Source organism: Salvelinus namaycush, chromosome 2, assembly GCF_016432855.1.
Source record: "Salvelinus namaycush isolate Seneca chromosome 2, SaNama_1.0, whole genome shotgun sequence".
In the NCBI taxonomy this organism is placed as follows: domain Eukaryota; kingdom Metazoa; phylum Chordata; class Actinopteri; order Salmoniformes; family Salmonidae; genus Salvelinus; species Salvelinus namaycush.
Genome location: NC_052308.1, coordinates 21,754,574 through 21,826,662, shown reverse-complemented (window position 1 = coordinate 21,826,662; position 72,089 = coordinate 21,754,574). Strand labels below are relative to the sequence as shown.

The window sequence follows — 72,089 nt, the reverse complement described above, 5'->3', positions numbered from 1 at the left end:
GGATGCGAGTACAGTGGAGTTAAACCTAGACATTGAGTGACGATGTGAGAGGTTTTGTCTCTAGAGGCACCAGTTAAGCCAGGTGAGGTCCCCGCATGTGTGGGGGGTTGGGGGCTCTACAGTGAAATAAGACAATAATCACTAACCAAAACAGCAATAGACAAGGCATATTGACATTAGGGAGAGGCATGTGTTGCCGAGTGATCATAGGGTCCAATGAGTAGCAATAGGTGAGTCAGGGAGCCGATTCAGTAGTCGCTACTATGCTAGGCGAGCTGGAGACACGGCGATTCACACAGCTAGCGGGCCGGGACTAGCAGATGGGCCTTCGGCGACGTCGCAACGGAAGAGCCTGTTGACACCACCTCGGACGATTACGTCGGCAGACCAGTCGTGATGGATTGGCAGGGCTCCGTGTTGGCAGTAAAGGGTCCAGGCCAATTGGCCTGTAGCCCAAGAATTAGCTTCTGGACCTCTTCGGCTAGCCGGGAGATGGGCCTAGCTCGAGGCTAGCTCAAGGCTTACTGGTTCTTGCTTCGGGACAGAGACGTTAGCCAGGAGTAGCCACTCTGATTGCAGCTAGCTAGCTGCGATGATCCGGTGTAAATGTTCAGAGCTTGCGGTAGGAATCTGGAGATGTGGTAGAGAAAAAGCAGTCCGATATGCTCTGGGTTGATATCGCGCTGTGCAGACTGGCAGGTATTGACCGAGCTGAGGCTGGCTGGTGTCCGAGTTAACGGTGAAGACCGCTAGCAGTGTCTAACTGACAACTAGCTTAAAGCTAGTTAGCTGGCTAGCTTCTGATGGGGGTTCCGGTTCTAAAGTATAAAAATAGCAGATCTGTACCACATTTGGGTGAGGTGGGTTGCAGGAGAGTATATTCAGTCCCTAGATGGAAAGTGAGATTGAAATATATACAAAATATATATGAAAACAAATGAGGAAAACGATATTTACACAGGACAGGCCGGGACAAGACAAAACACACGTCCGACTGCTACGCCATCTTGGAACACAACTAATACACATAAATATTAGTATTCCACTTTGCATGAAGCCTCAGGTCATTAATAGCCTAACCACTGATTAAGCAACATTATGGACTAAACATTCAAATCCTGTTGCTGCAGGATTATTTTGCTCCGACAATAAAGGTCAAATTAAGGTCCTACATCTGTAACTGCACCTGCTTGCTACCTTCATACTATTTACCTCTTTCACATATCCTCATTCTCATGCTCCCAACACATACTCATAATGCCTCTCTCTACCTCCCTCTCTCATTGAATTGTATTCTAATATGATGTTTGTTTAAACCTGGATGGCTCAGAATAATGCAATCAGCCTATCACTGTGTGTGTCCTGATTGACTGTGACTTTCTCCCCACCACTGCCCTGCTCTGGTTGGGCCGTGGCCTGCAGTGATCCTCTGGACCAACATGGGTTCCCCAAGCCCCCCCAGAGCCCCACAGTGCTCCCCGCAGTGACGTCACGTGTCCTGCTCCACCAGCAGGTGATGTGGGACCAGCTCCAGGAGCAGGACCAGCGGGAACAGAGGGAACAGAGTGAGAGGAGCACCAGGCACCCCTCACACCATCTCCTGCACCCCAGCAGCCCCCAGACCCCTCCCATCAATGTCACGCTGCCCTCCAACCTGCCCACTGTGACCCATGTGCCCATGGAAGTCCTCAAGGTAAGCCGTCTACAGTGCCAGGCAGGTAATTTTGGACACTCTTGTTCACCCCTCACTAGAGGAGCTGCCAGAAGGTAGGGGTTCTCATCTGAAACTTTTACTGATAGATTCCTAGGTACATGGGTTCCTAATGTTAGTGCTGCAGTGGAATTGTCTTTCAGTGACCAGTTTTTCAGAATTTCATTTAGATCCTTGATTAAACGTGATTACAAACAGATTACAGTTTATAGCATTTTGTTTAGATTGTTAATTTAACTAGGTTATGCTACAGAAATTCTGGTGAAGGTGCCACTTTAAAACAAAAAATTACAGCTCTTTAAGACTGAACTGTGTTAAATCCATAGTGGGGATTATCTCCTGAAAGAATTCCTCTGTTTCCAGACATTCAACATGTTTAATCCTATTTGCTCCACTACATTGACGTATTTTCATTGCTTTGATTTCTGGTATGTCCGAGTGGATTCTAAAAACTGATTGTAGTAGTATTATGTTTCTGTAATGAGACAGAGGATGTTACTGATATAGAAACCAATGTTTTCCCAAGCCAACTCTTAGGAATCAACAACGGGTAAGATTTGATATTCTCTACATTGCATGTATTCGTTGTTTTATTTGACTGTCACTAATCGTCGTGATAAATGGTTTTACAAAGATGATCCGTGTAGATTTACAACCCATTGTTATTTGATGCCAAATTCTCCTGATCAAACGAACCTACTGCATGGAGAATGTACAGTATGTGATTGTTATAAACAGGAAAGGGGGTCAAACAGCAACTCTCTGCGTTTTAAATGTGTCAAATCATAACATCCTAGCAGAATAAGATTGGCTCAGTATTGGAGACTAATATCATGCATTTGTCTGCCATTAGTCTCAGTAGTTATAAACTGTATGTTTATTTTTGCTTATGCTGGTTGACTGATTGTTTGGCTGCGTTTCCTCTTCTACTAAATGCTCCACCAGAGATGAATATTCAGAGATATGCATGTGCTGCAGTTGTGGCTAATAAGATATTTGAGTAAAGAATCTAGCAATGTTATACAGATGTAGGATCTTAATTTGACCTATATTGTCACAGGTAAATAATCCTGCAGCAACAGGATTTTAATATTTACTCCATAATGTTGCTTGTTCGGTGGTTAGGCTATTAGCTGGACAAAAGTGCAATACTGTTAATATAGCTGTGTGTTAGTGTGGGTTTTCAGTAAATCACAAAGCTCATCTGCATTTCTCAGCAACAAAAGAGTGATCAAATTAAGATCACACATCTATAGATGTTCAGATAGTGATGCTATTGGTAAACAATGAGAGATCTACTGTATGTGAGCAAAATATCTGCTTCTAAATGCACACGTGGCACACAATCGTTTTTCGGGGAAATTATCTGCAAGTTTTTGATCTGCAAGTATTTTTTGAACATTTTTATATTCTACTTACATTCTGATTATCAGAGTAGTCTGAGTAGTGACCAGCAGAGTTTGTCCACATTTGATAGCCTTGTATCTCCATTCTGCTGCAGACTTATCAGACGTCTTATTTCTATTTGAGTCACACAGTGGTTGTGGCCCCACCCTACTACAACCTTGCAAAACACGTTGGTTCATGTTTTTTCAAGTTTCTTTGGTTTTAAGATGGTTGTAATATTTTCTGAGAATATTATACATTTTACATTCAATAATGTTAAAACTGAGCTGTGAGGCTTTACAGGAGCATCAAACTGTTTCCAGGAAAGCCATGGGATTACTAACTGGAGAAATAATTAACATTAAAGAGGTTCTTAGATGTGTAGGGTTTTCTTTCATTGTAAAAATGACCAACCAGAATCTAAAGACCTTGGTAAATGCATTGTGGCAGTTTGAACTTGACCTGGCTATGCCTAGATTAACAGGGTCCCACCAAAACTATGCAGGCAGGCAAAATTAGCTTAGAGAGGTACCAGGCAGAGCCGCTGGGCCATGAAAGTGAAAACATTAAGCTCAGATGAGTTTGTCTAAAGACCGAGGAGACCCTTAATTAGCAAAGTTAACTCTGACCCCGCAAGAAACTAGTAAGAATCCAGTTCAGGGATCAAGACAATGGCAGGCAGAGTTTTACCACACACAGAACACTAAGTCAGCAAAGAATGTTCGTAATTAGGCCCAATACTTTCATTCTTGAGCTTGTTTAAGAAAAAAACTACTGCATTGAAATAATGATCATAGGTTAGTATCCAATGAGCTCAAAATTGTCAGACACATTATCAAGGTTAATGTTTGAAATTTCAGGGAGCACATACCAAAAATACAATTTCCTAATTACTATATGAGTGACCCTTAATAAAATTGTTAATGTCATGAAAACCTGGTGAAGTTCATAAGTCCTCTCCCCAAGGCTGCGTTTAAGCAGGCAGCCCAATTCTGATATTTTTTCCATTAATTGGTCTTTTGACCGATAACATCAGATCTTTTCACATCAGATATTGTTTTTCTTCACAAAAAGATTAGAATCGGGCTGCCTGTCTAAACACAGACCAAGAAGACTACAATCCTACTTATTGGATTCCAAGTGAATATTACAGGAGTCTTAAAAACACAACTGCTCACTAGCCACTATAAATACAATCTTTCATAGGTACATATAGCCATTTGTGTACAGACTTACAATAAAGTCTAGCTTAACCTCGGTACTGTATACAGTACATTTGCTTGTTGATTCTCAGTGGTTAATGTGATTTTCAAACTTATCTGGTGTTGGGTACTCAAGAAAACACTTAAGTTGTTGTTTGGTGTGAACATATTTTTATTTATTGCAGGGGTCCCCAATTACATTCAGCCGCGGGCCAAACAGATATAGTATTTGACAAAAACCGAACCATTTCAAACCATGATTACATTGGGATACGAGCACAAAATGCCCCTCTATTTAGGTGTGGAAATACTTGGGAACATATTTCCTAAATTAAAATCTAAAATCTATAATATATTTTGATTTGTTTAACACTTTTTTGGTTGCTACAGGATTCCATATGTGTTATTTCATAGTTTTCATGTCTTCAATATTATCCCTCAATGTAGAACATAGACACACACATATATACACATATACACATATATACATACATATATATATATATATACACAGTACCAGTCAAAAGTTTGGACACCTACTCATTCAAGGGTTTTTCTTTATTTGCACTATGTTCTACATTGAGGAATAATATTGAAGACATGAAAACTATGAAATAACAAATAGTCCTGTAGCAACCAAAAAAGTGTTAAACAAATCAAACTAGATTTTAGATTTTAGATTTTTCAAAGTAACCACCCTTTGCCTTGATGACAGCTTTGCACACTCTTGGCATTCTCTCAACCAGCTTCACCTGGAATGCTTTTCCAACAGTCTTGAAGGAGTTCCCATATATGCTGAGCACTTGTTGGCTGCTTTTCATTCACTCTGTGGCCAACTCATCCAAAACCATCTCAATTGGGATGAGGCCAGGTCATCTGATGCAGCACTCCATCACTCTCCTTCTTGGTCAAATACCTCTTACACAGCCTGACGGTATGTTGGGTCATTGTCCTGTTGAAAAACAAATGATAGTCCCACTAAGCGCAAACCAGATTTGATGACAGACAATGACACCAGCAAAGCACACCCACACCATCACACCTCCTCCTCCATGCAGAGATCATCCGTTCACCTACTCTGCGTCTCACAAAGACACGGCAGTTGGACCAAAGGACAGATTTCCACCGGTCTAAGGTCCAATGCTCATGTTTCTTGGGCCAAGCAAGTCTCTTCTTATTATTGGTGTCCTTTAGTAGTTTATTTGCAGCAATTCGACCATGAAGGCCTGATTCACGCAGTATTCTCTGAACAGTTGATGTTGAGATGTGTCTGTTACTTGAACTTTGTGAAGCATTTATTTGGGCCGCAATCTGAGGCTGGTAATTCTAATGAACGTATCCTCTGCAGCAGGAGGTAAATCTGGGTCTTCCTTTCTTGTGGCGGTCCTCATGAGAGCCAGTTTCATCAAAGCGCTTGATGGTTTTGCGACTGCGCTTGAAGAAACTTGAAAAGTTCTTCGAATGTTCCGGATTGACTGACCTTCATGTCTTAAAGTGACGATGGACTGTTGTTTCTCTTTGGTTATTTGAGCTGTTCTTGCCATAAAATAGACTTGGTATTTTACCAAATATGGCTATCTTCTGTATACCACCCCTACCTTGTCACGACACAACTGAATGGCTCAAATGCATTAAAAGGAAAGAAATTCCACAAATGAACTTTTAAGAAGGCACACCTGTTAATTGAAATGCATTCCAGGTGACTACCTCATGAAGCTGGTTGAGAGATGGCCAAAAGTGTGCGAAGCTGTTATCAAGGCAAAGGGTGTCTACTTTGAAGAATCTCAAATATAAAATATATTTAGATTTGTTTAACACTTTTTTGGTTACTACATGATTCCAGCAATTAAATGTAATTCCATATGTGTTATTTCATAGTGTTGATGTCTTCACTATCATTCTACAATGTAGAAAATAGTAAAAAATAAATAAAAACCCTTGAATGAGTAGGTGTGTCCAAACGTTTGACCAGTACTGTATATAGAGTGCATTCGGAAAATATTCAGACCCCTTCCCTTTTTCCACGTTTTGTTACGTTACAGCCTTATTCTAAAATTGACTAAATACATGTTTTTCCTCATCAATCTACACACAATACCTCATAATGACAAAGCAAAAACAGGATTTTAGAAATTTGTGCAAATTTATTTCAAATAAAAACAGAAATGCCTTATTTACATAAGTATTCAGACCCTTTGCTATGAGACTCAAAATTGAGCTCAGGTGCATCCTGTTTCCATTGATCATCCTTGAGATGTTTCTATGACTTGATTGGATTCCACCTGTGGTAAATTCAATTGATTGGACATGATTTGGAAAGGCACACACCTATCTATGTAAGGTCCTACAGTTGACAGTGCATGCCAGAGCAAAAACCAAGCCATGAGGTCAAAGGAATTGTCCATAGATCTCTGATACATGATTGTGTCGAGGCACCGATCTAGGGAAGGGTACCAAAACATTTCTGCAGCATTGAAGGTCCCCAAGAAGACATTGGCCGCCATCATTCTTAAACGGAAGACGTTTGGAACCACCAAGACTCTTCTTAGAGCTGGCTGCCCGGCCAAACTGAGCAATTGGGAGAGAAGGTCCTTGGTCAGGGAGGTGACCAATAACCCAATGGTCACTCTGACAGAACTCCAGAGTTCCTCCACCAATCAGGCCTTTATAGTAGAGATGCCAAACGGAAGCCACTCCTCAGTAAAAGGCACATGACAGCCCACTTGGAGTTTGCCAAGAGGCCCCTAAAGGACTCTCAGAACATGAGAAAAAATATTATCTTTGGCCAGAATGCCAAGCGTCACGTCTGGAGGAAACCTGGCACCACCAGTACGGTGAAGCATAGTGGTGGCAGCATCATGCTATTGGGATATTTTTCAGCGGCAGGTACTGGGAGACTCGTCAGGATCGAGGGAAACATGAATGGAGCAAAGTACAGAGAGATCCTTGATGAAAACCTGCTCCAGAGCTCTCAGGCTGGGGCGAAGGTTCACCTTCCAAGAGGACAACGACCCTAAGAACACACCCAAGATAACACAGGAGTGGCTTCGGGACAAGCCTCTGAATGTCCTTGAGTGGCCCAGACAGATTACAGACTTGAACCCGATCTAACATCTCTGGAGAGACCTGAAAGTAGCTGTGCAGCGACGCTCCCCATCCAACCTGACAGAGCTTGAGAGGATATGCAGAGAAGAATGGGAGAAACTCCCCAAATACAGGTGTGCCAAGCTTGTAGCGTCATACCCAAGAAGACTCAAGGCTGTAATTGCTGCCAAAGGTGCTTCAACAAAGTACTGAGTAAAGCGTCTGAATACTTAAGTTTATGTGATATTTCAGTTGTTTATTTTTAATAATTGTGCAACATTTTCATAAAAACTGTTTTTGCTTTGTCATTATGGAGTATTGTGTGTAGATTGATTAGGGGAAAAAAGAATTCTATCAATTTTAGAATAACGCTGTAATGTAACAAAATGTGTAAAAAGTCAAGGGGTCTGAATACTTTTAGAGTGCATTGTATATACACTACATGACCAAAAGTATGTGGACACCTGCTCGTCGAACATCTCATTCCATAATCATGGGCATTAATATGGTGTTGGTCCTCCTTTGCTGCTATAACATCTGTGAAAGCTTTCCTCTAGTTGTTTGAACATTGCTGCAGGGACTTGCTTCCATTCAGCCACAAGAGCATTAGTGAGGTCAGGCAATGACGTTGGGCTATTAGGCCTAGCTCGCAGTCTGCATTCCAATTCATTCCAAAGGTGTTCGATGGAGTTGAGGTCAGGGCTCTGTGCAGGCCAGTCATGTTCTTCCACACCTATCTCGACAAGCCATTTCTGTATGGACCTCGCTTTGTGCACAGGGGCATTGTCATGCTGAAACATGAAAGGGCCTTCCCCAGACTGTTGCCACAAAGTTGGAAGCACAGAATCGTCTAGAATGTCATTGTATGCTGTAGTGTTAAGATTTTCCTTCACTGGAACTAAAGGGCCTAGCCTGAAGCATGAAAAACAACCCCAGACCATTATCCCTCCTCCACCAAACTTTACAGTTGGCACTATGCATTCGCCAGGTAGCGTTCTCCTGGCATCCGCCAAACCCAGATTATTCCATCGGACTGCCAGATGGTGAAGCATGATTCATCACTCCAGAGAACGTGTTTCCACTGCGCCAAAGTCCAATGCCGGCCAAGCTTTACACCACCAACCAACTCTTGGCATTGAGCATATTGATCTTAGGCTTGTGTGTGGCTGCTCGGCCATGGAAACCATTTCCTCAAGCTCTCGAGGAACAGTTATTTTGCTGACATTGCTTCCAGAGGAAGTTTGGAACTCGGTAGTGAGTGTTCTGTGAGCTTGTGTGGCCTACTCCTTCACGGCTGAGCCGTTGTTGCTCCTAGACATTTCCACTTCACAATAACAGCACTTACAGTTGACGGGGAAGCTCTAGCAGGGAAGAAATTTGACAAACTGACTTGTTGGAAAGGTGGCATCCTATAAGGTTGGCATGTTGAAAGTCACTGAGCTCTTCGGTAAGGCTGTTCTCCTGCCAATGTTTGTCTATAGAGATTGCATGGCTGTGTGCTTGATTTCATACGCCTGTCAACAACGGGTGTGGCTGAAATAAGGGGTGTCCACATACTTTTGTATATATAGTGTATGGATATATATATATATATTATCCTATTGGGGAACCCAGATGTATGGCGTCCACTCAGCTCCTCAATTAATGTAATCCCATTCAGAAAAAACATCTACTCTGTCGTTTTTCAAATCAGTTATCGGGCAAAAGGGAACATTCTCATTTCTTTCATACACAAAGGCAAGTGTAAGTACTGTAAGTTAATAGTTAAATCAGGAGAATCACTTGAAACCAGAACAGACAAACATTAACAGACAAATGAGCAAAAAAACTAAAAGCAACGATTGTTCTTATAGTCATTATCTGTGTTCCAAGGGATCTTCTACAGAATGTTCAATCAAACCTGTGCTGCAGTTATACAGACTGAGGAAAGATCACATTGTTCATGTGGAGTGAATATGTACACTTTTGATCCGTACCTGATACTTTTACGGTACAATAACAATGAGGGTTTTATTAGGGCTTATCACTTAAGAGTCATATTTTCTGTTTGGTTCTGACCTGTAGAGGCTATGGTAGTGCTGTGGTGGTTAGTGGTGGGTAGTGGCGGGTAGTGCAGAATTAGGATTAGGGGCTTTTAGGATGATTATCACAGCTTGACATCAATAAGGTATTTTGTAACCATTGAGCTCAACAAAGCTTCACCTGGGTGGGCACAGTAGGAGTCGGAGAGGGCTGAACTGGAAGGGGACTCAGTCTACCCAATAAATAAATAACCTCTTAAATAATCTAAATTCATAAACTGTATTGATTAGATATCAGATAAAGTTGGCCAGACTGCACTAAGTGGAGATGCTTTCCATATAATTGACTTTTAAATACCATCAGATTTAGCTCCACGTGCGGAGTAGACTTGCTGTCTTTTCCCTCCCTCTGATAGTTGGTAGTCGGGTTGAACTTTGGAAATGTTCAGCTCGGGGCCTAGTGTGGAGCTGCATAATGCTTTATCATTGTGCTCCTCATTTTGGTGAGCCCAGCTCTGAGGTTTAATGCTTTGTCAAAACCCAGCAATGTGAAAAAGGTCTTTGTTTCAACATAGTTCAGTAAGAAGACCAACATAACTCGATTTCTGAGGACTTTCTTCCTACAGATTTTGGATCTTAATTTGATCACTCTTTTGTTGCTGAGAATTTTCCTGCACCACAGGAAATGCAGATGGGCTTCGGGATTTACATAGATTCGCTGAAAACCTGCACTAACACACGGTTATATTAATAGTATTTTAGCCTACTTTTGTCCAGCTAATAGCCTTACCACCGACCAAGCAACATTATGGACTAAACATTTAAATCCTGTTGCTGCAGGATTATTTTGCTAAAACAATACTGGTCAAACAAATAAATAAAATGTCAGATATTAATTTGATCCCTTTTGTTCCAGGAGGAAAATAATCAGTGCAATTTATTGAAGGAAGCCAGGCTTCCCCCAAAAATTGACCAATGCATTTAAAAAAAATAATAATAATTTAATTAGCTTTCGTCTCTGTGTTTTCATAATTTTCCTTCAAATAGCAATTGGCTGTATCTATCCCACAGGAGAAATCATCCGAGCGAGTGAAACAGCACCCAAAAGTCTCAGTATGTGTAGCCCATGTATCTGATGCTGTCTGGACAAAAAGAGTATGACATGTTGCCGCTGTAGCATTTGATGGATGGATGCCAGCGAGCATTTGGCTTCCATTGATAAAACATTGATAAACTATTGAACCATTCAGCGTTGCATTGAGCTAAACTGTGGGTGATCTTGGCAAAGCAAAACGTCCCCCAAGGGAGGCCTGTTTGGATTTAGCATCACACCAATCAAATCACATCAAAAGCATTGGTTTCTGGTAGCATTTGATGTGTTGATGTCCTGCTGTAGCTAGCTAGCTAAATCTTTATTTTCCTAAACCATGAATGGAGATGGGTATTTGGACTTAGTGTTTTTTACTTAATTCTCTGTACAGGCCAATGATTATGATAGCCTGGCCTGAGACGATTGAAGTGCAATATGTAGCTTAGATGTAGTAGGTGCACGTTAACTAGCTAGCTATCTAACTTAGCTGGTTCATTTTTGCCCATTTAAGGAAGTTAGGCTAGCAAACATTTTAGCATGGTAGCCTAGTATGACAGTCATAAGCCCTATTGGCAATGGACTAGTATTACTATATAACGTCGGTTATGTAATTATTATCCCAGCATGTTTTTCCAGTGGACTATTCGGATGGGATTAGTTTTACCAAATTAACCCTGTAATATTTGTTTTACTCATTCAAAATTGATCGTTATGATGAAAGCATGGAGGCTCTTTATTTTTATTTCACCTTTATTTAACCAGGTAGGCCAGTTGAGAAGAAGTTCTCAATTACAACTGCAACCTGGCCAAGATAAAGCAAAGTAGTGCGACAAAAACAAAACAGAGTTACACATTGGATAAACAAACATACAGTCAATAACACAATAGAAAAATCTGTATACAGCGTGTGCAAATGAAGTAAGGAGGTAAGGCAATAAATAGGCCAATAGTGACGAAGTAATTACAATTTAGCAATTTATACTGGAGTGATATATGTGCAGATGTGGATGTGCAAGTAGAAATACTGGTGTGCAAAAGAGCAGAAAAACAAAAACAAATATGGGGATGAAGTAGGTAGTTGGTTGGATGGGCTATTTACAGATTGGCTGTATACAGCTGCAGCGATCGGTAAGCTGCTCTGACAGCTGACGCTTAAAGTTAGTGAGGGAGATATAAGTCTCCAACTTCAGTGATTTTTGCAATTCATTCCAGTCATTGGCAGCAGACAACTGGAAGGAAAGGCGGCCAAAGAAGGTGTTGGCTTTGGGGATGTCCATTGAAATATACCTGCTGGAGCGCGTGCTACGGGTGGGTGTTGCTATGGTGACCAGTGAGCTGAGATAAGGCGGAGCTTTACCTAGCAAAGACTTATAGATGACCTGAAGTCAGTGGGTTTGGCGACGAATATGTAGCAAGGACCAGCCAACAAGAGTGTACAGGTCACAGTGGTGGGTTGTATATGGGGCTTTGGTGACAAAACGGATGGAACTGTGATAGACTGCATCCAATTTGCTGAGTAGAGTGTTGGAGGCTATTTTGTAAATGACATCGCCGAATCGGTAGGATAATCAGTTTTACGAGGCTTTGTTTGCGAAATAGGAAGCCAATTCTAGATGTAACTTTGGATTGGAGATGCATAATGTGAGTCTGGAAGGAGAGTTTACTGTCTAGCCAGACACCTAGGTATTTATAGTTGTCCACATATTCTAAGTCAGAACCGTCCAGAGTAGTGATGTCGGGCGGGCGGGCAGGTGCGGGCAGCAATCGGTTGAAGAGCATGCATTTAGTTTTACTTGCATTTTAAAGCAGTTGGAGGCCATGGAAGGAGTGTTGTATGGCGTTGAAGCTTGTTTGGAGGTTTGTTAACACGGTGTCCAAAGAAGGGCCAGATGTATACAGAATGGTGTCGTCTACTTAGAGGTGGATCAAAGAATCACCCGCAGCAAGAGCGACATCATTGATAGATACAGAGAAAAGAGTCGGCCCGAGAATTGAACCCTGTGGCACCCCCATAGAGACTGCCAGAGGTCCGGACAACAGGCCCTCCAATTTGACACACTGAACTCTATCTGAGAAGTCGTTAGTGAACCAGGCGAGGCAGTCATTAGAGAAACCAAGGCTGTTGAGTCTGCAGATAAGAATACGGTGATTGACAGAGTTGAAAGCCTTGACCAGGTCGATGAAGACGTTTGCACAGTACTATCGTTTATCGATGGCGGTTATAATATCGTTTAGGACCTTGAGCGTGGCTGAGGTGCACCCGTGACCAGCTCGGAAACCAGATTGCATAGCGGAGAAGGTACGGTGGGATTCGAAATTGTCAGTGATCTGTTTGTTCACTTGGCTTTCGAAGACTTTAGAAAGGCAGGGCAGGATGGATATAGGTCTGTAACAGTTGGGTTGGGTCTAGAGTGCCACTTTCCAATCTTTAGGAATCTCAGATGATACGAAAGAGAGGTTGAACAGACTAGTAATAGGGTTTGCAACAACGGCGGCAGATAATTTTAGGAAGAGAGGGTCCAGATTGTCTAGCCCAGCTGATTTGTAGGGATCCAGATTTTGCAGCTCTTTTAGAATATCAGCTGTCTGGATTTGGGTGAAGGAGAAGCGGGGGGGGGGGGGGGGGGGGCGTGGGCCAGTTGCTGCGGGGGGTGCAGAGCTGTTGGCCGGGGTTGGGGTAGCCAGGTGAAAAGCATGGCCAGCCATAGAGAAATGCTTATTGAAATTCTCGATTATCATGGATTTACCAGTGGTGACAGTGTTTCCTAGTCTCAGTGCAGTGGGCAGCTGGGAGGAGGTACTCTTATTCTCCATAAGAGAATAAAGTGTCCCAAAACTTTTTGGAATTAGTGCTGCAGGATGCAAATTTCTGTTTAAAAAAGCTAACCTTTGCTTTCCTAACTGACTGTGTGTATTGGTTCCTGACATCCCTGAAAAGTTGCATATCGCGGGGACTATTCGAAGCTAGTGCAGTACGCCACAGGGTGTTTTTGTGCTGGTCAAGGGCAGTCAAGTCTGGAGTGAACCAAGGGCTATATCTGTTCTTAGTTCTACATTTTTTGAAAGGGACATGCTTATTTAAGATGGTGAGGAAAGCACTTTTAAAGAACATCCAGGCATCCTCGACTGACGGGATGAGGTCAATATCCTTCCAGTATACCCGGGCCAGGTCGATTAGAAAGGCCTGCTCGCAGAAGTGTTTTAGGGAGCGTTTGACAGTGATGAGGGGTGGTCGTTTGACCTCGGACCCATAACGGACGCAGGCAGTGATCGCTGAGATCCTGGTTGAAAACAGTAACAACATGTTTACGGATTTGGGGTTGTACCTGGTAGGTTCCTTGATAATTTGTGTGAGATTGAGGGCATCTAGCTTAGATTGTAGGACGGCCGGGGTGTCAATTTAGGTCACCTAGCAGTACGAACTCTGACGATAGATGTGGGGCAATCAATTCACATATGGTGTCCAGGGCACAGCTGGGAGCTGAGGGGGGTCTATAACAAGCGTCAACAGTGAGGGATTTATTTCTGGAGAGATGGATCTTTAAAAGTAGAAGCTCGAATTGTTTGGGCATAGACCTGGATAGTAGGACAGAACTACTTCTACAGTAGATTCTACAGTAGCTACTTCTACAGTAGATTGCAATTCCGCCCCTTTAGCAGTTCTGTCTTGACGGAAAATGTTGTAATTTGGGATGAAAATTTCAGAATTTTTGGTGGCCTTCCTAAGCCAGGATTCAGACACGGCTAGGACATCAGGGTTGGCGGAGTGTGCTAAAGCTGTGAATAAAGCCAATTTAGGGAGGAGGCTTCTGATGTTAACATGCATGAACCCAAGGCTTTTAAGGTTGCAGAAGTCAACAAATGAGAGCGCCTGGGAACACACAAGGCCTGGGTTAACCTCTACATCACCAGAGGAACAGAGGAGTAGGATGAGGGTAAAGGCTAAATGCTATAAGAACTGGTCGTCTAGTGCTTTGGGAACAGAGAGTAAAAGGAGCAGATTTCTGGACATGGTAGGATAGATTCAGGGCATTGTGTACAGACAAGGGTATGGTAGGGTGCGAGTACAGTGGGGGTAAACCTAGGCATTGAGTGACGATGAGAGAGGTTGCATCTCTGGAGGTGCCAGTTAAGCTAGGTACGGTCCCCGCATGCGTGGGGGGTGGGACAAGGGAGCTATCTGAGGCATGTTGAGCAGGACTAGGGGCTCCACAGTAAAATAAAACAATGAGAGCTGCTCTAAACCACAGTATACAAGGCATACTGACATTAGAGAAAGGAATAAGACAATCACAGGTGTTGATTGGGAGAGCTAAGACAACAACGGGTGAGACAACAACGGATAAACAGCTAGGACAACAACAACGGGTAAATGACGATGAATGGGCAGAGAGGGTCAGTTAGCTACACTCAGGGCATGAGTTCGAGGCTGGGGCAGACGGATTAACAAAATGAAGTACCATGTTAATGAACAGTCCAGCAGGCGTCAGCTGTGTTGCCGAGTGATCATAGGGTCCTTCTAGGCGTAAAAATATTTCAAATGTCTAGGGAAAGCCTAATATTGGCCTAATGGCCTTCAGTTTGGAGAAAGTCAAAATAATAATCCATATCAATAAGAACCATGAACTGTAACCATCTAATTCAAATTAAATCAAATTGTATTTGTCACAAAGCCAAATACAACAATACCTTACAGTGAAATGCTTAACCAACAATGCAGTTTTAAGAAAAATAAGTATTAATAAAGTATTTACTAAAATAAACTGAAGTAAAAAATAAAAAATAAGAACAATAGAACAATAACAAATAATTAAGGAGTAACAATAAAATAACAGTAGCTAGGCTTTTGATTAGCTGTTCTTATGGCTTGGGGGTAGAAGCTGTTAAGAAGCCTTTTGGACCTAGACTTGGCGCTCCGGTATAGCTTGCCGTACAGTAGTAGAAAGAACAGTCTATGACTAGGGTGGCTGGAGTCTGGCAATTTTTAGGGCCTTCCTCTGACACCGCCTGGTATAGAGGTCCTGGATGGCAGGAAGCTTGGCCCCAGTAATGTACTCGGCTGTACGCACTACCCTCTGTAGTGCCTTTTTGGTATCTTTAAGTTTGTTTTCACCGTATTAGACTAATCATATATAGCCTTGTAGATTTGATGATGTTTAAATGTTTAAGTTGAAATGGTGCTGGAATAGCAGAGGAAAGACCTTAACTATGTTGACAAATTATACATAACCTAACTAAAAAAAGGGTACGAGCATCCACACTGGAGGAAAGTTTATTGTTCTACAGTAGGCCTACATCTGTCAATCAACTGATGGCCCAAATCAGCTCATCAACTCAGCCAGGGAAACACAAACAGTAGGCTAGCCAATTATACGTTTTCACACCTTGCATTATGTGGATAGGCTAACGGGTAGCCTACAGAATGTAGCCTATTGGAATATAATCAATTAAAAAGGGCCTATTGCAACCATTGATGGCACTAGATTTGATATCTCATTAAACAATCAATAGCGCTAAATTCACCTGCACAACTTATCTCAATTGCAACCATTATTGGTCACCTCATTACTGCTCCAGATGATGTCAGTGTTACCTTAACATTAGTCCTGCTTTCAACCATTCTTTCAACATATGTTCACCCTCTGGTTGGTATTGTAATCAGAACAACTGAGTCCTTTTTTAACTATGGGTGATTTATCTACTTGACAAGCATTCCATACAATATAAATAAAGTATTTCCTTGTTTACCATGGCAAATATTCTATGGCAATTTACCCAACACTTTGTATGAATGGAAACTACTGTTGGTGTAGCCTATTATTATTATTATTAGTTTATTAGTTTCCTATTTATGTTATCCAAAAGTGTCTGGTATGGACATTTCTTATCAAGATTGGGAAGTAAAATATCCCTGGACTGTCCATATTTAAAATGTGTAAATAAATCAAGGGGATTGAGATATTCATGCCAGAAGGATGTTGGCTGGAATCTAACCCACACCAGGACTGTATGTGCAGGCTGTTGGCAGTGGCCCTAATCACTAGACCACCCCAGGTCACAATTGAACAGAATATTGACCATAGCAAACACTTGACACTTGTATGTCATAGCCTAATGGAGACTAAAATCTGTCTTGTGTTATTAAGCTTCATAAAATTATGGTTGTTGAGAGTATGGCTGCATTTCAGATGTATTTTTGTACATTTGAATGTATCAGTAGGAGCTACGTTTAGCGTTTGAGCAAGAGAGAAAATTATTTGGATAGCAAGCACTGATCTCAATGACTCAACTGCTCTCACATGGAGAGAAAGAGAACTGCTCATTTTCAGGGACAAGGCTCATTGAATTTCCTGATGCAGCAGGAAAATTCTCTGCCAATAAAGAGTGATCAAGTTAAAATCCGACATCTGAACCTCTGTTTTCAGATAATTTTATGGGCATTACATATGAGGGTATACAGTTGAAGTCGGAAGTTTACATACACCTTAGCCAAATATATTTAAACTCAGTTTTTCACAATTCCTGACATTTAATCCTAGTAAATATTCCCTGTCTTAGGTCAGTTAGGATCACCACTTTATTTTAAGAATGTGAAATGTCAGAATAATAGTAGAGAGTGATTTATTTCAGCTATTATTTCTTTCATCACATTCCCAGTGGGTCAGAAGTTTACATACACTCAATTAGTATTTGGTAACATTGCCTTTAAATTGTTTAACTTGGGTCAAATATTTCAGGTAGCTTTCCACAAGCTTCCCACAATAAGTTGGGTGAATTTTGGCCCATTCCTCCTGACAGAGCTGGTGTAACTGAGTCAGGTTTGTAGGCCTCCTTGCTCGCACACGCTTTTTCAGTTCGGCCCACATATTTTCTATAGGATTGAGGTCAGGGCTTTGTGATGGCCACTCCAATACCTTGACCTTGTTGTCCTTAAGCCATTTTGCCACAAATTTGGAAGTATGATTGGGGTCATTGTCCATTTGGAAGACCCATTTGCGACCAAGTTTTAACTTCCTGACTGATGTCTTGAGATGTTGCTTCAATATATCAACATAACTTTGCTGCCTAATGATGCCATCTATTTAGTGAAGTGCACCAGTCTCTCCTGCAGCAAAGCACCCCAATACATGATGCTGCCACCCCCGTGCTTCACGGTTGGGATGGTGTTCTTCGGCTTGCAAGCCTCCCCTTTTTCCTCTAAAGATAACGATGGTCATTATGGCCAAACAGTTACATTTTTGTTTCATCAGACCAGAGGACATTTCTCCAAAACGTACAATCTTTGTCCCCATGTGCAGTTGCAAACCGTAGTCTGGATTTTTAATGGTGGTTTTGGAGCAGTGGCTTCTTCCTTGCTGAGCGGCCTTTCAGGTTATGTCGATATAGGACTCGTTTTACTGTGGATATAGATACTTTTGTACCTGTTTCCTCCAGCATCTTCACAAGGTCCTTTACTGTTGTTCTGGGATTGATTTACACTTTTTGCACCAAAGTACGTTCATCTCTAGGAGACAGAACGCGTCTCCTTCTTGAGCGGTATGACGGCTGCATGATCCCATGGTGTTTATACTTGCATACTATTGTTTGTACAGATGAACGTGGTACCTTCAGGCATTTGGAAATTGCTCCCAAGGATGAACCAGACTTGTAGAGGTCTACAATTTTTTTTCTGAGGTCTTGGCTGATTTCTTTTGATTTTCCCATGATGTCAAGTAAAGAGGCACTGAGTTTGAAGGTAGGCCTTGAAATACATCCACAGGTACACCTCCAATTGACTCAAATTATGTCAATTAGCCTATCAGAAGCTTCTAAAGCCATGACATAATTTTCTGGAATTTTCCAAGCTGTTTAAAGGCACAGTCAACTTAGTGTATGTAAACTTCTGACCCACTGGAATTGTGATACAGTGAATTATAAGTGAAATAATCTGTCTGTAAACAATTGTTGGAAAAATTACTAGATTAAGTAGATGTCCTAACCGACTTGCCAAAACTATAGTTTGTGAACAAGAAATTTGTGGAGTGGTTGAAAAACGAGTTTTAATGGCTCCAACCTAAGTGTATGTAAACTTTCGACTTCAACCGTAACTTTGAAAGATTGAGTCTGTGATTTTGTTGTAGGCAGAGCCAGAGCGCAATAGAGTAGAATTCTATTAGCGGGGGTAGCACACGAGCAGTCTTTCAATCACCCGCAAGTGAATGCGCTTTTCAGACCACAGTGCACGTTTGTTGATATTCTTTGCTAGTTAATGAGTTATTAGTCCAGTTACAGATCAGTATAGGTCAGCAATGGGGAGTTACTGCTTCCTACAAGAGCACAAAACCTGAAGGCTACATTTTAATGCTGTCTTTGAAAAGCCAGTCAGGTAAAAAGCTAATGTCTTAATTAAATAGGCAGTTTTATATTTTGAGACAGACTTGCATTTGCAAATAAGCTAATAGGCAGAGGGGCAGCCTACATTGTCTAATTCTCTGTATGGTAATAATAATACATTTTATTTTGTAAAGTGATTTCTTGCATCATACAACACAATGCATTTTACAGTCACCTAGTTGGCCCATGGTGTTACAGACCAAGTAAAAATTAAGGAATTCATGTCAAGCCCTTCATAATGTAAAAACTTTTTTTTTTAAGTATCATGCAATGTAGACCTGCAATGAACACCACATATAGGCTACTGTAGGCTATATCATAGAAATCAAAAGCTATTTCCATGTGAAAATGTTATGGGATTTGCTCCATTGGTTTTGTTGGTAGGCCTACATTATACTCAAATAGCCACAATAGCCTATTGGCTACTGTCTAAAACTGTAAGGGTACAGCTCCAATGTTCACTGTAAACGCTATGGAAGTTGCACAAAATTCTCTCAAGTTTCCGACCACAAGGCCTAAAATTTGCTCAGTGCCCCCAAAAATTAGAGGGAACATTGCTCAAAATATGCCATTTATCAGACACACTTTACAGTCATGCGTGCATGCATTTTACATATGGGTGGTCCTGGGAATTTAACCCAAAATCTTGGCATTGCACGTGCCATGCTCTACCAACTGAGTTACAGAGGACCAGCTGAGGCGTGATGGGGGATATGGTTTCAGATTTGATAAATGCATTGCAGCCTCCACTTTTGATTCACCTAGTAGTTTAAAATATATATGTTAGACACACTGAACAAATGTTCTGCCTTCTGCATTCATTAGTATTTTTAGTGTTAGTGCTATACAGTACATCGCTGAACTCATGACACATTTATAGATTCTGCGCCTCTTGACCCTACGGCAGGATGTACAGTATCAGACCTCCCTTGTTTAATGGACTTACATTGTCATATCAAGTTTATCTGAGATCTCATAGTCCCATACCAGGCTATGATAAACCAGCTCTGTGGGTTTACGCGGCTGCACACATAAGCTCTTTTGTTCATAATTTAGGCAAGTGCATTTTCTTAATCCCTCATAAATTGGACAATGTTTGCCATTCTGGGCAGAGAAGGGTTACATTCTTGTTAACTTCTCTTGCCACAGGCCCAATAGCACACAACACAACCCCTGGTCTAAGTAGAAGACGCCTCTTTGTCCTTTGCCATCCTCTTAGTTGAGCGGCCCATGTCATCACAGCGGCTCCCACGCCTGCAATGTCAGAGGCTTGTAACTATGGGCTGGAAGGCTAGAGAGCAAGACCCAGTGCCTTGGGGCTACGATGGAACCCAACACATAGCGGTCACTTAAACACTCACAAAGTCTCTCTTGTTTTCAACGAAGAGCTGTCTTTCACAGATTTGCATTCAGTGTTTTGTCTGGTCTCAACAGCTTCCACGCTGTATCTCTCTGCCACTCTGTTCACCAAATCTCTACCTCCTTGACACGTATCTTAACCATGCATCTAAGAAATCAAAGTCCAAGGGAAGAAGGGGTGAATAAGAGTGTATACATCCCATCTGTGAAATGCTTTAAAGGCACAATCTATAAGGCTTTCTGCTGTTGAAGATAAATACCCATTGATTTTTTATGAATGTAATTTATACAGCACATGACTTATGAGCTTAGTACTTAGCTGTTTCTATGAATGTGAGATATGTTTGGGTTTCCCCTGCCCCATCCCTCAACTGACAAAACAAGCTGGCAGTGGCAGGCGGTTTAAAATTCAGATTGGTCCTAAAGATGATTTAATAGTCACCTGTATGCAATTCGTCCTTTGTGGCTCAGTTGGTAGAACATGGTTATTGCAATGCCAGGGTTGTGGGTTCGATTCCCACGGGGGACAAGTATGAGAAAGGGATGCACGCTCTACTGTAAGTTGCTCTGGATAAGAGTGTCTGCTAAATTATTATGATTCACAACTGGACTCCATTACCTTCATCATTTCCTCCCCTTTATATGTCACTCTCCCAGGTTCACTCACCAGTTGGTATTGTTCTTGTGTATCAGCATTATGCCTTATGTTAGTGTCGTTTTGTTGTTTTATTAAAACGTTTCACCTGCTTCCGACTCACCGCCCCATCATTACAGAGTAGTCCAAAGAAAGCAAACATCTGTTTTTTGGGGGAGATAAGGTTTTGCCAGGACTGGTGATATGAAGCCTGAAGGGTAATTTAGGAATATATCATGGGGCATGAACCTCTCTTGTGTCCATTGACTGGTTTCTGGTCCAGTTTTACGCTCTAGACTGCATGGCACCAGGGCACCCTAATGTCAAATTTTCATGGAAATGCAAGATTAGTGACAGCCTGATGCATGTGAACACTTATGTCTCAAGTTAGGATAAGACCTCAGAGTATCCCATTTTAGGCAAAGGGGCTATCATCCAGACAACAGACAGTTTTAACAGAGCAAGAAAGGGTCTGCAGGTCAATAGTAGGGCTATGATACCCTACAGTGATTTCTGAAATAAACATAATAATTACATTGTCTCTCTGATTAGAAGAATGTGAGGTGGTAATGTATAGTAAACTATACTTTAAATTACTTTAGTTGGAGAATAACATTAGTTCAATGCAGTTTGATAAATAGTCAAGAGTTTTTCCTCAGCAGTGTGTACAAGTAGTTATACAGGGGCCAAGGGATCACGGCAGCCAGTGGCTATAGCCATCAATGTAAGCCCATGTGCTCTCTGTGAGTAGGTGATAAACCTCCGTCTCGCGAAGAGGCTATAAATAAAAGAAGGGTAAAGTCGCTGTGGGGAGATGAGGAATACTGCTCTTCTTCACGTATGTGTCTTAACCCAAAGGTTTGGCTGAAGGAAAAGGCCACAAAATGAGGGCGGAACAAAGACGTCCTCTACTATGTTAGCACAAAGAGATCTTTCTCTGGGTTATTATCGGTGAAGGTTCTGCCAGGCCGTAGGGCACTTCCCCTGCATGTGCTTCACCTCTCTATCTCTATCTGGAAGGCCGTTCCTCCACTCCAAGTCACGTTTTCCAGTAATCCCAACAAAGGCATGGTACTGTTTAGGAGGGAATGGTAGACCTTTACGTTAGTTAGAGCGGCTATTGACATCGCTTTATCTCGTGTGAGGATCCTCATAAATTTGGACTCACGGCTGCGCAGTTCCTTCACCAACTTGTTCACCTCCCATCCGTGGAAGGGTTCTCAGAGTTGGCACTATTAGCACAGTCATTTTGAATACTTCTCTAGTCAATTACATGAGTATGTAGTTGGGAGACATCGATGGGGAAATATGCATGTTCAGACCAGCAGTTTAGTGTGTTGTAATGACTGGGCTTCTATCCTCATCTCTTTACATTCTTCAGACAGAGAAAGACACATTTAATTTTTTTGGTTTATACTTTGACCCATTCAGAACAATGTTTGTCTCTTTGACATAATGGTGTACAGCGCTGAACAGCTTAGTAAACAGAAGTTCCTAAATTAGAAAGGGCATTCTATGTTAAAGATATTGAGCTCCATTTTTCTTTTCAAGGGTTATTTCCAAGAATTACGTCTTGACTAGTGCAGCATATGGTGTGCATGGCTCGAAGGGCATGCAGAACTTAAAGATCCAATGCAGCTGTTTTTATCTCAATATCAAATCATTTCTGGGTAACAACTAAGCACCTTACTGTGATTGTTTTCAGTTAAAATGTTCAAAATAAACAAAAATAGCTTCTTAGCAAAGAGCTAAGCAACACATTTGCAATGACTGTCTAGGAGTGGTTGGAGTGGGGAGGGGAATATTGAAAACCAGCTGTTATTGGCAGAGAGGTTTGGAACTCTTTCTTATTCTATTCTATGCTATTGGAACTCTCTTTCTTATTATATTCTATGCTATTGGAACTCTCTTTCTTATTCTATTCTATTCTATTGGAACTCTCTTTCTTATTATATTCTATGCTATTGGAACTCTCTTTCTTATTATATTCTATTCTATTGGAACTCTCTTTCTTATTATATTCTATTCTATTGGAACTCTCTTTCTTATTATATTATATTCTATTGGAACTCTCTTTCTTATTTTATTCTATTGGAACTCTCTTTCTTATTATATTATATTCTATTGGAACTCTCTTTCTTATTATATTGGAACTTTCTTTCTTATTATATTCTATTATATTGGAACTCTCTTTCTTATTATATTCTATTCTATTGGAACTCTCTTTCTTATTATATTCTATGCTATTGGAACTCTCTTTCTTATTATATTCTATTCTATTGGAACTCTCTTTCTTATTATATTCTATGCTATTGGAACTCTCTTTCTTATTATATTCTATGCTCTTCTATTGGAACTCTCATTCTTATTCTATTCTATGCTATTCTATTGGAACTCTCTTTCTTATTCTATTCTATTGGAACTCTCTTTCTTATTATATTCTTCTCTTTCTTATTATATTCTATTCTATTGGAACTCTCTTTCTTATTCTATTCTGTGCTATTCTATTGGAACTCTCTTTCTTATTCTATTCTATGCTATTCTATTGGAACTCTCATTCTTATTCTATGCTATTCTATTGGAACTCTCTTTCTTATTCTATTCTATGCTATTCTATTGGAACTCTCATTCTTATTCTATGCTATTCTATTGGAACTCTCTTTCTTATTATATTCTATGCTATTCTATTGGAACTCTCTTTCTTATTCTATTCTATGCTATTCTATTGGAACTCTCATTCTTATTCTATGCTATTCTATTGGAACTCTCTTTCTTATTCTATTCTATGCTATTCTATTGGAACTCTCATTCTTATTCTATGCTATTCTATTGGAACTCTCTTTCTTATTATATTCTATGCTATTCTATTGGAACTCTCATTCCTATTCTATGCTATTCTATTGGAACTCTCTTTCTTATTATATTCTATTCTATTGGAACTCTCTTTCTTATTCTATTCTATGCTATTCTATTGGAACACTCTTTCTTATTCTATTCTATGCTATTCTATTGGAACTCTCTTTCTTATTCTATTCTATGCTATTCTATTGGAACACTCTTTCTTATTCTATTCTCTGCTATTCTATTGGAACTCTCTTTCTTATTCTATTCTCTGCTATTCTATTGGAACTCTCTTTCTTATTCTATTCTATGCTATTCTATTGGAACTCTCATTCTTATTCTATTTTATGCTATTGGAACTCTCTTTCTTATTTCCTATTAGAACATTTTGCACCTGATGATGACACCAGGCAGGCCAAAACTCCATCCTACCAAAACAGGCAGAAATTTCAGGTGCTCTTTTTAAACAACTCTTACACTAAAAGGGCATTATTATAATTTTAACAATTTCACAATATTATTACAACCTGTGGGAATATATATAAAACACAAGAAAATCACACTTTGGACTGCACTGGGCCTTTAACAAACGTGTTCAATGGTTAAATAAACCTGGAACAAACATATTAGTGTGGTTATTCGTATATATCCAAGGGCTACAATGTATAAAGGACGATTAAGACAGATTAATTACTGTATAGTGCTACTGGTCAAGCATGTGCCTTGTGGAGTCTTTCTAAGTTGTATTTATGTTTTGCTAAGGGTTCCTTCTTCATTCTCAGTATACACAGTCTTTGTCAGGTAGATCTGATTGGTCAGTGGTGAGGGTGTGGTGTTAGCCTTTATTTAACTAAGGCAATAGACACTGATATGTGCACAGTCTGCACACACATGTATCTACATTATGTGTGATGTTTTAAAGAAGTACATTCAGGCAAAGCAATACTTTAATGTACGAAAACTTGATTACTATGACCTGTGTGAAAGCATGTATGTATAGTCATCCACTGTATGTGCTTAAGGGTGCAAGGAGTGGCAACATAATATACTGTTGACAGGTAGCTAGAGAAGAACTAAATCTAATTACTAATAGTAATGTAGAGAGAGAGAGAGAGAGAGAGAGAGAGAGAGAGAGAGAGAGAGAGAGAGAGAGAGAGAGAGAGAGAGAGAGAGAGAGAGAGAGAGAGAGAGAGAGAGAGAGAGAGAGAGAGAGAGAGAGAGAGAGAGAGAGAGAGAGAGAGAGAGAGAGAGAGAGAGAGAGAGAGAGAGAGAGAGAGAGAGAGAGAGAGACAGCGAGAGAGAGAGAGAGAGAGAGAGAGAGAGAGAGAGAGAGAGAGAGAGAGAGAGAGAGAGAGAGAGAGAGAGAGAGAGAGAGAGAGAGAGAGAGAGAGAGAGAGAGAGAGAGAGAGAGAGAGAGATGCAATATCACACGTGTTGGCTCCAGGCATGACGCCTGCTGTATAACTCTAAATTACTGTCCCAGAATAATGGGCCAGCTTTGTTAGAATAGAATGGTCAGATGTGAGCTCAACATTTATGATAATAGATTTTGGAGGAAAGGGTGGTGGGTGTTTCTAATGAGGAGTTTTGGAACGATTTGTGGATTAATTGTTTTTATTTATTTATACTAAAAATGAATAGTTCTATAAATTAGCTAATATTTTCTTTGTTTTTTGCAGAGTGGAAATCCCAGTGGGCATATAGACTCACACTTTGCTCATAGCTTCTATACACATACAGAGACAGGCCAAAACCAGTCAAAACCAATGATCTTTCTATAGAAGGGTTTGAGAGTGAGAATATTCTCTGTTTATAGGAATCTTAACTGATTCATTTATATACAGTACAGTTGCCCCTTGTGTTAGATACAACTACTTATAGTGTCTTTATTTATTTATATTTGACATGGTTTTGGAACCATGAATAGCCATGTGTCTTCTGAAAACCAGATATAACAAATTTTATTAGCATACAGGCCTAGTGATCTGGATCAACTATTGAACTTTGCCATAGATTAATGTTCCTAATTACACAGTTATATTTGTTTCTGGTAATGTCATATTCCAGAGGTTTCAAGCCAGCAGTGATTCCGTTATTGTGCCATGCCTGTGGCCCATTTTTTGTATTTTTAACCCTAGTGGCCTCTTAAGTGGCAGACTAAGTAGGAACTGGCTATGCCTTAGTTGACTAGTGGATCCTGGCACACCATTTGCGAACCACTCAGACTAGTGCTTAAATACTTAACACCAAAAGTTGGTAGGGGGATGGACAATCTGTTTAAAAATGCTGCTACATTTTGGTATTTATCTTTTCATATGCTCTGTTTGTAATGGAACAGTGGTGTCAATTGTATTCCGTGTTCTCAGAACAAATTATGTTTTATACTAGATGAGCGGAACTAAAGATGAAACGTTAGTTAGCCGTGAGCGAGTTTCAGTTTGGAGACTAGTAACCCACCAGCAGAAAGGGTCCTTTGTGAGACAGATATGTTGACGTCAAATGAACCCTGTGAAGACATAAATTCTCAGTTTAACTAGAACAACACAACACAGGGAGGATGAGCCCTGGTATCCTCCCCCTGTCTCCTAACTTACATAACTCATGAGGGGTTTTCCTTTAATAAGTTCAACTGACCAAGTCTGTCCTCTTATTTTCATGTTAGCCCTGTGTCCACACAGTTGACTGACCAGAACAAGGGAATATCTGATACATACTATCATACAAATTACAATATGTTGGAGATGCTTGAATACAGCCATTACCAGGTGAGATGTGCTACTGAACTGTTTTTTTGGTTTGGTTTTCTATCAGGATGCAGTATTACTATATTTATAGTATATTACAGTACTATGTTTGTTCTGAGAATTCTAATAATATAACAGAAATGTTCACTGATCAATCACAATGTCCTAAGTGTGTTGTATAATTGACTGTCATTGAGTAATATAAATAAAGAGGCGTATAACTGGAGGCGCTGATTGAATTATTCCGTCCATTGTTTCTGATTGTGTCACATCCATGTGTGTTGATCTCAGGCATGCATTCTAGTCTGAACATCAATCCACACAATGTCAAAGATCTGTATTGTGAGACTTTACAAAGCCACATTTCAGTGGATAACTATGCGTTTCCATAGGATAAGATGACTACCTCAATACTGACAATGAATAAAACTGACTTCTGAAAAATGTTAATCGCCTTCCATGTCTCTCCTTTTCCCCCACCAAGGTACAGACACATCTGGAGAACCCCACCAAGTACCACATCCAGCAGGCCCAGAGGAAGCAGGTGAGGCAGTACCTGTCCACAACCCTTGGGGGTAAGCCTGGCAGCCAGGCCGGCAGCCTGCAGTGCCCCAGCCAGCCCCCGGAGCACGGGATGCCCCCCGGCCCAGGCAGCAGTGCCCCCAACAGCCCCATGGCCCTGCTGACCCTCAGCTCCAACTGCGAGAAGGAGGTAGGCATAACAGAGATGCCACAGAGATCCAATGTACCATTCAGCCTGGTTTCTCATTTGGATTTCACAGTGGATTTATAACTAACTTCATGAAAATGGCAAACTGATTACAAAATACATGTAGATTTTTGGTACATCTTTCAATGTTGTTTATCAGAACATTATTTTAATAAAAATCTGGTACTACTATATAGGTTGGTTTCTAATGTGTTTTCCATCATTATTACAGATGGATGATGTCATTGATGACATTATTAGCTTGGAAACAAGTTATAATGAGGATATTTTTGGACTTATGGACCCAGGACTCCAGGTTACTAATACAGTAAGTTGACATCCTTTACAATTGAAACAACTTTTTCAAGTGATGAGTGCAATAGCTACAGGCCCTACAACACATTTACTGAATAGGAACTACAGCTTTTTATGCTATAGAATATAAATATCTTTCTTACTTGTTACATTGCAATCATTGAATGTTCTGTTCATTTCCTCAGCTCCCTGTATCTGGTAACCTTCTGGACATGTATGGAAATCAAGGGCTTCCCCCAAATGGACTTGCCATCAGTAACTCCTGCCCTGGTAGCTTATCCAACATCAAAAGGGAATTCTCAGGTTAATGTTTTTTGTCTACCGGGTATAACACATTATAACACCCTCAGCAAAGCAGCTCCATGTTAATAATTTCAACCCTTTCAAATAAAAAAATATTCAAAGATGTTTATATTCAATTTGTGAAACCATTGTAGTGATATACTGACAGTTAAAGAAGCAAAGATGCATAAATATTGTGTACAATTTGTAAAATGCATAAATAAACTGTTAGCTATACATTAAATTGATCAAATAATTTACCAATACTCCAGCTCCTGGCATGATGCACGTACTGGACAATACTGGATCCTATGGCCAGTTTGACAACTACCAAAGGCCCGAGGGCTTTCCAGTTGGTACGTTGTCACTAGATTTTCAGATGTTTAAGCCGTTGTCATTTGAATTATTTTAATACATTTATGAAACTATTTTCATGGCGGCTCACTAATGTACCTGAACTAAAATGCCAATGGGAATTCATAATAATCTATCTCAGATTGGATATTTTGTGTATGTAATATGAAATGCAGCATTAAAGGCCTCTGTGAACTATTTTGTGCATATTGAAAAATATAACACAATATGGATCTATATACTGTCTCAGTAAAATTGTAGCAAAGATAGCTAACATGAATGGTATTTAGCCAGAAATGGGTTGTAATCATCTTGAGTATGTATGGAATAGGACACCTTCTTTTGTCACTCAAAAGTGTTTCCCTTCCACCCAAAAGCTGAGGTTCGAGCGATGGCCAAGGAGAGACAAAAAAAGGACAACCACAACTTAAGTGAGTTTCTATGGCAAAGAGGAGTAGTCCGTTATTTGGGATACATTGATATTTTTCAAGAGTTGATTTGCAGATCCTCACGATACTATAACTGATTCCTAATTTTTGTCTCTTCACCCTGTAGTTGAACGAAGGAGAAGGTTCAACATCAACGATCGAATCAAAGAGCTTGGAACCCTGATTCCTAAGTCTAATGATCCGTAAGTAGCACAGTTTATACCACTTTTGGATATTCATCTTTTTTATCTACCAAAAAATCTCTGGCTGCTTCCGGATGGCATAAAGGTTCATGTAGTTTAAGGATCTGCTTAGTTGCTACATGTACGCTACATGTATGCACTGACTGTTGTCTCCCGCGGTCCCTAGGGACATGCGCTGGAATAAGGGCACCATTCTGAAGGCCTCAGTGGACTACATCAGGAAGCTGCAGAGGGAGCAGCAGAGAGCTAAGGAGGTGGAGCTTAGACAGAGAAGGCTGGAGCATGCCAACCGCCATCTGATGCTGCGCATACAGGTACGCCAGTCCAGAGGGAGCCAGTGAGCATGGTACAGGGGCGCGCCTTGAGGGAAAACCTTTGTACTTCTGTACTTTAATACTCTTTGGAATGTGTACTTTAATACTCTTTGTGGGTTAATGTGTTTTCTGTGTGTGTTTCTGTGTAGGAGTTGGAGATGCAGGCGCGGGCTCATGGTCTTGCAATTCTGCCGTCGTCTTCCCTCTGCTCCTCTGAGCTGATAGCCCGAGCCATCAAGCAGGAGCCCATCTTAGGAGACTGTCCCTCAGACCTGTACCAGCAGCCAGGTCCTGACATGTCCCCTCCCACCACACTGGACCTCAACAACGGTACCATCCACTTTAACGACAGCCCTGTGGATGCAGGTGACCCAGGGGCATATGGCTCCAGCAAAGCATCCACTAAACTGAAGGACATTCTAATGGACAACACCCTGTCGCCCATATCATCCAATGACCCCCTTCTGTCCTCAGCTTCCCCAGACACCTCCAACAGCAGCAGCAGGCGTAGCAGCAGCTCAAGCATGGAGGAGAATGATCATGGTTGTTAGCACTGCCCACAAGCTTAAATCACACTGACATTTTATAAAGTAGCATTGTTATTACTGGGGCCAACGCTAGGTGCTGCTATGGCCTATTCCTTGAGATGCTTCCCTGCTAGCATCCAAAGCTGTCCTCCATACTCAGTGGATAAAGACAGTGGGATTTTCCCTCCCATTGTGTTCAGAAGTTTTGTCTTTTGTTTTTGTTTGTTTTACAATATTGTGTCTCTTTCTGGAATCAAATCTGGCTGTTCAGATTAGGCTATTCTACCTAAAGTGACTGCTGAGATTTCAATGTACTGTAGCGTTCACTTTTCATGTGTGAATTATTTGACAGGAAGTGCAAAATAACATGGCAAGAATGTATTATATGTGTAATATTTTGATATTTTTTTCATATCATGACCATTTGTTAAATTAGTTTAAAACATTTGTTTTGTGAGATATCATAGAGAAATATATATTTAGTTGAATACTTAAATTAGCTGATAATAAAATTTCACCAAGATTTTAAGATGAGATAAGACACATTTTTACCCTTAAATTTAGAAGCAATGGTTTGAAACCTACAATATTGTTTGCGACTAGAAACAACTTTCAGGAACAATGAATACAATTTGAATGAATACAACCTGTTAATGAATGTAGTTTCCGACATGGTGATATCTAAAGTGAAGATATTTGTACAAAACAACACTGTAAATATACATATTTTGTGATTTCGTTTTTTGAAGTAGGCCTTTAAGTATTAAATTGAAAGTGAATTAATTTCATTTTTATTCCCTTGGCTATCTCAACCATATCATTTAGATCGTTGCTCTTACCCCATACAAAGTTGTAATGCACATGAAGATAATATTTTGTCCAGGTCAAACCAATGACACATATTTAGCTCAGAAGGAGCACCTGCGACCATTGTTTTTGAATGTCAGACTGCTGAATTACTATCCCTAATATAACTTTATGATGACTAATATCAATTCCTAATATAACTTTCCATAAGACCACTACATGGTCCTCTGTAAGTATTTCGTATTTTATTAGGATCCCTATTAGCCACTGCTAAAGCGGCAACTACTCTTCCTGGGATCCACACAAAACATGACATAATACATTTTTTATTTTTTATTTTATACATAACATAGGCTGACACTTTTTGCTAAACTCCGCTGACGAGAATATAGCAACCTTGTTTTGCTAAACTCCCCTGACGTGAATATAGCACGTGAATAAAGCACCTCAGCTAACCTGTATCGCCCTTAACGGGTTAGCTGAGATATTGTGTAACGCCTTACAGTACCACCCATGAAGGGTTAGCTGAGCTATTGTGCCAGTCTCTGGACCTGCTCATGAACAAGGTTCCTGTGAATCAGATGGAGTTGTTCGACTCCTACTCATATAGAAATTAACCAGGATCAGAAGGAGTTGTTAGGCTCCTACTTATATCAAATTAACCATGATCAGATGGGAGTTTTAACTAAGGTCCTTGGATTCTGCTGTGGCTTTCACCTCAGCCACCGTGATCAGAATTAACAGACGTGATCTCAGCAACCTTGAATCGTGTAGTTTCCTCCCTCTAAAGTATCAACTTGATGGTTTCCAACTTAGCAACTTGTCTAACATTTCCCCCTTCATTCCCCCACATCACATTCATACTCAGCAGCGTCCACCAGTACACACTTTATACACTTAAACCCAACATTCCATACATCAATAATACTTTGCTCTACTGAGGCAGGCCCTGATAACCTAATGTCACTGCACCAATGTTCTTTAAACAACCTGAGAGATTGTCACAACCTCAGTCAGTGAGCTGAGCAGAGTATCATATCATGCAGAGCATGACCGAAGTCCTTAATCTACTGGCTTTGTTTACATTCTTTAAGCAGGACCTGATATCCTAATGCCAAGGGCACATCTTATCTTTAACCCAAACACCAGATGTGCTCAGGAGGGAGATGCTACAAGCTATTTAGGTCAGAGGTGGTGTGCTGTGATTCACTGTAAAAGATAGCCCTTTAGTAAATACTGTAGGTAATGTAATCCAACACGTCATATTTAATTTAGTTTTGGTCATTTCTATGTCTATTAAGATAGTCCCCCCCATTAAAAAAATTATAATAAATAAATACTTTTTGCGTCCGAAATCTGGCTTGCCTACTACTTACGTACGGTGCTTTCAAGACAACTGGGAACTTGGGGAAAAAACAAGGTCAAATCATGTCGTCAGTGACCTTCATGTCGGAAAGTAGGAGCTCTAGAAAGATGCCCTCAAGAAAGATTTTTCCCAGTCGGAGCTCGTTTTTTTTGCAAGTTCCCAGTTGTCTTGAACGCACTGAAGTCGGAAGCCTGAGATTTCTGAGTTCCGATGACCAGTTGTTTTGAAGGAGGCATTAGGACAAAAAGGCTTCTCAACAGTTTTTACCCCCCAAGCCATAAGACTTCTGAACAGGTAACCAATGGTTACCCGGACTATTTACATTGTGTGCCCCCCCCCAACCCCTCTTTTACGCTGCTGATACTCTCTGTTTATCTTATATGCATAGTCACTTTAACCATACATCCATATACATACTACCTCAATTGGGCCGACCAACCAGTGCTCCCGCACATTGGCTAACTGGGCTATCTGCATTGTGTCTCACCTCCCGCCAACCCCTCCTTTTACGCTACTGCTACTCTCTGTTCAACATATATGCATAGTCACTTTAACCATACCTACATGTACATACTACGTCAATAAGCCTGACTAACCGGTGTCTGTATATAGCCTTGCTCCTCTTATTTTCAAATGTATTTTTACTGTTGTTTTATTTCTTTACTTACCTAAACACACACACACACACACACCTTTTTTTCGCACTATTGGTTAGAGCCTGTAAGTAAACATTTCACTGTAAGGTCTACACCTGTTGTATTCGGCGCGCGTGACAAATATACTTTGATTTGATTTGATTTAACTGCATAATGTGTGCTAATTGTACTATGTACTACAGTTGAAGTCGGAGGTTTACATACACCTAAGCCAAATACATTTAAACTCAGTTTTTCACAATTCCTGACATTTAATCCTAGTAAAAATTCCCTGTCTTAGGTCAGTTAGGATCACCACTTTATTTTAAGAATGTGAAATGTCAGAATAATAGTAGAGAGAATGATTTATTTCAGCTTTTATTTCTTTCATCACATTCCCAGTGAGTCAGAAGTTTACATACACTCAATTAGTATTCGGTAGCATTGCCTTTAAATTGTTCAACTTGGGTCAAACGTTTCAGGTACCCTTCCACAAGCTTCCCACAATAAGTTGGGTGAATTTTGGCCCATTCCTCCTGACAGAGCTGGTGTAACTGAGTCAGGTTTGTAGGCCTCCTTGCTTGCACACGCTTTTTCAGTTCTGCCAACAAATTTTCTATAGGATTGAGGTCAGGGCTTTGTGATGGCCACTCCAATACCTTGACTTTGTTGTCCTTAAGCCATTTTGCCACAACTTTGGAAGTATGCTTGGGGTCATTGTCCATTTGAAAGACCCATTTGCGACCAAGTTTTAACTTCCTGACGGATGTCTTGAGATGTTGCTTCAATATATCCACATAATTTTCCTGCCTCATGATGCCATCTATTTTGTGAAGTGCACCAGGTCTTGGCTGATTTCTTTTGATTTTCCCATGTCAAGCAAAGAGGCACTGAGTTTGAAGGTAGGCCTTGAAATACATCCACAAGTACACCTTCAATTGACTCAAATGATGTCAATTAGTCGATCAGAAGCTTCTAAAGCCATGACATAATTTTCGGGAATTTTCCAAGCTGTTTAAAGGCACAGTCAACTTAGTGTATGTAAACTTCTGACCCACTGGATTTGTGATACAGTGAATTATAAGTGAAATAATCTGTCTGTAAACAATTGTTGGAAAAATTATTTGTGTCATACACAAAGTAGATGTCCTAACTGATGTCCTAACCAAAACTATAGTTTGTTAACAAGAAATTTGTGGAGTGGTTGAAAAACGAGTTTTAATGACTCCAATCTAAGTGTATGTAAACTTCAGACTTCAACTGTATTTTGTACAATATTAAAGTGCATTGCTCCTAAATAAAGTGTTTGTAATTGTGTATTTAAGACACAAGAACTATTCATTTCTTAAATGATTTAATGAGAACATTTGAGACATCAAAAACATCAATAGCAATACAAAGTCATCATACATAAAGTTTTGAATTTCCCTTTTTGTAATGTAGTAGTAAAACTGAGGGGCCGTTATTGTTCAATAGCACAAGACAGCGTTTGCAATTTTCTATCAAATCAAGTCAACCTGAACAATCAACAGCACCAACAAATATCAGCCACAACAACTGTTGAGCATTCTAGATATCTGTGTCAACATGTCAAGCAGAAATGCCACATCCTTGTTTTAATCATTTAAATCATTCAAAGTAAATAATCTATGGTAATGCAAAATATTTGGACTAGTTCAGGTCGCTTGGTCGCAGCTCATCACACCACTTCTCAAACGCTCTGTACAGGGTGTCATCACCTGTGTCATTATAGATCTCTACAGATGGAGAGAAAAAGGAGATTGTTAACACCAGCTTTGAAAATATATGCATTTTTAATCTTTTGTTAATGTGCTGAACTCTAGCTGACAAATACATGTCTGTCTCTTTACCTGCATGCCCTAGGCCATTGGGTAAGGGCATCCTGACCAGCCCACCAGAGTGTTTCAGCCTCTCACAAAGTGAGTGCTGCACTAGTGCCATGGTAACGTCCTGGTGCCACACAGGCAGCTCCAGCCCCCCCATGCAGCCTATAATCCGCAGCTTCTCCTCCTCTGTCATGAGGCCTCTCTCACGGGCCACATAAACCATGTAGGACATATCGATGTTGACCGCCTCTCCGTGCAGCAAGGAAGGGAGCACCTTCTGCAATAAGAAGGTCAGCGTTCAGTACTGTATCCATGCAAAACTCTCTAGAGTGCAGTATTACTCATAGCCACACTGTTTATTGCCGCTAACTAACACAAACAGGTGTGAGTAAACCTGACACCATGCTCATCTGGCACATAGTTACACTAAAAATGGAACAGGAGGTGACAAACATGACATGATGACATATTGGTTCAAACCCGGTTACATACAGTAGCTCATGGAACTACTTGGCTTTGTGGTTATTTAAGGTGAAGCGGTATATACTTGGTTGTACTGTACCATTTCCAGCTCTGGGCTGATAAGGTGACCAAAGTCTACCAGTCTGTCTAAATCGTCCTCCCACAGGTTGGGGGCTAGCTCCTCGAGCATGGTTTCTATGGCCATGCGTGTGGACACGGAGGCAGCATCTTTGTTGTCCCCCTGATGACCGCTGTCAGACTGGAACTTGGAGTCCAACAGGAACTGGCCGTTGGTCTCCAGAAGCTCAAAGAGACCTCTGTGTTTCATCAAGGCCATCTGTAGAGCACACATCTACATTACATTTACATTAAATACCAGTACATAAAACCAGATCTACAGAGCTAAATGAGCATCAACATATTCTCTAAGACTGATGATGTACTGTATATTGTTCTCTACAGTATAGTATACAGTCAAATAGTACAGTATTGTATCTTAAGTTCATGTACAGTCCAATATCTAATCCATATCTGTTGCTGTCAGGCATTGCCACTGTACCTTTAACATTTCGGCCAGCCCATTGGAGATGTGTCTTCGAGAAACAGTTTGAATGAAGGAGCGGTCTAGGAAAGCAGCCACTGGGGGTATGTAGCCACCTAGCTTATTTTTACAGTTGGCAAAGTTCACCCCAGTCTTTGCCCCCACGCTGGCATCGACATAAGAGAGCAGGGTGGTAGGGACACGGATGTAGGGGGTGCGTCTCCTGTACAGGGATGCCGCCAGGCCCACTATGTCCAAGCAGACTCCTCCTCCGATGGCGATGATGGGCTCTGTGCGTCTGTCCAGGGAGAACTTATGGACCTCCTCCAGGATCCTCATCACCAGCTCCATGGACTTGTTCTCCTCGGTGGTGGGCAGGGGCAGGATCCTGTAGAGAACATTATGGGCCTCAAAGTAGTCTGTGAGCTGGCAGCCGTAGAGGTTGTAGACGGTCTGGTCCATGACCACGAAGCGCCTGAGGGGCTTGGTGCTGATGCTGTTCCTCAGGGCCTCCAGCTGCTGGGGGTCCCTAATGTGCCCCAGGAGCAGGGTATAGTTGCTGGGGTCCAGCAGGCCCAGGGACTCAGTCACCTTGTAGGTGAAGACGATAGGGCTGACCACTGTCCAGGAGGTGCCTTGCTCCATGGTGCTCTCATAGCTGGAAAACGTGATATATTTGTCAGATTATTTTATGTACAGTACAAAATGTACAGTAAATGTTTAGAGAACAAAGCCCGGGGATAAATGTAAATTCACACAATTTCACTTTCTGTGGTGGTAGCTAAATAAAGTGGAAAAATGTGTTTGCAAATTACTATGATAGTGTTGTGATGGCTGGATAAATAACATTATGCCATCTATTCACATGGTGAAATAAATATTTACTTTCAATCACTGTCATCCACTGTCTACTCAGTGGCCTTGTGTTAAGTGTCCGCCCTAAGGTTGGGAGTTCAATCTCCGCAGGGCTGGCATTATGGGCGAGGGCTTTGCCTGCCCTACCGTACCATCCTTGCCCGTCCAAATAAAATATTGAAATATTGATAATTTATTTGACCGAGACGCGCGATGACAGAAAGATTCAACAATCTCAGATAAAGCATCCGAGCGAGCGAAACAGCGCCCCTCTGTCTCCGTATGTGTGACCATGTACCTGATGCTGTCTGGACAAAAGGAGTATGGCATGTTATACTTTTTCTGTCCAGACAGCATCAGATACATGGGCTGGATATACTAAGACAGAGCGGCGCTGTTGCGCTCGCTAGTTTTAGCAGAGATGAAGAGGCCAAGTGAGAGGGCTAAATAAACCCAATGCATTTCTATGGGCATAATATGCAGACCTAAGCTCATTGCCTGAATTCCCACCTTTGGGACAACGATTTGCATTGTTAGGGTGGAGACATGAGCATCTCGTCATTATACACAGATCTCTGGTTTCAGCCACTTGTGAATTTGAACGGAAAGTTGACGGGTGCACAGCGCACTGTTCGGATGCTGGCTATCCCTAAAGTAAATTGATGTTTTGCCAAAATTATATAATCACTCCAGTCAAAATACTTTACCAGAGAGCTAGACTTATCCATAGAGGATCATTAGCTTCTTTAAAAAAAAAGATTTCAAATCACAAGTGCATAGGCCTATGCCTATTCGGAAAGCCAGCAATTTGGGCAGAGCAAGTGGCAATAAGCCTAGCTGATTATTGAGTTGCGGATGTCAGTGAAAAGCATGTAAAATGTGAAGATAATGTGTCTTGAGTATAATGGATCACGGTGTAGGCTATCAATGTGTCCATATGGCAAAGGCTGGTGCTCTTGCATTAGTTTAATTTTAACTTTTAGATTTTTACCATTTTAATTCATATTTGTATGATTAACCACGTGACAATAATTTTGAGAAACTAAAACGTTACTAAAATGCGCATATAAAAATAATCATAACTGGCACACAGATAAGTAAAATTGTAGGATAAATTGTGAGCTTCCACAAACTTGAAACTCACTAGCTGCCTTTGGTCTTCATTATAACAGCCATTAACAAAATTCAAAACACCGGAAGTCCCATGAAAAAACGGGCCCATCCAACTGAAATCAAATGCCTATCTAACTGATTTGTTCTGGCGCCGGCCCTGGATCTCAGGCTTATACCAAAGACTGTAAAAACGGGACCAGATGAGTCTCTGCTTGGCACTCAGTATTAAGGAGATACATGGTGGTAAGGCCCTGCGATAGACGAGTGTCCTGTCCAGTTGGTGTACTTGTACATCAAGATGCCTCACACTACATTCCGAATCACACAAGTCAAGTCTTGTGCAAGCCCACTGGGCACAAACGTCAGTTCAACACATCTACTTTTGATTTACATTTGGTTGAGTTGTCAACTAACGTGAATCCCAAAACAATTTCACCATGCCATTGGATTTAGGTTAAAAGTTGGTTGAAAAAATTATGAAATTCCCTTATTGATGACTTTTTGCAAATCCAATCAGTTTTCTACGTTGATTACACGTCATCACATTGAATATTTTTGTTGAAATGACGTGGAAACAAGTTTTTGCCCAGTGGGAGGCTACTTATTTGTTTACTTAAAGTCTAGCTAGATCATCAAGAAAACGAATTTAGATGTATGATGATAATTTGCACAAACCTTATATTTTGCATAACGTTTTAATTTATTTTGAATCAATTGTATCCCTTAATTATATTTTAACACAAGTTTTACTCACATTTTGGCAGCTGATACTCGACCCTTTATATTTTTATTCAATTTATTTCCCGATTTGCGTTTCCATGTGCCCTTGACTTGAACTAAGTGAAACTCGTTCTTCTTTATTACTGCAATATTGTTGCATTCCAGTGGGTCTTCCACATGTGTCTTCCCAGTGTTTGCATCAAGCGACATCTTGATATATTTATGTATTGGAAGCTAATGAGTGACCGATACAGAGACAAGTAACCTAATGGAGCATAATGTTCACCTCTTATTACTCTCTGTATATATACATATATCCTTGACAGCAGACCACTTCACTTCTACTAGGGGAGGAGCAAGTATTTCCAGTGTGCTTATGAAACTGTAGCCAAAACCATTGTGTAGCACGTGCCCCAGCATGATCCTTACACAATTTTTGGGAGTGATGTAATGAAACTTTAGAATTATGTAAAGAGGGATCCCCCCACAATAGGCTATATAATTGATTAGCCTACATTTTTTTCTGTAAAAAATATTTAGGCTACTTAATAAAAAACTTCTGACTCCACATCAATAAACATGTCATGGACCATTTGTAATTGTATTTGATCACACATACTGTATGTTATTATGTCAAGTCTTTTTTATTTCACTCAAGGAATAAGAGAAGCAAGATAAATACATTTGTAAAAGATACACATGTATTGCAAAGTTACATGTGAAATTTTGGGACACTTGACTTCTTTGAGGGTTATGTATTTAGCCTACTGGGGGAGCCTACATCAGACTTGCTTTCTTGTGCAGAAAATGTGCTATCAGACTGATGAACATGAGAAAAAGGCTTTGGATATTACCCCTTTTTTGTGTGTGCCAAATTGACTGTAAGAAAAAAACATTTTTGTTTAGTTGAATTGTGGTATGTTCAATTACGTAGCCTCCTAGGCTACTTAACATACTGGACACAGGTATGCAACAGTTACAAGAGAAAGTATTTATTTGTGGCACTGGATGGATGTTGTCAGAGGTCAACCTGACCAGCTACTGTATAGAAACACATTCAATTGACCATTTTTCATCTGAGCACATCTGGTGAGTTCATGGTGTTCTGTTTGAAGAGTAAATAGACATGTAGCATCTTAATTTGGGGCAGCAGGTAGCCTAGTGGTTAGAATGTTCAAATCCCTGAGCTGGCAAGGTAAAAATCTGTTGTTCTGCCTCTGTACAAGGCAGTTAACCCACTGGTCTTAGGCTGTCATTGTAAATAAGAATTTGTTCTTAACTGACTTGCCTAGTTAAATAAAGGTTAAACAATTTGAGCCAGTTTGTTACAACAGGAAAATAAGCCTACAGGAATTGTGGATTATAATTAATTGGTATTTTGATACTTTTTTTAAAAGGGAAAATCAGCTTTGACATTTCAAAGTGGAAATTACAAACTTCAGAAGCCTTTTTAAACCTCAAATGCAATAATCATTGCAGTAAAGTTGTCCAGCAACAGGGTAATCAAATTAAGATCCTACACCTGAAAATAAAGAGTAATAAAACGTGCAGCTGACAACAAAAGCAGATGTCAGTCTAGGATTAGCCAAGATGAAAGTTTAAGATCACCTTTTTTGTAGAGTAATGGGAAATATGCCCATTCTTGAAGTAAGGTGATTGTTCATGTCTTTTTGTATTGAGCTAAAAATCCATTCTATTTTATTATATCATTTGAATGATTTCACATTTTACATGGCTCATTTGAACTCTTCAGCACCTCATGACAAAAGTGTAAACATGATGGAAACAATTTGTCGCGAAAGGTTTACACAAAAAGTTTGACATCGATAGACAGATCTTACAGGTCAACGGACACGTGGGCGGACCTACTGTGTGGAAAACTAGGAGTTTATTTTGGGGAGTTTCGTAAGCCATCAATAAAGATACATTTACACAACTGAAACGGGTTTAAGCTATATAGATAGACAGACAGCTGCTTTGCCAGTCGCCCTTTGTGATTTGACAACTTGTTGTGTATTTTGTATTACGAACGCCGTGGAAATTCACCATGCAGGCTGCCAAAGGTATGTCGGGTCTTTCTCACAGAACTAGCTATGATTGCAGAAGCTCGAAAGAATGAATGTGGTTGGGCTAGTTAGTTGTAGGATGCAGGAGAATGTCGCGGGGAAACATCAACTGGAAAGATGATAGGACACTTAAATAGTATATTCATAATAATCCACTATTTTTGCATTATAAAACTAAACATTACATTTATATTAATTGTAATTAAATTAAATAACCTACACATAGGACTAGCTAGATGCGGTTAAGAGGTCAATGCATGGAACGCAGCCGTGGGGGACTAGGACGCCGGATTGGCGCACATTTAACAAATCTGATCAAACAAAGTAGATATTCGTCAAATCCGTCAAGATTGATGTATTGTAACATGCCCACAATGTAGTTACTAACGTCCGATTTTAATATATTTGGTTGTTTTCGCTACATAACATTTAGAATTGGTTCCTTTTCAGGTTTAGAATAAGTGACTGCTAATGCTAGTTTCCTAACTCCCGTTTGTAGTATCGCTAGCATACAGAAATCGGTGGTGGTAGTCTAGTTTTGAACTGTATTGCAGTTGAGTGGTGACGATGGCATTAACATGTATTGGGGTTGACATCTATACAAGCAGTTTACTCCGATTTTTACATTAACATAGTGTGCAATACACATAAACAATCGCCTAAATGTATGAGGTACCCTAAGGCATCTTTCACCCACGCGTTTCGATGGCATATCCATGGTTTTGGTCGAGTTCCATTGACTTCTTTACCGTATCTCTAGGAACATACACTTATAACCCCGCCTGTTGCAGTTATTTATTGGACCCATCCGTCTTTCCTAGAGCTCTGTGTCCATCTAATGGTATAGTTATGTCATGACACACAGTAGTCTATGAATTGTCCAGTGGGAAAAGTACCTAACTGTCATACTTGAGTAAAAAGTCACACAGCAAAATACTACTTGAGTAAAAGTCTAAAGATATTTGCTTCTAAAAGTATTTGGTTTTAAATATACTTAAGTATCAAAAGTAAATGTAATTGCTAAAATATTCTTAAGTATTAAAAGTAAAAGTATAAATACTTTTACATTCTATATATGAAGCAAACCAGACAGCACAAAAGTATTTTTTATTCACGGATAGCCATGGGCACGCTCCCAACACTCCAACATAATTTACAGACAAAACATTTGTGTTTAGTGAGTCTGCCAGATCAGAGGCAGTAGGGAGGACCAGGGATGTTCTCTTGATAAGTGCATATCATATGTAACATTCCATATGTAACAAGTACTTTTGGGTGTCAGGGAAAATGTATGCAGTAAAAAGTACATACTTTTCTTATGAATGTAATGGAGTAAAAGTTGTCAAATATAAATATTAAAGTACAGATTCCCCCCCAAAAATGACTTAAGCAGTACTTTAATGTATTTTTACTTAAGTACTTTACACCATTGGATTTCCATATTATTATAACGTCACTCCTTCTCTGTATCACTTTTTTTTTACCCCCCTTCTGTCTCAAATTGTTCATTAGTATAATAGCCTACTGTACTCATTAGGCCTATACTGTATAGGCTTGTGTACAGTTTTGGTCTTGTGTTCTCTGCAGTCTCTGACACCCCGATGGAATTCATGGTGGATTTCTTAAACAAAGCCAAGGAGATAGCCGATAGCAATGCCAACATTCCAGAGGAACTGAGGGTCAACCTACAGAAGGCCCTGGACATAGCGTGTGGTCTAGATGGCTACCTGGAGAAAATGAGCAGCCAGGAAAGTGCACCTCTCGCTGAGCTGTATCAGTGAGTAATTCTCTTGTCCGTCCCACAGACACAGTTCACATGGATGGTTTCTCATGCACATTCTTACTTAATCCCATACGAATGTGTAGGAAAACGATGGAACACAACTGGGATAAAGTATTCGAGGAGGGCAAGACTCAGTTTCGGCTTCCAAAAGAGTGCATCACTGGGCATGTGGAAGGTGAGACATCTCTATTGGGTACAGTTGTGTCGATGCTTGGTTTGAGATACATATTTAAGTGTGCTAAATATTTGTCTTGATGTTTCATTGGCAGGCCAGACTCTGAAAATGCTGGTTCACATGAGTAAAGCCAAGAGGATCCTAGAGATAGGCATGTTCACAGGGTATGGTGCTCTCTCAATGGCTGAAGGACTGCCCGAGGATGGTTCACTGGTTGCCTGTGAGATTGAGCAATATCTTAAAGAATTTGCTAAGCCCATATTTGACAGGTCTCCACATGGCAAGAAGATAACAGTGAAGATTGGTTCTGCCATGGATAGCTTGAAGGTGACTAACTACATGTTGTGTAACTACATTGATTAAGCTTAGCCTGCAGTGATTACACATGTTAGTCTACTTGCTTAATAACCACATTATATAGTTACATGCATATACAATGCAAACCAAATCACTTAAAGTAACACACCTATTTGTAAGTGTAATAAATATGAGTACAATAAATAGCCAATTATATATATATATATATATATATATATAACAACCATTACACCTGAGTAAAAGGCTAGACACTGTATCAGTGTATCTAGCTCATTGACAGTGAATGGTCCAGCTCTCTGATAATATTGTCTCTTTTAAAGGAACTGGCTGCAGCAGGCGAGCAGTTTGACATGGTCTTTATCGACGCAGACAAGAACAACTACATCAACTACTACAAGTTCATTCTTGACCACAACCTCCTACGGCTGAGTGGTGTGATATGTGTGGATAACTCTCTGTTCAAGGCTAAGGTTTACCTAAAGGACACCGCTGATGTAAACGGGCTGGCGCTTCGAGATTTTAACCAGTTTGTGAAGAGTGATCTTCGTGTGGAGCAGGTCAGTGGAGAGACATGGCTTGTAATCTGTCTAATTATTGCTGGGTGTTTACTCCTGTGTTAGTAAAGAAGGTTTTTCTTTTTTTAAGGTCATTGTCCCCCTCAGAGATGGCATCAGTATCATCCGCAGAGTACCCATGGCAACAGCATGTGCAGGCACACAGGTAACATACGACGCATCCTCAGTCAGAACCACACTTAGTGCCAGTGCTAAAAGGAAAAGAAAATTACTATCATTGTTGTCATTGACAGCTGTAGTTACTACCATGAGTCAAATGGTGACTATACAGTACTTAAAAGCTCATACAGACTTTTCCCTTCTCACTTATAACTCACTTGTGTTTGACTTGTCTCAGAGCAAGGTAACAGACGATGAGGTATTCCGGGGTTTGAACGGGAGGTCGATCCTGGACCGGATGCGTCTGGACGGCAGGGTGGCCTATGTGACGGGGGCAGGCCAGGGTATAGGCAGGGCGTTCGCACATGCCCTAGGAGAGGCTGGGGCCAAAGTTGCTGTGGTAGACCTGGACCAAGGGAAGGCTGAGGGCGTGGCAGAGGAGCTCACATTGAAAGGTAAGGCTTTGGCATTAGCGCACACAACTATGATTGTCACAATGTTGGATTTTCATATTAACCTTCCATGTATTACCAGCAGATGGTGCTCTACTGTCAGGGAAACGTCAAGGAAATACTGTACATCATTGTTCCCCTATTAGCGGCCCAAGATTTGAATTGTTTTATTTTATTATTGTTGGACATGATGTAAAAATACCCCCACTCATAATAGAGAGATATACACTACACTGAGTGTACAAAACATTATGAACACTTTCCTAATATTGAGTTTGCACCCCTCCCTTTTGCCCTCAGAACAGCCTCAATTCGTCAGGGCATGGACTCTACAAGGTGTCGAAAGCGTTCCACAGGAATGCTGACCCATTTTGACTCCAGTGATTCCCACTGTTGTGTCAAGTTGGCTGAAACCCAGCAGCGTTGCAGTCCTCAACAAAACCGGTGTGCCTGGCACCTACTACCATACCCCATTCAAAGGCACTTAAATCTTTGTCTTTCCCATTCACCCTCTGAATGGCACACGCATATGATCCATTTCTCAATTGTAGCAAGGTTTAAAAAAACTTCTTTAACCTGTCTCCATTCCCTCCTCTACACTGATTGAAGTGGATTTAACACGTGACATCAATAAGGGATCATAGCTTTCACCTGGTCAGTCTATCATGGAAGAGCAGGTGTTGTTAATGTTTTGTATACTCATTGTATGTGATTGTATGCAAACCTAAGCCAGGTTTGAATGATTGTTTTAGTGAAATATTATATCTGTTTTGGCTTCTTGCGGTCACTTTGTAGTCTACAAATGATTTGTAATTATGTTCCGGCCCCCTGACCTTCCGCTCAAGAAACCATCGTCCTGCGGCTGAATCTAGTTCATTATCCCTGTTGTATATTGTAATCTGATTATATTATATTTTCAGACAAAATCTTTAATCTGCACCACATGGCACCATATTTTGCATATGAAGATACAAAATAGTAATAATATCAGTAATTTCGAACTTGCCTATTATTGCATTTTAAACAGCCACTACTTTTTAATCCAGGGATAAATTGCATTGCGATTACTGCTGACATCAGCAAATCGTTAGATGTTGAGAGGATGATTGACAGCATTGTGTCCAAATGGGGAGCGATCCAAATAGCATGCAACAACGCAGGGATCAACATGAACTCAGCCAGTGAGGACACCAGTCTGGAAGAGTGGGACCAAACCTTTGATGTCAACTTGAGGGGGACCTTCATGTGTTGTCAGGTGTGTGATTCCTCTACTGTATTTTGTTGTAACCCGAGTCCACTTATAGGGGACGCCTGATCTGCACTATCGTCTAGGATTGATGTGCCCAGCTGGTAATACACTTGTGTCCGTCCCCAGTGGACCGGCTGAATGCGGTGCGAAATGGGGTTGGAAAATGTTTTATTAAGACGGTACACATATTTTTCCCTTTTTTTCCCTCAACTGCCCGCCATTCAAGCTAGTTAAAGAGGAAAATTATGCCTTTGCAGCCTGACTGCAGGATGCTTTATGTACGAGCCGGTCCACGGGAGACACAAGTGTATTAACGGTTGGGCATATCAATCCAAGACGATAGTGCAGATCTAGAGCCCACTTTTGGCAGCCTAGGCTAGTATGCTACTGTAGACCTGTGTGATCTATTTCATTACTCAGAGGGTCATACCAGTGTCATAAGTCTGTCTGGAAAATGGGAAACATGTACAGTTGTTTGCATTTGAGTTTACACGTCTAACTGTTTTGGGGGGGAATGTTTGACGTGTAAATTACACATGGAATATATGAGAGTTTGAGTAGGGTCTTCTGAGTAAGTATGAATAATAATGAAAAGTGTACACATAGGGTGTCAATACTAAAAGTGTGATGAGTGTTTCTAATATGTGTCCATTCTCCCTGAATTCTTGCCTCAGGCTGCAGGTCGTGTGATGCTGAAGCAAGGATATGGGAAGATTATTAACACAGCGTCCATGGCCAGTCTAATAGGTTAGTGAATATTCTATCTATCCTGTATGTTCCCTTTAGATTTGATCAACATTTTAGAGGGAGAATGTCTTCCTTTCATCTCCATGTATGGTGAGTCAATGAAGAATGGTGAGTCAAGTGAAGAATGGTGAGTCAATGAAGAATAATGACCTGAGCTTTGTTGCTGCATTGATATGTCTCCTATAGTACACTGAGAAGTACAGTAATGTAATACTCAATGCTGATTTTGTGCACCAGAACATAATTGTATACGGTTTGTTTCTGTAACGTTGCGAAACGACTTCAATGGGCTTGGTATTCTACAGTCTTGCCATTTCAGTGTACTTTAGTGAACTTAAAGTGACAGAGGAGGAAACTTGGTGACCCATTTCACAAATGCAATCTATTTTTTTTTAAAGTATAATTGCTAATACTGCTAATCTTCACCATATAACTGTTTATTCAGGACAATGCTATAATGATTTATCCACCCACATTATTCTCCCGCTGCAAACACAGTTAGTTGTGATTGCTGCTCATCAAGGCAGTTTTGCATCATAATAAACATCCATCTCCTGAGCTCTAGGGAGGATGTGTTAGTAAGGAAACCTGAGGTCCAACATGTAAAAGGCTTCCTGTGCAACAACCCTGCCTGCCTCTGTAAAGGGCTGTGTTTAAGCAGCAGATGCTTTTACATTTTACTAAGTGCCTTGTGAAATGGGAGTTATTCCCAGCCCAGTGTAAATCCTCCTACACGTTCCTCCAGAGAAACAGTAACACTTCATCAGCAGTATAGTCATCGCCAATAAACTGCTGTGACATATGGGCCTGAGTCCCAACTGCAGGGGCAATCTGTAAAACAGGGCCATGCTGGTAAATAGAGGATGGCAAAAAAAAGTGATCAATTACTCACGTTACGCACAGTCCTGCAGGAATTTACTTTATTGGTCTGGACATCTGTTATAGTATTGTCATAATGAATAATCAGAGGGGACCTGTTTTAGCCAAGTAGGTTACCAAAAAGCAGCCGTGAATGTGTATTTTAATTGGACAATGACAGCTTTTTGACCATCTGCTGAATAAAATGTGTTTTTCCCCTCCCCTGTACATTTGAAGAGAATGATGGTAGGCCACACAAAGGAAGAGCATTTTTGACAAACTAATATATATATTTCCCATGCTGTTTGGCTGTATTGGAGAGTAGATGTAAAGTATTTGACCTGACTACGGAGGATAGAGAGAATCATGTCAGTGGCACGCTCATTCAGCCTGTGTACCATCTTTACTTCCTATCTGTCCTGAGGACTTGAGTATGTGTAGGCCTGTGATGAAAAGGGCTCGTTTCCCCCCACTTAGAATGGGCAATAAGTAGCAGGGGGGATGTTAAAGAGGGTTTTAGACAGTGCTCTCTTTCTCCCTCTAAGGATTACTGCTCTTAAAGACGGAAAACATCAATGCAGGTTTATTTGAAGGATGAAGGCCTGTTTTGAACGGTATTTTGGAGCTGTATCATCAGGTCTTCAGTGAGGATTAGCACTGTTAGGCTTTTTTAGCTGTGTTTCCTGTCCTGATAAATCGGCTTTCACCTTCAGTCTGGGTGTAAGCCCTGGGCTTTGCTCCTCCTCACGTGCTCCTCCTCTCCTTCAAGGCTGGGGTCCTACCCAAGGGCCTGCACCTCCTCCTCAGCCTCCTCACTCCATCATGGAAGCATCCTCCATCCTCTTCTCTCCTCACATCAGCTCTATTCCTTTCTAAACAAACGAGGGACCGTGAATCTCCTATCCACTCTGTCTCCCCAGGACCAGCCCCTGCCTCTCTGCAGCTGTGTCATATTTATCATCTCTGTTCCGACCGAAGCAATTTGGCAGTGAGATCAAGGGGCGACGAGGTTAACTACTAAAGTTGTATGTAACTTGGAGGCTTCCCTGTGATAATTAATCAACCAGAGGGAAATTAGCCACTGTCCAAGCATCCCATGCAGTGTGCAGCATCTGTGATGGTCAAGGCAAACAAATGGTTTGTTGCTGAAGATGGTGCGTAACTGGACATTACAAGCAATTATTTTGACATGGCTTTATCCACGGGGTCCCAAGTACCTAATGGAGGTGTTTTCATGTAGCATGCAGTAGAAACCAGGGTGCTGAGTTATGATTGAAATGAAGAAATGGATAGAATGAATAATATGCAGGGGTACTCGAGTGGCGCAGCGGTCTAAGGTACTGCATCTTAGTGCAAGAGACGTCACTACAGTCTCTGGTTCGTATCCAGGCTGTATCACATCCGGACGTGATTGGTAGTCCCATAGGGCGGTGCACAATTGGCCCAGCGTCGTCCGGAGTAGGCCGTCATTGTAAATAAGAATTTGTTCTTAACTGACTTGCCTAGTTAAATAAAGGTAAAAAGTCTACATTGTAGTGTGTGTTTCATGGTTATTAGAGGGGTACGGTTTGTCTTTTGGACATTGAGTGCAGTTTATATGGTTATTCCACATTTTGTTGTGTTACAGCCTGAATTCAAAATGGATGAAATTGATTTTTCCCCCACCCATCTACACACAATAACCTATAATGACAAAGTGAAAACATGTTTTTAGAAATGTTAGCAAATTTAATTGAAAATGAAAACATTTACATAATTATTCACACCCCTGTGTCAATACTTTGTTGAAGCAACTTTGATGGTGATTACACTTCGTGTAGTCTCGGGTATGTCTGTATAAACTCTACACATCTGGATTTGGGGATTTTCTCCCGTTCTTTCTTGCAGATTTTCTCCCGTTCTTTCTTGCAGATTTTCTCAAGCTCTGTTAAGTTAGATGGGGAGAGGCAGTGAACAGCAATCTTCATGTCTTAGGATTCAAGTCTGGGCTTTGGCTGGGCCGTTCAAGAACTTTCACTTTCTTGTTCTGAAGCCATTCCAGCATTGCTTTGGCTGTATGCTTTGGGTCATTGTCCTGTTGGAGCGTAAATCTTCTCCCTAGTCTAAAGTCATTTCACTCTGAAGCAGCTTCTAATCAAGGAATTGTCTGTTGTGCCTGGTTTTCTCCAGTGCTTTGAATTCAGGCCAAAGAGTTACATTTTCGTCCCATCAGGCCACAGAATCTTTTGCCTTGTGCTCTGTCTTTCACGTGCATTTTTGCAAACTCCAGGCGCGGCTGTCGTATATTTTTCTCAGGAGTAGCTTCTGTCTGGCCTTTCTCCCATAAAGCCCTGATTGGTGAAGTGCTTTAGAGACTGTTGTCCTTCTGACAGGCTCTCCCATCTCAGCCAACGAACTCTGTAGTTCTGTCAGAGTGGTCATTGGGTTCTTGATCACCTCCCAAGTTCCTTCTTGCCCAGTTGCTCAGTTTGATTGGACGGCCAGCTCTAGGCAGAGTCTGCGTAGTTCCATATTTTTTTAATTTCCCAATGATGGAGACCACTGTGCTTTAGGAAACTTTCAACACTAGTATTTGTTTTATACTCTTCCCCAGATATATGCCTCAACACAATTCATGGTATAGTTTCTGCTCTGACACAGATATGTCCGTCGGACTGCTAGATGGTGAAGCGTGATTAATCACTCCTGAGAATGCGTTTCCACTGCTCCAGAGTCCAATGGTGGCGAGCTTTACACCACTCTAGCCGACGCTTGGCATTTCTCATGGTGATCTTAGGCTTGTGTGCGGCTGCTCGGCCATGGAAACCCATTTCATGAAGCTCCCGACGAACAGTTCTGGTGCTGATGTTGCTTCCAGGGGCAGTTTGGAGCTTGGTAGTGAGACAATTTTTACGCGCTTAAGCACTCTGCGGTCCCGTTCCTTGAGCTTGTATGGCCTACCACTTCACGGCTGAGCTATTGTTGCTCCTAGATGTTTACACTTTGCAAAAACAGCACTTACAGTTGACCAGCCAGGGCAGCTCTAGCAAGGAAGAAATTTAACGAACTGACTTGTTGGAAAGGTGGCATCCTATGACGGTGCCACGTTGAAAGTCATTGAGCTCTTCAGTAAGGCTTATCTACTACCAATGTTTGTCTATGGAGATTGCATGGCTGTGTGCTTGATTTTATACACCTGTCAGCAATGGGTGTGGCTGAAATAGCCGAATCCCCTCATTTGAAGGGATGGTCACATACTTTTGTATATATATAGTGTACACTGCCAACTGTGGGACCTTATATAGACAGGTGTGTTCCTTTCTAAATCATGTCCAAACAATTGAATTGGCCACAGGTGGACTCCAATCAAGTTGTTGTGACATCTCAAAGATGATCAAAGGAAATTGGATGCACCTGAGCAAAATGTGGTGTGTCATAGCAAAAGGGTGTGAATACTTATGTAAATGAGATATTTTTGTATTTAATTTTCAATAAATTTGCTAACATTTCTAAAAACATGTTTTTACTTTTTCATTATGGTGCATTGTGTGTCGATGGGTGAGGGTAATTTTTATTTATTTAATACATTTTTTATTCAGCCTGTAACACAATGAAATGTGGAATAAGTCCAGATGTATAAAAACTCTCTGAAGTATGTGTTTTAATTAGTTCAAGTTTAGTTTAAAGCAAGTGATCGACAACAATACAGATTTTTTTTTTTTTTATACAAAAACCTATGCAGGTGTAGTTGGACCAATACTACTTGACTTGATTTGTCCCCTCTGCAGTGCCCCATCCACAGAAGCAGCTTGCCTACAACACCTCAAAGGCAGGAGTGGTCAAACTGACACAGACACTTGGCACAGAGTGGATCGACAGAGGGGTCCGAGTTAACTGCATCTCACCGTAAGTTTGTGTCCCAAATGTTCGTATTATTAAATGGCTTGGCTTCAGAATAGGCCTATAGTGTCAATGTCAGATCTTATCTGTATCACCATGCCACAACAGTTCACACATCACAAATACTTTTTTAAATTTCAATCCTAACTTTGATTTAAGAATGTACACATACAAAATGTCCATGGACTTCAAGCCCATCTATTCTGAACAAAAATATAAATGCAACATTCAACAATTTAAACCATTTTACTGAGTTACAGTTCATATAAGGAAATCAGTCAATTGAAATAAATAAATTAGGCCCTAATCTATGGATTTCACATGACTGGACAGGGGTGCAAACATGGGTGAGCCTTGGCAGGCATAGGCCCACCCACATGGGAGCAAGGCCCATCCACTGGGGAGCCAGGCCCAGCCAATCAGAATGAGTTTTTCCCTACAAAAGGGCTTTATTACAGACAGAAATACTCCTCAGTTTCATCAGCTGTCGAGGTGGCTGGTCTCAGACAGGTGAATAAGCCGGTTGTGGAGGTCCTGGGCTTGCGTGGTTACACATGGTCTGCGGTTCTGAAGCCGGTTGGACGTACTGCCAAATTCTCTAAAACGACTTTGGAGGCAGCATATGGTAGATAAATGAACATTCAGTTTTCTAGCAACATCTCTGGTGGACATTCCTGCAGTCAGCATGCCAATTGCACACTCCCTCAAAACATGATATATCTGTGGCATTGTGTTATGTGACCAAACTGCACATTTTAGAGGGGCCTTTTGTCCCCAACACCAGGTGCACCTGTGTAATGATCATGCTGTTTAATCAGCTTCTTGATATGCCACACCTGTCAGGTGGATGGATTATTTTGGCAAAGAAGAAATGCTCACTAATAGGGATGTAAACAATTTTGTGACCAAAAGAGAAAAGCTTTCTGTGCATATGGAACATTTCTGGGATCTTTTATTTCACCTCATGAAACTTTACACTTTTATTCAGTATGTATTGCTATTTGTTGAGCTGCCAAGAACAGTAATGATGAGAAGCGATTGAGTGTTTTCCTCCATTGTAAAAGTTCAATTTGAGAATGAGGCACCCATTTAAGCCCTCAAACAATGTGCTCAGCCTTAATTAGATGGTGTCTTTAGGGAGGAATGAACCAAACACTTGCTCTAATTGTTATATTCAATTAGGGAATCAAATGAGCATCCTCACTCCAAGTGTCTCCACAACAATAGCACATTGTTTGTATCTAGTTGTCTGTGAAGCTGTGGCGGGAAGAAGAGAACAGAGGAACACTCTTCGCTGCGCTGTGTATTTGTGTGTTAAGTCGAGCATCCCTTAGCCCCAGCAAATCTGTCCGGTGGCTCGGCATGCGGGGCCCGTCACCACACCCAGAACAAAGCGCCCACTCTCCCACCACTCTGCTTTATTTATCGGCAGCTTGTTTGCTAATTTTAATTTGCAAAGAAGCAATTCTTTCCCCCTTCTAACTGGCTGTCTCAATGGGGCGCTGATTTCTTAGAAGTGACAGTCAGTAAATATGCATAAAAAAGGGACACAATTAGCGAGTGCGAGGTTGACTGCAGCCTGATTTCATTGGCAACTTTAGCCGCACCGGTGATAAGCTGCATTATCTAGAAAATTGGCTGAGGGAAAACAGCACCTCTGATTGCCAGGAAAGGTTCCAGATAACAGGGCGCTGAAGAGAAATATAATTGAGGTGGAATATGTTAACCAAGGTGTCACATGCTTCTTGGAGCCGCTAATTTATCCAAATGTTGGAATTTGTATCAAGGCACAGCCAGGAATACTGTATGCCTAACATGTTGGGTACGGGCTAAAGATGAGAGTCGACCGTGAAGCTTTTAGTTACTTTCATAATGATTGTGTGAAAAGCCTGAAGTCGTCTCACATTAGACACAGCTGTGTTGACACATTTATCCAAATTATATATTTCAATAGGTGGAGAGAAAATCATTGGTCATGATAGATTAATGCTGACACCAAGCATTGTCTAAACATGAAAGTACCTAAGTCTCAGATGAGGAAATCACTACAGTACCAACACACCTGTTTCCTTTAAATGCCACTCAAGCACTATGCCTGAGAATCAAACCAGCTAAAGCACATATCAGGCAGGAATCAGGGAGACAGAGAAAGTGATAATGTACAGGCTCCTGAAGGCAAATTACACCTAGGGTCCTGTCGTACCCGGTGGCGCTTCCTGCGACGTGCCAGTCATTTAACACCACGCGTCCCACTGTAAATATCATCAGAGATGTACCCTTTTTCTGAAGGGTAATTGGGTTTATTTATTATTTTATTTTGGTTACCCAAGTGGTGGCTCTGAAACGCCACACTGCTGTCACTCCTGGCTTTGAAGTCTGATGTCTCTGAATTCTCTTTCCCTCCATCTCTGTCTCCCTTTTTCTTTTCAGGGGGATTGTTGACACCCCTCTCATCCACTCGGAGAGTTTGAGGCCCCTGGTGAAGCGCTGGCTGTCAGATATCCCTGCTGGACGACTGGCTCTAGTGACAGACCTGCAAGCTGCAGTGGTCTACTTGGCATCTGACGCCTCCGACTACATGACAGGGCATAACTTAGTCATAGAGGGTGGGCAAAGTCTGTGGTAGAGAGAGGGAGAAGCTTAATTTTTCCCACTCTTGGTTCACTCTTGGGAATAGACACCCACCGCAGGTGGCTGGTGGCACATTAATTAGGGAGACGGACTCATAGTAAGGGCTGGAATGGAATGATATGGAACACTTGGCTTCCATGTGTTTGATTTCCACTCTCCATTCCAGCCATTATTATGAGCCGTCCTCCCCTCATCAGCCTCCTGTGGCAACCACTGTGACTGATCTCCACAGGGAGAATAGGATAACATAGAGATTAGGTCAGTGATTACCTCCCTGGTTTACCATTATGTCAGATTGGAGATTATTTTACAGTTTCATACAGTAGTCTTCACATAAAAGGGACATTTATTTCGACACAATTGTGCTTTTATATCCCTGTTAATTTTCTTGACAGAAATGCACACTTTGTTGCAAATCCTTTGGACATCTGTGTTTTTATAAAGAAACATTTTTCACGCTGGAATCTGTGAGTGAATCTTATAAACAGGTTTTGACACCATTGGCCCCATCAGAGGTATTTGTTTCATAAGTGAAAAGTACTTGAAACGGGTTCATAGTTCAAGATTTTAATACACTGAATGCATGCTGCTTTCTACTGTGCAAGTGCAGTACGTACTGGATATTAGATTGCAAAAGATGGGTTGGGCATAGTAGAAAGTGCTGAGATGTGTATGACAAGATACTGTACGAAATACAGTCTCTTTCTAAAATAAACACTATCAAACTTAATATTGTAACTAATCCTTTCCTTATGGGGACTACATACTGAACACATAAATATGGTTTCAAAGCTAACTAGACATTCTATGCATATAAATGTGTAATAACTCCCTGTTTGACAGTCCTGGGATGGTTGTGTTTCTCCGGGTACCCTAGCGTACCCCCCTCCTTCAGCTCTTCTCTCATGGTTTTGCTGATTGGTCCCCCAAGTGGTGCTTACAATCCACATCTTAATTGCTCCCTGTACTGTTTATGTGCTGCAAAACAATGCTTAAAGGAGAGGTTAGCTGAGGGCACGGCCTTAGTCACTGCAATTATACCAAAGGAGTGTCCAATTAGCACCATCCATGCAATGAGACAGTGCTTGTTTGTGTGAGCAACTTCTCACTATTAGTGGTCATACTCAGATTTACATAATGGGGTCCCTTATTAACGAGGCTAGTGAGTGAGAGGATCCCGTTTAGATATGGAAAGATCTGACGAGCTCTGCATTTCAGTTGGATTTAATGTAGAAGACAAACCAAACCTGCATGGTAGATAGACACAACTTCCTCACAGGACAATATCAGAAATTCGATTTCTGTAAGCAGTGAATGTAAAAATGTATCCAGAATGACCTAATAAACATCTTAATATAACGAGGGTAGAATATTAGTTAGGCATTTCGTCAGATGGCCACAAGGGGGCAGTCTAGAGATGGGGAGCTACAGATATTTGCTGTTCTCCACCTTTCAGTATACAGGATAATCACTGTTTGAATGTGGGGTTATCAAGAACATTATTTGCCATTATCCGAGGGTAATAACAAAGGGTCTGCTGTATGTTTATGTGAGGAAATTAGGATTGAAAAGATCTGCAATTCTAGTGTGCAAACAGCTCGACATGGGAATGAATCTGTGTTGAAATGTTGAACAAGCGCAATGTACAGTACTTTCAATTAAAATGAAACTGAAATAGTTACATTTCCAATGTATGAAAAATGTAATGACATTTTAATTAATTAATTAATCTGTTGCTACTGCTTGCCAAGAGATGAGGTGAGTAATTGTCAAGGTTCACAGTAATTGTTATGCAGGTATCTACACAGTTTATGTTGGGAATTGTAATAACTGTTCTGATTGTAATCTACTCTCTTAATCTTAACTAAAGACAAACATTTACATGTCAGGTAACAACTTCTATTGTGTTTTTCCATTAGTTGTACCTAAACACAGGTCGACTGGGGTCATACATACAGTAGGTGTATCATTTTGTCAATTCATTAAAGTGTAGCCTATAGTTTTTAAGGCATAACTATTGTAGCATCCACAGCAACATGTTAAACTCCATCCTCTGTACTGCTGCCTACAACACCTCACTTTAGTCAGGAGTTTATTCACTTCATAATTCAGTCTAAACTGTTTTGATGTTATTATGTTTTGTATTGCTCTAAACGGTTTCAAAGCCCTTTTTGAAGATCTTGTTTTCCCTGGAAAGCGCAACCACAAGAGCCAAATCTAGTATTTTGAGCTGAAAATGTGATCTCTCCAAACCTATGGCTTGCTTCATGAGGTGTAAGTGATCTTGAATACATTATTTATGACCTCCTTGTGCTGCAATTACGCTCAGGAGCGGGGCCCGCGAACATGCCGGTGTTGTGCTAAAGAGTTCTTCAGCACAAAAGCACTTGTGCCCTCGCACTTCAAATCAACTTTGATTAATGTCCATGTTTGTCCTGGAATGCAACATTTTACAGCAGAAGCAAATTGTGAGTAGCCCTGGGTCGATGCGACAACAGGAGGAGACAACACAGAGCGGAGCACAGCCTGTATCTGGGTGAGAGAGTACGTCAGGGTTTATAGATGGCATATTAACATTTGACAACATCAATACCCTTTTATTGATGTATTTTATCATGCTTCAGCCCTAGTCTAGTGAGTGAGATATTTGAAAATGAAATGTATAGCCTTTATAAATGGAGCTAAGGCTCTTACAACAGTAGGTCTACAGGACCTATTGTGTCAATGAAGTGTGGACAAAATCTATTATTTAAAATCATTTAACTTTCAACAGGTCAATAAAGGCTTAATTTCACTGATGTAAATACAGTTAAATCACCTCAATCATCCTTATTGTGGTCATACCATACGTTTATCAAAATTAGGAAGGGTAGTGAGTAGAAAATGTGGGACCAAGTACCTTGATAGTGTTGAAAGACAATTGACACAATAAAAGCCTCTGTCAATTTTGACAACAGTGTCAGAACTGTAGTAGGTAAAAGGTCCAATTACTGTGATTGTTTATTTTTGACATTTTTTATTGGAAACAAAGTGTCTTGGCAGAAAGCTATTTCTCTAGCAAGAATTTAGCTAGGACTGTCTGGGAGCCTTATTGGAGGAACCTAATGAGAGGGATATCTAACCTAAAAACTAGCTGTTATTGGCAGAGAGGTTTGAAACTCTCTTTGTTATTGGCCTATTCACTTCCTGCAAAACAACTTGACCTTTCAGGCGGTCTTTTCAAACAGCTTTTACACTAAAACAGCATAACCATCATTTTCACAATTTTACAGTATTATTCCAACCTCATAGTGTGGAAATATAAAACACCAGAAAATTGTGTTTTTAACTGCACTGGGCCTTTAACATGAGTTAACCACTGTCCTTCAAAGTTGATCAACCCCACGCCAGTAAGATAAAGCAATGGCAACACATGTAGGGAAAGACACACAGACGCCAAGTAACCTTTCCAAACGGCAGACTGCTTGACATTTTAGGGACCTTGATTCAAACTTGGGAATAATAGTGGTTTTAATTATATGCATGTTTAAATGAGCAATTATTGATACAACCTAGTTGCACAAGCCCAGGGGATGGAAATGGCCGTCAAGACTGTTTAATTCATTTTTTAAAGCTCCTTCAAGTACATTTCATTTTCATTATACCACCACAGTTGTGTTTTCTCTGATGGTGAGGGTTGCATCAGCTCACCTGCTTGTGTGTGTGTGTGTGTGTGTGTGGTCACTAGCTGTATAGCTGGTATGTAGAGCTCTGTGTGGCCTTGTTGGTCAGATCATGTGTTATTCATTGGAGTCTAGTTGTGCTGTTGGCTGGTGCTCACCTGGTGCTCACCTGGTGACTTCCACAATTTCATTTTAGGTGGCTGCTGTGCTGTGTATTGTGAGATGGATTTCCAATAAATCATAAAAAGGTGAACATTTTGTCAACCTGTGTTATAATTTTGTATTATATTTGAACAGAGGTAGCAAACTAGATGCATACACATGCTTTATTAAAATACATGTTTCTGGGGAGGTACCTTTCTGCTCGTTTCTCTTATGATTTGCTTATCTCTTTGTGTTTTTTTAATCCACAGTAAAACTCATGAATTCATGATTTTCATTACCAATGGTGCATCAACTGAGCCAATGCTTTGCTGACCCAGCAAATTGCTGTCAAGTCCGTTTGAAATTTACATTATAAAATTATTCACATTCTTAATAATTCATCTACTGCGCCTTTATTGTTTTCTGTCATTATTGTTATGACCATAGCTAAGGTGGTTACAGTATACTTGTCCCTAACAATGGCTCTCGTTCCATCAACATAACAGTAAAATGAGTGGGTCCATTTCCAAAGCTGTTCTGTTTTGATTCAGCTACCCATAGAATTAGCTAAATGATTTGGGCAGAATATGTTATGCATCTAATACAATACTCTATTGACACTTTTGCTTCAGACAAATATCTCTTATGACATCTTAATAACAGGTGTCTAAAAACCCATTCCAATATCCATGTCCTGTGTCTGCATTACAGATGTAGAAGGTTTTCACTCAACATCAATACAGTGTGAGGGAAACATTGTACTGCGAGTTCTCTAATTATAATGCTGCTAACGTGTTATTTCCTCCCCATGTGGGATTACTTTCATCTTCCCCATTTAAGATACACATTCTGTTTGGATACTCAAATTACAAACCCTCTATTAAATCTGACTGAGCAAAAGGCATTGATCATAACCCCGATAGCTCCACTCCAACTTATATTTAATTTGCACTTCCATTAATATCTATGAAACGTCCGATTGTCGTCTTCGGCATATTGATGGTATTGTAAGCCCTGCCTTCATATAATGTTCCCCAGCGGCTATGTGGAAATGTTACAGAGAATCAGGCCGAGGAGCAGGCTCAGTGGAACTGGCACAGCACTCAGAAATTCATTATCCTAATAAATAGAAAGAAATGAGGGATGGAGAATCTTAAGATACATTTATCTTCCCCACAAAAAGCCCTGAATCTGGCTTGAGTGGAGGATTCAAACGTATGCACTTGTCATTATTGCTGCCTGTGCACCCAAGGGTGTTCTCAAGACCCTAAGACATCTTTTTTTTTAAAGGCCTGGTGATTCAATAGAAAAGCAATCACTTAGCACCTCTCCATCATAAGGCATTCAGATTGCTGGGGTATTTGGATACACATGGCTGCATCTTTTAAGCACCCTGGTTGATTATTACATTAATGAGCAATATGTCCTAGAAATGCTTTATTAGAATAAAATGAGGTTCATTTTATTTTGCTGCAGTTGATTCGGTGAATTCCTTGGCTTACACTACAGTATCAAACTGAAAGCATTTAGTTAGATTTGTTATTTTGATGAATGAGTTCCTACCTCTGTCTTTTGTACCGTGTGTTTATCCCTGGTTGAGATCTAGACATGTTTTGTCCTTAGGGACCACACCACTGGAGCCTGTAGAGATTAATTATGCTGTCATTATGAAATCATGAAGTTACAATAACGTTAGCTGCTGTGGTGTTTACAGGTGTGTTGCTTCTCTAGAACCAGAGGAACCCCCTACAAGGAGGAATTTGGACCCCTCGGTGGATGACACTGTAGTAGTGATTATAATTAGCAACGTATCTGAAAGGCCTTTTTTCATGCCTCTTGCTTCCTATACCTCTGCTTTGGCACTGCTTTGGTTGGTTTCTATGATCTATTGGCAGAATATTATTCATATTTTGTTTTATTCATTTTCAAAAGGGATTCAGCTTCTTTATGATTGAGTGATTCATTTGCAGGTCATTAAAAGAAAACCGTATCTTCTGAAAGCGTTGGGCTGCTCAGGTGGCGATGCCTGTGCAGGGAGACACGTCGTAAATAAAGCCAGCTACATTTCAAATGCCGTAAGTAGGGTCACCTCAGATCCTTGCATGCAGATATGTAACTTATGCATGTCTAAAGGAGACCTCATTAACATTCGAGGAGCACTCATCTGTGTAGCGGGATCGTTCTCTAGGCCTCATATTGAACATGTTGATTCTGGCTACACAACATGGTTACATCACATTCAGCAACCTCTCTCTCCCTGTCATTTGAGGCATTGAAAATGTAACTCTCAAAGTTGTATGAGAATATGATATAATGATTGTGTGCTGTGATGGAAAACAATTGACTAAATGAGTGATTATACTATGGTGTAACACAGGAACTAAAAGATCTGAGTGTTAAATGAATAACCATTTATTTGATTGTATGTGAATCTTGCATGCTATATGTAATATGTTCACAGATGATCACACGAAACAATTGCCTCCATTACAATTTGACCACTCTTGTGTTTATTTGTAAAGAGTTTTTGAAGGTTATGTCAGTAGTACCATAATCTCCTTAGACCAGGGTTTCCCAAACTCGGTCCCGGGGCCACCCCTGGGTGCACATTTAGTTTTTTGCCCTAGTTCTACACATCTGATTCAAATACTCAACTCATCATCAAGCTTTGATTATTTGAATCAACTGTTGAGTGCTAGGGCAAAAACCAAAACGTGCGCCGTGGGGTGGGGGGGGGGGGGGCCCTAGGACCGAGTTTGGGAAATCCTGCCTTAGGCATTCCTCAGTATCTTTGGAGCCTCTGAATCATGCATGACAGATACTCAATAATAATTGGCGTGGATTGCCTCTGACAACAGTCTGTGTCTGACAGCTGCTTTGTTCTGTGGTCAGATCTCATATTTAACACATCAAAGAGTGTGTCTGCCTCACACACCACATCTGACACCAAATCTGACACCACGGACAAGCACAGCTGATTCTACTTGTCAACTAATCATCAACCCCTTGACAAGTTGAATGAGGTGTGTTTGTCTGGGGCTTCAACCAAAATGTGTACTGTTGGGGGTACTGGAGGACCGGAGTTAGGAACCACTGCTCTATAGAATACATCATAAAGGTGCATGCATTATGCTCTGTGCAAATTGGACAACCATTTAACAGCTAGCTTGTCTTGAAATGAGTATGATATACTGTACTCAAGATATGGTGGAAGACGTGATTTCAATGTACAGTAGCAGCTATTCTCAAATGTTTTTTATGATATATTTTTTCTTTCCGAACTGGATGACAGTATGTCTAAAACTGCTCCATGACATTTCAACTTAAAACCAAAGGCATCTGGATTCCGTAACAGTCATGAACATGACAACAAGCGCATTCCCTGAGGGGAATGACAAGCCCTTTTACAGTAGGCCTGTGTAGATTTGCAGGGGTTGAAAGGTGAATAGGAGTAGTTATGCCATGCTCATCAGCAGAAGCCTGAAAGATACAGGAGAGATCGATCTGCAGCTAATGCAATTCTCATTATTTATTTGAATACATTCTCCAGAGGACAGGCACTTAGGAGGTACCTGGCGTTAGGACAGTGTTAGCTGTTCCTTCATAAGCCCTGGGAAGCTGCTCTCCACTGCTGACTGGAACGAGGCAAGGCAGTGCCTCTTTAATGACTCCAAGTTAAATACTGCATTTAGTGGGACGTATAAAGAGAGAGGCATGCGCTTTTTCTGTAGGCAGCATCCAGCGTTTTGATGTCTCTAACAAGAACACAATAAATTGTTCCTCATTATTCAGTAATTAACTCCAATGCGCCAGGTCCCCATCCCCCTGCACCACACGCTAAATCACCCCCTCCTCCCCCTCCTTCTTCTGCTACACAGCTCTTTAATTTCCTCTACGCTGTGAGGACAGGAGGGGAGGGGATGGGGGCCACTGCGAGTTTGATGTCGTCCATCATCCCCTGCCATGTTTGCCGACCCCACACCCTAAACTAAACTCAACTTCCCTCCCTACCCCTCCTCCATTTCCTTTACCCACCCCTTACAGAGGTCTGGGCCCCACCTACAGTATGGGACAACACCTGGTGGAGTGTGAGGGCCCCCCAACCTGGGAAGATACCATGGGCATCAGTTACGTTCGGTGAGGGGGACTGTGATGATGATGAGATAGCAGTGTTCTTCTACTATCAGGCGATCATCACTACGCCTCCAGCCTTCATTCAGTAGTCAGTACATGAGCTTTTCCCTTCCTCCTCCTGCTCTTAATTGTTAAAATGAGGCCATTAATTGGAGGCTGAGTCAAATCACCTGTCATTTCAGATGGGAATCAGCTGCTGATTGAAAGGTATCATAAATGTCTGCCCAGGGCCTGGTTGGTACGGCTGTGCCTGCTGGGAGGGAGCTCCTTTTGTGCCTTGGCACACGCAGCCCACAGGCCCAGAGCTCACTCTACTTTCTCTACTGTAGATTGGGCCTATGCTCTTGAGTGACACAGATCCACACACATGGCCCAAATATAGATTCAAGAAAGGCAGTAGTGTCAGGCTCAATTCCTGGAGGATGCTGTGGGAGTGTTAGTTTCTACTGCTCCAGAGCCTCTGGCCTAATTGGGTAGGATGCACATAGCACACACATGCCATTACTCAAAGAGTAAGGTCAAGTTCATTTAAAGGAGTAATAGTGAAATCAGACATGTAAACTAAACTGAGACAATAGCAAAAGTACAATCCACAAAATGTTTTTACATGTTCCTGTAATCATCTACAATTACTTTTCTCTGAAGCACAGCAGTTATCGAAAATAAGGATTGTGCATTCTTCAATATGGGTGTAATTTGAGATAAAAAGGAAAGATTTTGACAGAGGAAATACAGGGCCTTATGAGAAACACATGCATCAACATTTGTGTCAGCAATGACGTATACCCACCTAACACACCCAAACAATCTTCACTTCTCCGACGGATACATTTTGCACTTCAAGGTACAGTAAGCAATACCTAAATTCACGTATAATGCTCCATTTGTTTTTTAAAATCACAGTGAAAATGTTGTCAATATTAACACAGAAAGAACATAAGAAAAACATACCTAAATTATTCCAATGGCACAGTGCTACATAAAGCCTTTGAAAGGAACACATCTCCAGGGAACACATCTCCACACGGACTGAATCTTGAGAAAGAGTACACAAGATGCTGACAAACCCGCAGTTTGAAATAAAAAAATGACTAAACACATTATGTTAATATTTAATGTTGCTGTTCCTCAGGAGGCCACTCTGAGTTGCATTAGGGCTGTGTCAGAGTGTCTGAGGAGAGGTTGTATTAGGGCTGTGTCAGAGTGTCTGAGGAGAGGTTGTATTAGGGCTGTGTCAGAGTGTCTGAGGAGAGGTTGTATTAGGGCTGTGTGAGAGTGTCTGAGGGGAGGTTGTATTAGGGCTGTGTCAGAGTGTCTGAGGAGAGGTTGTATTAGGGCTGTGTCAGAGTGTCTGAGGAGAGGTTGTATTAGGGCTGTGTGAGAATGTCTGAGGGGAGGTTGTATTAGGGCTGTGTCAGAGGGTTTGAGGGGAGATTGTATTAGGGCTGTGTGAGAGTGTCTGAGGGGAGGTTGTATTAGGGCTGTGTGAGAGGGTCTGAGGGGAGGTTGTATTAGGGCTGTGTGAGAGTGTCTGAGGGGAGGTTGTATTAGGGCTGTGTGAGAGTGTCTGAGGGGAGGTTGTATTAGGGCTGTGTGAGAGTGTCTGAGGGGAGGTTGTATTAGGGCTGTGTGAGAATGTCTGAGGGGAGGTTGTATTAGGGCTGTGTGAGAGGGTCTGAGGGGAGGTTGTATTAGGGCTGTGTGAGAGTGTCTGAGGAGAGGTTGTATTAGGGCTGTGTGAGAGTGTCTGAGGGGAGGTTGTATTAGGGCTGTGTCAGAGGGTTTGAGGGGAGATTGTATTAGGGCTGTGTGAGAGTGTCTGAGGGGAGGTTGTATTAGGGCTGTGTGAGAGTGTCTGAGGGGAGATTGTATTAGGGCTGTGTGAGAGGGTCTGAGGGGAGGTTGTATTAGGGCTGTGTGAGAGGGTCTGAGGGGAGGTTGTATTAGGGCTGTGTGAGAGTGTCTGAGGGGAGGTTGTATTAGGGCTGTGTGAGAGTGTCTGAGGGGAGGTTGTATTAGGGCTGTGTGAGAGTGTCTGAGGGGAGGTTGTATTAGGGCTGTGTGAGAGGGTCTAAGTGTAGGTTTATTAGGGCTGTGTGAGATGGTCTGAGGGGAGGTTGTATTAGGGCTGTGTGAGAGGGTCTAAGTGTAGGTTGTATTAGGGCTGTGTGAGAGGGTCTAAGAGTAGGTTGTATTAGGGCTGTGTCAGAGGGTTTGAGGGGAGGTTGTATTAGGGCTGTGTGAGAGGGTCTGAGGGGAGGTTGTATTAGGGCTGTGTAAGAGTGTCTGAGGGGAGGTTGTATTAGGGCTGTGTGAGAGTGTCTGAGGGGAGGTTGTATTAGGGCTGTGTGAGAGTGTCTGAGGGGAGGTTGTATTAGGGCTGTGTGAGAGGGTCTGAGGGGAGGTTGTATTAGGGCTGTGTCAGAGTGTCTGAGGGGAGGTTGTATTAGGGCTGTGTGAGAGGGTCTAAGTGTAGGTTTATTAGGGCTGTGTGAGAGGGTCTGAGGGGAGGTTGTATTAGGGCTGTGTCAGAGTGTCTGAGGGGAGGTTGTATTAGGGCTGTGTGAGAGGGTCTAAGTGTAGGTTTATTAGGGCTGTGTGAGAGGGTCTGAGGGGAGGTTGTATTAGGGCTGTGTCAGAGTGTCTGAGGGGAGGTTGTATTAGGGCTGTGTGAGAGGGTCTGAGGGGAGGTTGTATTAGGGCTGTGTGAGAGGGTCTGAGGGGAGGTTGTATTAGGGCTGTGTGAGAGGGTCTAAGTGTAGGTTTATTAGGGCTGTGTGAGAATGTCTGAGGGGAGGTTGTATTAGGGCTGTGTGAGAGGGTCTGAGGGGAGGTTGTATTAGGGCTGTGTGAGAGTGTCTGAGGGGAGGTTGTATTAGGGCTGTGTGCTCTGGAGGAAGAGCCTGCATCACAATAATAAAGCGATTGGGGCCTCAAACTCCAAAAAAAAACTCACATCCGATTAGAGAGCAGAGATGCATGTCAACATGCCAGCTAACACAGCAGATAATAAGATAAACTTTATTTAATGCAAGTCTAGCATCACTAAACACAATAATGGAGAATTATCCCAGCACATCATTATACAACCACAAGAACAAAGCCGATGTTAAAAGATTAGACTCTTTGCACACGTGTTTTGAGTTCAGCTGTGAACAGTGGTGAGACGTGCAAGATAATGGGTCAACACTATTCTGTGAGCAGCCATTTAACCGCATGCATGTGGTACAGTACAAAGCAATGACAGCCACTTGACCTCCTCCTCTCCTCCTGGACTGAGCTGGGACATCTAGCTGGGACATCCTGTGAACCGGGGCTCTAAAGGACAGGCCATTTGGATGTGATTAAAATGCATTAGAGATCCTAAAACCCATGCTGCTCCCCAAGCTATCAGGTAATTTGAAAGAGTTCCAGCGAGTTTAAGACGGGCAGATGTTTTCAGTTTAAGCCAAGCATCTGTTTATGCAGACACACTTTATGTTTTAAAAACCCACAAAGGACCTTCAATAGATTTTATGGTGCAGTATTAGCTGGAGTAGTCAGCTTTGTAATTGTGCCGCTGCAGTTAATAAGCAAATTGGTCACAAGCAGCGTTCTCATTCTGCACAAAATGCTTACTAAACATGGTCATTAGGTGTCTGCATACAGTGTTACTATTTGTTCTACTGTACTGCGGTCTAGGCAGGAGTGTCACCAATTTAATTTTAGCATACTGTGGTTAAGTCCTCTTAAAACGTCAAGATCCAGTTTTCATACAATAGTTTAGCCTAACGTTCACAATCAAAAGCTTTCGTGTTTTTTCACAAATACTCTCCATATGCATTTTCATATAAACCAGTATAACTTTGTAACTCTCAGCAAACAATACAACAGCATTACATGAGCTCAGTGTCTCAGACAACTGGGCTGTGACTTTCTTCTTGTTTGTACAGCAGGATTACACTGTTGGTCCTCACATCTGATAACAGAAAATAAATGTTTAGCGAGTAGAGAAACATAATAACCCTCGGTGTCCATGGTGATGAAGAGTAGACGGGCCCTGTCTGCCTGACCTCCCAGAGAAACATAATAACCCTCGGTGTGCATGGTGGTGAAGAGTAGACGGGCCCTGTCTGCCTGACCTCCCAGAGAAACATAATAACCCTCGGTGTGCATGGTGGTGAAGAGTAGAGGGGCCCTGTCTGCCTGACCTCCCAGAGAAACATAATAACCCTCGGTGTGCATGGTGGTGAAGAGTAGACGGGCCCTGTCTGCCTGACCTCCCAGAGAAACATAATAACCCTCGGTGTGCATGGTGGTGAAGAGTAGACGGGCCCTGTCTGCCTGACCTCCCAGAGAAACATAATAACCCTCGGTGTGCATGGTGGTGAAGAGTAGACGGGCCCTGTCTGCCTGACCTCCCAGAGAAACATAATAACCCTCGGTGTGCATGGTGGTGAAGAGTAGACGGGCCTTGTCTGCTTGACCTCCCAGAGAAACAGATGATGCATTACTTCATGCTGCTCTTGCTGTGTACTTTACCTAGAGAGAGTGACATACCCACCAATACTCCAGTGTTCATGTACTATTATATGACAAGGACCCATTTCAGATTGAAGTGATCCAAACAGTCAGCCGCCACTTGAGAGGACCATCTTCACGAACAGAGTTCGATGGGAACTACACGGACGAGTGTCCTAGACATGTCCTAGACATGCCATCTCTAACTGTTTCTGTGGTAACAATGACACTACATTGAAATAGACCTGTGAACACGAAAGGCTTTAAGATTTTTTGGTATTTCAGAAAAAAAGAAAAAGGAACTGACATGCAGAAGCTGAGGTGTCTGTTGGTGTACAACACTTCAGGGGTGGAATCCACAACCCTCAGAGCAGGCATTGTCCACTGTGTACATCACTGTTCTCTGCAGTTAGGACCTCAGCACATAGGCTTAGATTTGCTAACACATACAATACTACACATGCAGCAAGCTAGGTCAATGTCGTGCTGATACAAGGTAACTAGTAAAGGTCATGGTTTGACCCATCTAAAAGTCATGGTTTGACCCCTCTACCATCCTTCAGTGATTGCAAGTCCATAATGAAAAGGATTATTTATTTTGTTCATAGATGATGAAGAGCAGCCATTCTCTCTTAACTGCAAGGTGTGGCTGACTGTTAAAGCCTTGTAAATTCCCAGTTCAACATCAGTCCAGGTCCCCATGTTAGCAACATATTCTTAGGCCTATTTGTTGAACATATGCTGTGCCATGACTGCAGGTTCGCCCTAGCTTAGCCTCCTTGTTCTTCAGCCCCTAACGTTAAGGATAGCTAGCGATAACATATCTCAGAAAGCTCCATAGCCAGCTCCAGAAACTCACCTGTCTCTTGACAGGTGTCAAACAGGCCACAGTCAAAGTCAAAGTTACAGTTGCAGTCATTGCTAGGTATGGCCTCCACTGAGGAGGAGTACTGTCTGTAGGAAGGGCAGCAGCAATAGGTGGCTTCCTCACAGGAGTTTGGCAACATGAGGAACAGATCGTAGAACCTACAGAAGAGGCAGCTCAGGACAATCCCTGCACAGTCAGCTGAGAGGAAGAGGGGAAAACATGGGAGAACATTAAGAGCGATCAGATTCTAGTACAACATTAAACTATACATAGATAATGCTGAACCCTTTAACTTTATAAGTTGTTCATTTTTATTGAATTAATAACTGAAATTAGGACATACTATGAATGTATTAAGATGTCTATTTAAGGACATTATATTCCCAAAAATGTGACAGGAAAATGTTATCTCCTAAAAAAAAATGTGCAGCCTAGACAATCCATAACTGTGACCCATTTAAAAGTCTGTGCTGTAATAAATGCTTCCAACAGCCAGCCCCTATACCTTGGGATTTGTCTTCAGGACATAGATCGACTGTGCTCCTAAAAGACCTGCATGCTGTCAGTCCTCACTTATTGTTTTGAACATTTTAAAAGCTTCCACGCTCTCCCTGGGCTTTCCTTTACACATGCATAATTTAGCAAATCACCTCTCACTCCCTTACAGGGAGACAACTGAGGAAGCTGTTTGGAGACGTAATCAATTACCATCAGCCTCTATGGGTCTTTCACTAGGAACATTCTAAAGTTGCACCGTGGCTGCTCTGAAACAACGTGCTGTGGGTCTTCCCAGCACCCTTGCTACCCCCTGGGTGCCATTTAACATGAGGTCACTGGGCTAAAATGATGACCATGAAGAGACAGCAATAATGTGGGTTGTTGCTGAGAAATGCATTGGGAGTTGGTCTTTATAACTGTTAATCAGTTAGAATTAGGGGATAATGCTATAATATAAACAGCTTTGCAACACACAAGTGCAGTATAACTAGATATGCAACATATGCCAGGCTATTTGGATAAGTGTCCAAATACATAAAAAAACATCTCTACAACTATGTACTGAAACATCATTTTGAATCAATTGCTTAATAAATATGTATCTAATCAGTGCATCGCAATTTTCCTGATCTATGTTTTAAATAATTCAAGTACATATGCAATCAATTGTGTTGCTTCATTAAGTGACAAGTTTTTACATTATAGGATTTTCTTCTACTGTCGTTTCTGTATCTGAATTATTCACACATTTTAATAATGTATAATAAAAATGCATTTAAACATGCTTACAGCAGAGTAAAATATGAAGCTAGTAATAGGTCGCATTTTAAATTCTTACTAAGTAGTGGGTTACAAACATCAACCAGTAGTCTGTGGCTTGACCATACAGGATGTGAATTGAGTATACAGCTTTGTCTTGAGCTGCTGCATATCCTATTGCTAATGTCCTGACTACCTGTTTCTAGAAGACAATTGCCATGAAACAGAGACCAGTGTTAGGAGAACTTTGTCTTTGTCACTTGGACTGTGGAGTGTATTATAACATTTTAATTGTTCAATCATGAGGCTGGTGTGAATGCAACTTGTGTGACTTACCTCCTGTGTCAGTCTGATGAGAGGAGGTGGAGAGAGAGTCTGATGAGGAGGACTTCCTGCTGTACTTGTTCACAGTGAAAAGAGAAGTGGAGCTGTCCTTTTCCCTGGGCCGCTGAGGATCATGGGAGGCCTGGTCTGGGTCAGACTTCCCTGGATCTGTCTCGTTCTCTGGAATGACGCTCAGCTTCCGGACACTGACTGGGGCCTCGCTAAGAACCTCCCCTATCAAACAGGAAATAATATATTCTGGGTATCCACACAAATGAGTATTAATTCCACCAACACGCACGCACACACACAACTCTGTGGGGGGGACATAATTTGTTATTTTTCAATTTCAGAATGTGGGGGGGGACATGTCCCTCCCGTCCCCAGTGAAAGTTGCGCCCCTGTCCGTTTCCATAAAAATAAACTGTCATTCACAAAATACTTAACAGGGAAGCAGGATACACTGAAAAACAATGTAGCTATCCAGTGGGGGAAATTATTGATTGAAAACTCTTATAAAGAGTTTAGATTGAATAACCTCCCTTGAACTTGACAACTGTCCATTCCCCAGCACAGAATAACATCTAGGCTTGGTTTTAAACTATCCTCTATTGCAGCATAGTTTCCACAGCATAAATCTACACAGTGATGAAACCAGACATGCACGTCCAGCTGTTAGGGGCTTTAGCAGGTACCACTCTACAGTTTGGTTCCACTCTATCTTGTGATAGAGATGTGTGGTGGTCTAGGTAATTCAGTATAATTTCTGTACCTTGTAGTGTGCAAACTATGACCTCCTTGAACACTATTAGTGCTAACATTACTTAGAACGTTGCTGTATGTCTATATTTTCCAGCAATGCTAATCACTGAGAAGTGGTAGGAAGTGTGTATTTGTAACTTGTTCAATGTGCACAACTTATTTATTCTGAAAGCTAAGCCGCAGTGATGTACTGTATATCCCAGTTTTGGTATATTTCACTTTGATTCTGATGATCTCATCAGTTGTATCTCCAGTTTTACAGGGAACAGAATAGTTGATCAATCTGCTTTTCACAGACCGATTTCAATGCTTATTAATGAATTATTGCTTTGGCTGCTCTACCCTGTTTATTTTTCTACCACCTATTCTAAATTACTTATTTACCATAACTTTTGTCTCCCTTTTATTTAACATTTAATGTCCTATGATTTATTAACATGTTGGACACATTTTCCAAACAGGAATACACATAATTCTTTCTATACTAAATAGTCAAAAGGAGATATAGTAGAAATATGCATGGAGTTACAGAATCAATGAAGTCTGCCGCGTACCAGAGCTGAAAATCATTGAGATGCCCCTGGGTAAGCTAATAAATGAGGTAACTACTGCAGCTGGTCTGTGCCCATTAGCTAATAGAGAAATAAGGCCTGCAGGCATGAGATACATTTTTTAACTGTTGCCTCCATGCTACACTTTCTACAATGCCTCTTTCAGAATCACAAAGCTTTTTTCATGAAAAGTTGGGATGTAACTAGCTGCACTACAGGACCAAAGTATGTGGACACCTCTTAACAGCCTCCACTCTTCTGGGAAGGCTTTCCACTAGATGTTGGAACATTGCTGCGGAGATTTGCTTCCATTCAGCCACAAGAGCATTAGTGAGGTCGGCTGCTGATGTTGGGCTATTAGGCTCGCAGTCAGCATTCCAATTCATCCCAAAGATGTTCGATAGGTTTGAGGTCAGGGCTCTTTGCAGGTCAGTCAAGTTCTTCCACACCGATCTCGACAAACCATTTCTTTATGGACCTCATTTTATGCTCGTAGGCATTGTCATGCTGAAACAGGACACTGCCTTCCCCAAACTGTTGCCACAAAGTTGGAAGCACAGAACCATATACAATGTTATTGTATGCTGGAGTGTTAAGATTTCCCTTCACTGGAACTAAGGGGCCTAGCCCGAACCATGAAAAACAGCCCCAGACCATTATTCCTCCTCCAACAAACTTTACAGTTGGCACTATGCATTGGGGCAGGTAGCATTCTCCTGGCATCCGCCAAACCCAGATTAGTCCTTTGGACTTCCAGATAGTGAAGTGTGATTCATCACTCCAGAGAACTCATTTCCATGCTCCATAGTCCAATGGCGTCGAGTTTTACACCACTCCAGCCGATGCTTGGCATTGCGTATGGTGATCTTAGGCTTGTTTGAGACTGCTCGGCCATGGAAACCCATTTCATTAAGCTCCCGACAAACATATATTGTATTGACGTTGCTTCCAGAGGCAGTTTGGAACTCGGTAGTGAGTGTTGCAACCGAGGACAAATAATTTTCACGCACTACGCGCTTCAACATGCTGCGGTCCCATTCTGTGAACTTGTGTGGCCTACCACTTCGCGGCTCTAGCAGGGCAGAAATTTTACAAACGGACTTGTTAGAAAGGTGGCATCCTATGATGGTGCCACGTTCAAAGTCACTGAGCTCTTCAGTAAGGCCATTCAACTGCCAATGTTTGTCTATGGAGATGCATGACTGTGTGCTCGATTGTATACACCTGTCAGCAACAGGTTTGGCTGAAATAGCCAAATCCACTAATTTGAAGGGGTGTCCATATAAATTTGTGTATATAGTGTATGTAGTAGTGCAGCCTGGTCTCGTAGACTAGACGGAACATAAAAAAGGTAAATCCGGGAATTTCTAATGAGTATGATATCTTACATTTGGTTCGGTTAGATAAGACAGATGATTACATAAGACAAACATTAAATTATTATATTTTTTGGGGGTCGAGGTGGGTGGGTTCGAATCTCATCAAAGTTGCGAGTTTGAGTCTCATCATGGACAACTTTAGCATTTTAGCTAATTAGCAACTTCAACTACTTACTGCTTTTAAGCTACTTTCCAACTAAACTCAGCAAAAAAAGAAACGTCCCTTTTTCAGGACCCTGTCTTTCAAAGATAATTCGTAAAAATCCAAATAACGTCACAGATCTTCATTGTAAAGGGTTTAACACTGTTTCCCATGCTTGTTCAATGAACCATAAACAATTAATGAACATGCACCTGTGGAATGGTCGTTAAGACACTAACATCTTACAGACGGTAGGCAATTAAGGTCACAGTTATGAAAACTTAGGACACTAAAGAGGCCTTTCTACTGACTCTGAAAAACACCAAAAGAAAGATGTCCAGTGTCCCTGCTCATCTGCGTGAACGTGCCTTGGGCATGCTGCAAGGAGGCATGAGGACTGCAGATGTGGCCAGGGCAATAAATTGCAATGTCCGTAATGTGAGACGCCTAAGACAGAGCTACAGGGAGACAGGACGGACAGCTGATCGTCCTCGCAGTGGCAGACCACGTGTAACAACACCTGCACAGGATTGGTACATCGAAACATCACACCTGCGGGACAGGTACAGGATGGCAACAACAACTGCCCGAGTTACACCAGGAATGCACAATCCCTCCATCAGTGCTCAGACTGTCTGCAATAGGCTGAGAGAGGCTGGACTAAGGGCTTGTAGACCTGTTGTAAGGCAGGTCCTCACCAGACATCACCGGCAACATGGGCACAAACCCACCGTCGCTGGACCAGACAGTACTGGCAAAAGGTGCTCTTCACTGACGAGTCACGGTTTTGTCTCATCAGGGGTGATGGTCGGATTCACGTTTATTGTCGAAGGAATGAGCGTTACACCGAGGCCTGTACTCTGGATCGATTTGGAGGTGGAGGGTCCGTCATGGTCTGGGGCGGTGTGTCACAGCATCATCGGACTGAGCTTGTTGTCATTGCAGGCAATCTCAACACTGTGCGTTACAGGGAAGACATTTTCTAAAAACCTTCCAAAATGATCAGGGGCCTGGGTGGGGGGGGGTGCTCCCTACCCGGTAATGGACTCATTGCATTCCCCTGAAGGCATTAAAAAACATTTTAAAAATCTGCACCTGGTAGCCCGTTCAATCACCAGGCGCACAGCTGAACATAGTGCAATGACAGAGAAATGAGCCCAGATCTCAATCCCATTGAGCACGTCTGGGACATGTTGGATCGAAGGGTGAGGGCTAGGGCCATTCCCCCCAGAAATGTCCGGGAACTTGCAGGTGCCTTGGTGGAAGAGTGGGGGAATATCTCACAGCAAGAACTGGCAAATCTGGTGCAGTCCATGAGGAGGAGATGCACTGCAGTACTTAATGCAGCTGGTGGCCACACCAGATACTGACTTACTTTTGATTTTGACCCCCCATTTTTTCAGGGACACATTATTCAATTTCTGTTAATCACATGTCTGTGGAACTTGTTCAGTTTATGTCTCAGTTGTTGAATCTTGTTATGTTCATACAAATATTCACGCATGTTAAGTTTGCTGAAAATTACACAGGTGACAGTGAGAGGACGTTTCTTTTTTTTGCTGAGTTTACTTAGCATGTTAGCTAGCTTTAACCCTTTTAGCTAACCCTTCA

General features: G+C 41.4%; 3 protein-coding genes across 4 annotated transcripts; 2 read left to right on the top strand and 1 right to left on the bottom strand.

Annotated features, from left to right (window-relative positions):
• Nucleotides 1–26,378: 26,378 nt before the first annotated feature.
• Nucleotides 26,379–30,360, top strand: LOC120024855 (microphthalmia-associated transcription factor-like). The gene is made up of 9 exons (XM_038969182.1): nucleotides 26,379–26,466; nucleotides 26,930–27,157; nucleotides 27,387–27,482; nucleotides 27,655–27,776; nucleotides 28,019–28,107; nucleotides 28,483–28,536; nucleotides 28,661–28,736; nucleotides 28,903–29,050; nucleotides 29,200–30,360. The coding sequence occupies exons 1-9, from the start codon at nucleotides 26,434–26,436 to the stop codon at nucleotides 29,599–29,601; spliced, it is 1,248 nt and encodes a 415-aa protein (XP_038825110.1). The 5' UTR covers nucleotides 26,379–26,433; the 3' UTR covers nucleotides 29,602–30,360.
• A 3,365-nt stretch (nucleotides 30,361–33,725) lies between these two features.
• On the bottom strand, nucleotides 33,726–38,182 carry LOC120024847 (2-epi-5-epi-valiolone synthase-like). The gene is made up of 5 exons (XM_038969170.1): nucleotides 37,958–38,182; nucleotides 35,254–35,893; nucleotides 34,795–35,031; nucleotides 34,257–34,509; nucleotides 33,726–34,142 (listed from the first exon to the last, which is right to left on the bottom strand). Exons 1-5 carry the CDS (start codon nucleotides 38,131–38,133, stop codon nucleotides 34,057–34,059), a joined length of 1,392 nt encoding a protein of 463 aa, XP_038825098.1. The 5' UTR covers nucleotides 38,134–38,182; the 3' UTR covers nucleotides 33,726–34,056.
• Nucleotides 38,183–39,807: 1,625 nt separating this feature from the next.
• On the top strand, nucleotides 39,808–53,485 carry LOC120060128 (3-oxoacyl-[acyl-carrier-protein] reductase, chloroplastic-like). 2 transcript variants are annotated; one of them, XM_039009228.1, is made up of 11 exons: nucleotides 39,808–39,986; nucleotides 41,577–41,766; nucleotides 41,856–41,947; nucleotides 42,042–42,274; nucleotides 42,586–42,822; nucleotides 42,911–42,985; nucleotides 43,178–43,394; nucleotides 44,438–44,646; nucleotides 45,315–45,387; nucleotides 50,013–50,130; nucleotides 52,555–53,485. In XM_039009228.1, exons 1-11 carry the CDS (start codon nucleotides 39,971–39,973, stop codon nucleotides 52,748–52,750), a joined length of 1,656 nt encoding a protein of 551 aa, XP_038865156.1. In that variant the 5' UTR covers nucleotides 39,808–39,970; the 3' UTR covers nucleotides 52,751–53,485. The 2 variants fall into 2 exon arrangements, with proteins under 2 accessions (XP_038865156.1, XP_038865165.1); XM_039009237.1 differs by lacking the exon at nucleotides 41,577–41,766 and having other exon boundaries at nucleotides 41,795–41,947.
• The last annotated feature ends 18,604 nt before the right edge of the window (nucleotides 53,486–72,089 follow it).

Bases quoted from the DNA above. Each gene is read 5' to 3' on its own strand.
- LOC120024855 (XM_038969182.1), top strand. From the start codon at position 26,434: ATGTTGGAGATGCTTGAATACAGCCATTACCAG. The intron at 27,777-28,018 runs ATGTTTTTTGTC...ATTTACCAATAC, and splicing joins AAAAGGGAATTCTCAGGTTA to TCCAGCTCCTGGCATGATGC. The intron at 28,537-28,660 runs GTGAGTTTCTAT...TTCACCCTGTAG, and splicing joins AAAGGACAACCACAACTTAA to TTGAACGAAGGAGAAGGTTC.
- LOC120024847 (XM_038969170.1), bottom strand. From the start codon at position 38,133: ATGTCGCTTGATGCAAACACTGGGAAGACACATGTGGAAGACCCACTG. The intron at 35,032-35,253 runs GTACAGTGGCAA...TGTGCTCTACAG, and splicing joins GGCTGGCCGAAATGTTAAAG to ATGGCCTTGATGAAACACAG. The intron at 34,510-34,794 runs GTACAGTACAAC...TTCTTATTGCAG, and splicing joins TCAGCCCAGAGCTGGAAATG to AAGGTGCTCCCTTCCTTGCT.
- LOC120060128 (XM_039009228.1), top strand. The intron at 42,823-42,910 runs GTCAGTGGAGAG...TCTTTTTTTAAG, and splicing joins GTGATCTTCGTGTGGAGCAG to GTCATTGTCCCCCTCAGAGA. The intron at 42,986-43,177 runs GTAACATACGAC...GACTTGTCTCAG, and splicing joins CAGCATGTGCAGGCACACAG to AGCAAGGTAACAGACGATGA.